The following is a 71314-nucleotide window of genomic DNA, read 5'->3' on the forward strand; positions in this document are numbered from 1 at the left end:
TTTTCTGAATCCTTAGTGTCATGACAGTATTTCAGTGTTTGGATTTTGTTTCTCTGATGCTCCCTGGTGCCACAGGATTAAAAGACAAAAAATGACTTAGGCGGAAATGGCAGGAAAATGTGTGTGATTAAAAGTTTGAAGAGCTCCAGGGTTGGCTGTACTTATCCAAGATGTTCACAAAAGGATTTAAATGAAAGCTCAGAGTATCCCCTTTTAAACATAACAAAATAAAATATTCGGTAACACTTTCTATGAAGGTTGTATTTATAACGCCCTATGAATGCATTTATAATGTTTTATAAGGTGTCTATAAAGCATTGTAATGCTCATTATTACCATCTATATGTATTCACAAGTCGTCATAACCAACTTCATGATGCATTATGACAGCTAATTATGAATGATTATAATTTTAATCTGAATAATGCATTATAAATATGTCAAGATCTGCCTACTCACTTGTCAGTTTTATGATGCATCATAACTACTTTGCTTTGCTAAATGTATAGTGATGCATAAAGAGTCTTGATTTCTACTGTAGTCCTATTTATATCTATAGCTATAAGTATATGTAATAAAGTTATAATAATTTATACATCTCCGTACAGCACACAATTATAAACAGCTATGGAATATCATAAGTGTTATTTGTCAGCTCTAAGTAAAGTGACAAGAATATGACCCTATTATTAACAGATATAAGTTCACTGAGTGGTGCAATGAACTAAGTACCGAGTCTAGCATCTTAACCCCATATGCACAATATTATAAATCACTATGTTAAGTAGAGCAAATGAGGTGTTGTTATAAATAGATATAAGGTTATTATAAACAAAATGAGTCACAATGAAATGAGAGCCTGGACAGTAAAGACAAAAGGAATGCATTTAGTTAACTTTATTTTCATTTAAACCAACACACATAATCAGACTGATTATCAATGCTCTGAGCACATTACACAAACACAATGAGACAGGCCAAAAAAGTGGCACTGCATGGTCCTATATTTTGTGGTGGTGGTTATTATTGGAATAAAACTCACAATGCCACTGAAATCTATCTTGGGACATTATGAAAGATTAAAATAGACCTTTGGTTTAAATGAATATAAAGTGAACTAAATGCATTCCTTTTGTCTTTACTGTCCAGGCTCTCATTTCATTGTAGGATAATAGGGTCATATTCTTGTCACTTTACTTAGAACTGACAAATAACACTTATGATATTCCATAGCTGTTTATAATTGTGTGCTATAGGGAGATGTATAAATTATTATAAATGTATTACATATACTTATAGCTATAGATATATAGGACTACAGTAGAAGTCAAAACTCTTTATGCATCACTATACACATTTAGCAAAGCAAAGTGGTTATGATGCATCATAAAACTGACAAGTGAGTAGGCAGATCTTGACATATTTATAATTCATTATTTAGATTAAAATTATTATCATTCATAATTAGCTGTCATAATGCCTCATGAAGTTGGTTATGACAACTTGTGAATACATATAGATGGTAATAATGAGCATTACAATGCTTTATAGACACCTTATAAAACATTATGAATGCATTCATAGGGCGTTATAAATACAACCTTCATAGAAAGTGTTACCAAATATTCCAATATGTCCAATATAGATTTTCAGCTATGTCAGTGTACTGCTTGATTTATACACATTATTTTCTCATTATGTGTGATAACTCAAAACAGCTACTCTTGTCAGATGGCCATCATACATCACTGAAAAGCTGAGATTCCAGGCTTTCAGAAAAGGTATGGTAGCCTTTGCCACTTTTTCGGTAACGGTTTCCATATTTTGAGGCCCTGGCTCACGGACTAGTAGTGTCACCGAGTTCTGACCTTTTTTTGCATGGGAAAACACTGAGAGCATAAACTGTCGTAATGAAAACATGACAAAGCCATTTGACTATCTTGTTCATAAACGATGGTGTCAAGACTTCTCATTTTGATGACACTGGCAGTTTAATTGACATAAATACTTGCTTTTAAGGAATGGACTATCCATTTTGAGCAAGTGACGTGCTTTTGAAGGTTATCCACTAGGTTTTGCAGTTTGCACTAATTGTTTTGAGAAATGCACTAACTGCTGTGCAAATGTTAATAGTGATGTGAGAAAAGCACCAAAGCGACTGAGAAAAACTGTAACTCCAAACCCGACTGAGCCCAGCTGCCAATCAAAGCAGGACCAGGCTTTTGTTTTGTTCTCCTTCGAAACTTTCCATCTCAGAACAAAAGTCATAAAGCAGTGAATGAGAACCATTTCGTGGACTATCCACTGCCACACACCACTTTGTTAGAGCGTATGGATTGGTGTTCTGTTGATCAATGACAGGTAGGTGAACATTTACCAACCAAAGCTGCTTTTTGGTTTCAAGTATTAAAAGAGTTGGTTTGACTTGTAAAGCTTTATTAAGGACTGTAGGCTACATCTAACTTTTTGGTTTATTCTCACTGAAACATTGTGACAATATCAGAATATCAGAAAAGTACAGTTTGCCATTCTTACCCGCATAAGTAATGTGTGTACTCAACCTTGAATGTTTTATCAAACAAAACTACATACACACAGCACATGTTAAAGTCAACAAAAGCCACCCTTCCCAAATGCCGCAAACAAACAAACCAACGGTGAGTGCTCTGCTCTCTGTTTGCCCAAGCGTTTAACTGTAACACACACCTGACCCTTCCCCTGTACTTCATGTATGTGGTGAACAGGAGGCGGGAGACAGGCAACACTACACCTACAGCTGCCTTTGATTTGAGACATTCCTGCTGAAAGCCCCAGCTGGCTCCTCCTGTTCTTCCCTGCACCGCTCCTGTCTGCTGAAATGAAAGGAGTTGAAGGGAGGTGCTCTCCTCTCAGTGGGAGGGGCGTCCACGACACACACACTGAAACTATGCGAGAGGCTCAGTGCTGTTGTGCCAGTTCACAGCAGCGGTTTCAGTCTCAACTACTCTCTCTCTCTCTCTCGTCTTTTTTTTTTTTTAAAGGACAGACGAGGAACCTGTGGATCACAGAGTCCAGTGATTGACAGTCTGGAGGAAGGAACGAGATAGTAAAAAGTGAAAGTGAAAGAGAAAGAGAAAGCCATGGCAGACACACAGCTGACCTCAGATCAGACGAAATGCATTCTGTGCGAGGGGACTCAGAAGGCGGAGGAGGGCAAAGACTGTCCTCAGTGCAGCAAGAAGAGCGGGAGTGGTGGGAAAACCGGTCCAGTCGTGCCTCAGGTGAACGGGCAGGCAGGTAAAGAAAACGGCTCAGACACTAAGAGTAAATCAGAGGGAGCGGAAACCCAAGATCCCAACAAGACGGCGTCGGAGTCCAAGAGTGCAGCTGCCGCCACTGAAGAGGCTAAGATCCAGGAGGACCTGAAGCAGTCAGAGGATCCAAAGAAGCCACTGGAGGACTCGAGTGGGCAGCAGACGCAGGTGGATGCAGAGGAGGTGAAAAGGGAGGTGAAGGAGAATGGTGAAGGCGCAGCAGCAGCAGAGGAGAAGAAGGTGGAGGAGGTGGAGAAGGTGGAGGAGGAGGTGCTGGGGCCGGATGATGTGGTGTGCGACTCGTGCATCGATAGCCCGCGTCGCGCCACCCGCTCCTGCCTCACCTGCCTGGTGTCGTACTGCGAGGACCACCTGCGGCCGCACCTGGAGAACGCCAAGTTCCAGAACCACCGGCTGGTGGAGCCGCTGCGGGACATCGAGCGGCGGACGTGCGAGAGCCACAAGTGGCCGCTGGAGCTGTACTGCATCACCGATGCCTGCTGTGTGTGCCAGGACTGTGCCGCGGAGGACCACCATGGACACAACACCATGCGCATCGAAGAGGCGCGCAAGAAGATAGAGGTGAGGGGCTTACACACACACACACACACACACACACACACACACACACACACACACACACCATGCCACATATGACACACACCACAAACAGACACATAGGCAAAAGGTGTTGCACACAGACAGCCAAATATGTTTTGCAATCTGTTGCAATCTGTGTCTTAAGTACTTACACACAAATATATTCAGATGCAAAGTTCTCTACCCAATAACAGCAAAACATTTCTAAAATTTCACAAAAATACAGAGGACTCATCTCCTATAGGACAAATAAAATAACTTAACTTTTCTGCTGGCACCTTGATTTCAAATATTTTTCTACTAACATATTAAAGTCCATTTTGTCACAATATACCAACGGCCTTGTAGCCATGGGAAGAGTGTGGAAAAGCCCACATGATACTGAATGTGCCATAAAGATGACAGGACTCGACAGGTGTTTCAAGAAAAATAACAAGGGATTTCACACCGTCACCCAGATCAAAGGAAAACAGATAAAAATAGTCAGGACAGACCGATAGACTGCCAGGTCAGATATTGTCAAACACTTGAGTTGGTGCAGAGAGAGGAATGCATTGCATAGGATTAACTGCTCAGTTGCACCCAATTTAATCAGTGAGTGATAAGCAAGTCTCGGCAACTGCAGGTGATTATATTACTTTAATTTAATCAAGAGCTGTGAAGAGATCATATCAGTTATGTTTTCATATGACACAAAAGTAAAAGGCTCATTACCTCATTGAGGTCAATATTTGCATATAGACACAGTTTCAGGATTTGAGTTGATTATCTGAGTTGATTAGAGTCTTTGTCTTCTCACACAGAGAACCCCTAAAACATTCTTAATGGAGGCATCTAATGATCATCTATTCTGTTAAATTATATTTACTTAAAATTGCTAATATTGTTTTTTTATTATTATTTAAGCTGTTAAACCGTTAATTTGAATGTTTATGTTTAAAGGTAAAGGTTTAATGATGTGATTGTAAGTCACTTTGGATAAAAGCATCTTTTAAAAACTATAAAACTAACACAAACATAACAACGACAATAACTTTTGCATTTATATAGAGCTTTATCAAGGCACCCAAAGTGCTGTACAGTGAAGGGGAATCGTCACAAACCACCACCAATGTGTAGCCTCCACCTGGGTGCTCCAGAACTCCAGAACTCTCATCACACGCCAGCCTGAGGTGGAGAGTGAGGGAATCAGCATAAACATAAACATGAACTTATTTGTAAAACAAATTCTTCTAAGGTCATAGGAAGTATCAGTTCTGGGGAATTCCTCTGGATAAACTATCAATCATTTTCACTTGCCCTGATGAAGGCCATAATAGCAGAAATGAATAGTCATGTTTTGACTGAATAAGCCATAAGCAATAATGATGGGTTATTTTGACCACTGATTTAAAAAATAAAATTAAAAAAATAGTTCTGCTGGTGAAGTTTTGAGTTTAAATTCCAACGGTCAAAATAATCACGTTGGCAGTTCTAGTAGTTTTGAAATTCTTGGCAGTTCTAGTGTTAAAGAGAAAATAGCACAGCCAGAATTTGATCTGACTGAGAAGAACTGATGCATACATTCTTCAGAACCTTGAGCTGAACCTATTCCAAGGCATTTCTCCTGAGGATGTATTTATCATTTGAGTGAAGAGACTATGACTATTCAAGTTTAAACTTCTCAAAACTGACATTTAGATGGCACAGAAACTGGAACACTGGCTCATTTGTGTATGGGTGTGTACTTCCTCATTTCCAAGAGGAAACTTTAAAAAAGCTTTTTGTTCAGCATCATCTAGGGCATATTTCTCCAAAGGTTTTTAGATCACCTGACCCTTGACTCTGGACTCATGTGACTAAAGGGGTCATGACCCCTCTGGTCAGGACACATATCCCAGTCAGGTCTGCACCTCATTTCAGATGTCTTGAGGTATGTCCAGCCATTGTCATTTAAATGACTGGGCACAGTCAGTGACAAGCTTGTGATACTCAGGAAACAGGGTATTCATGCTACATACACAGATAACAGGGACTGGCTTCCTGCTCAGTTGGAGTCTGAGATGACAGACTCCATGAGCAAACAGGAGCAGTGTTTCATGCATGTACAACTCGTTATTTGACAAGTGCCTCTTGACATGCAGTTCCGTAACGCAATGGGCAAGTCCTGTTTGATCAGAACATTAAGGTTCATGATTCAAAGTGCTTATTCATTTTCCTCAGAGTGGCTTCATCGGTTTTGTAGGATTAATGAATTAATATAGTCCCCATTAAGCAAAAATACTGGACACATTCTTCATAAAATGAACTGGAAACTTGGATCTAATGTTCAGATGTTTAGCCCATACAGCCACACAGAATGAAGTGACTGACCAAGCCAACATTTTTTTTTTCAAATCATCCACCTGTGGGGCCAAATGATTTCTCTCATGTCAGCAGACTAAACCCTTTTCAGCATCTATGCATTTATTCCCCCATGGTCTCATACTGAATCTACGTGGAGTCTACACACTGAAACAGCATTTCAGAGCATTCCAACTTGGAGCATGTTGAAACTGGAACCTGATGTATACTTTGGGGGAGGAAATTGCAGAACATTGAAAGAAAAGACTGCAGAACAAAAGGAATGATATGTGTGTCGGGACAAGAATGACATTTATTTGTATAACTCCCTCAAAGCACAGCAACTCAATCTCACCCATCAGGAAGAACCAGTTCCTCATTAACTGCCCCTACACATGTCCCCTTAAACTGAAAGAGTGGCATTTATAAGCCTGTATTTCTGTCTGATGCTGATCACCAAGTCCTTAATATTTCCCACCATTCAGTTCTTGCTCAAGTCTTGCCTGTTGAGAAAAGGGGAAAGATCACCTTCAGGCACATGTTTTGCTGTTGAGTTACTGGAACCTGAATGATGGGATGCCCAGACCTGCCTCAGGAATGTGGCTTGACTCAATCAGTGAAGTGAAAAATGTTATTCAAAAGACTCTCAACCCTTTTCCAAAGGGAGAATATTGAGTTGAATAATTTTACATTTACATTCATCAAAGACTTTAATCAGAAGTGGCTTACACTACAACACATTTTCATCAATGTATGTGTGTGTATTGCTCGGTCGGTATGAACTTGATGTTATTAGCCCCTTGCTCTAACAGTTGAGAGGCAGGTTAGATAAGATGCACTGAAATGGAAAAGAAACAAAAAACGTTTGTGTGTGTGTGTGTGTGTGTGTGTGCGTGCGTGTGTGTGTCCGTTCATGCATGCGTATATGTGTTCACTAAGCTTCTCTCTTCTTCTCCACTGACAGAAAGAGTTGAACGATAAGCAAAAGGAGATGGTGAAGACAGTCAGTGCTGCGGAGAATGCCATCAACAAGCTTCAGGTCAACACCGTCTCCATCGAGGTACGCCATTACACAACATTAAGAAGGGCTTATCCCACACTGTCTGTGTTTGTTTCACTGCTTCCGTGGTCTTACATAACACCAGGGATGGATTACTGCACGGGCCTACTGGGCCCAGGCCCAGGGGCCCAAGGGGCCAGGGGGCCCTGAAGCCCAAGCCTTTGCATGGAATCATTGCCTCAATATCAACAAATCAGGATGTAGGCTATGAATCTGATTGAATTTAGTATTGGCCATCCCCAAAATGCACCAGAATACAGGAAATCAAATCAAACAAATTAAAAAAATTCTGGGGGAAGACCCCCAAACCCCCCCTCCCACATATACCACAATTGGTGGGGGGCCCTTAATACATCTGGATCTACGGGCCCAAAAGTTAATAATCCGCCCATGCATAACACAGTGTATGTATGACAGGGGACATGTGCTACACTACCCTTCATTTCCCATAGCCATTGCTGTGGTAAAATCTCACCTGTTTCTATTGACTTGTTTAGGGTTTAATAGTAAGAAATCTAAAGAGGGAATTCTATTTGAATTATAAAATCATAGACATCTTTTGAGCTCTTGTAGTTTCATCATCGCACAGCTAAAATGTAGGTCTTATCTCTTTTTTTTTTGTATACCATTCGTCTTGTCTCCATGTTTGATGTGGGAGTGTTTTTCCGCCAACCAAACAAGTTGTTGTGGTGGTACAGCTGTTTTGAAATTCCAGAGCGGTGACTTCATAGACTTCCTTTGACTACCCACACAACCGTACCTGGATGACACATAGTAATTTGGGTTAACTGTGGGTTACAGTATTACAGTATGTGAGTGGCGGGTGATGACTTGAGGCCTGTAGGTTGGGCTGATTTAATCTCCGGTTCTTTGAATGAGTTTCGGCCCCAACCTCATTGGCCTGGTAGTCACAAACTGCTGAGGAACACCTCTCAAAGTCAGGGAGTCATCATCACTTTGTGGGACCAGAGCGGTAGAGAAAACAGAGTGGCGACACTCCCATAAGAGACCCGGTAAAAAAGATGGCAGCACTTTTCCATGCCAGTTTCCGGATAATGGGAGTTTTGGAACTGAAAACGACCAATCACTTGGTCAGTAGTCAATGAGTTACTAGATTATGCCCTCCAACATCCAGAAATACATCCCAACCTCCTGCGATACAGCCATTCAGCACAGGAACTTCTGATCGCGTGGCGACGTTACCAAAGAGTCTTGCAACTCTTTCTTTCTATGGCTCTGTGTGGAACCATATGAATATGACTATGATACACAGACTGGGTTTTTATGAACCTGTAATCTAGAAACAGCCACAAGGCCTACTGGCTTTTCCTCGGTGACCCAACTTGAACTGTTGCATGTCTCTGTACTTTTGGCCAGAGACTTTTGATCGTCTTCCAAACCGAACTCCATTAAGGTGCTTGAATTTATTTAGAAATGTAAACTGCCAATATGGCTGAAATCACACATACCCAAATTTAGTTCACACTCACAGTTTACTAAGGACATTTAGTTTATTTTGGTATTTTAATATATGCCTGACTAGTCGAGACCAGGGAGAGCTAGTGCCTCTTTTCTCCCTCAGGCCTGGGAGTCTGTGAAAATACTTTGGGTGAAAAGGCTTTGGGTGGGAGTCCAGGAAGTGACATCTCTTTCCGGACATTTTGATCTCGCTCTTTTATAAAGAATTACCAGCAAGAATGACCTCTATTGTTACTATTTGGTCCAAGATTCCAAGGAGATCCTGTTTATTCCTGAGCTAGTCTTGACCTTTATCTGCAATGAAACTGAAATAAATGACATTACAAATATTACATTACATTAATATTTTTGTCACACATAAACTATTTAGTTCTTCATAAGTGGTATGATCAGATCAGAATCAATGTACCAGTGTTCTTGAAAACAAAAGTCCTTCACTGGACAGTCCTTCACTGTCCACCTTAAATTAACCAAGGGGCAGCCATGGTAACTGGTTCGGGCTTGTAACAGAAGGGTTGCCGGTTCGATCCCCGACCAGTAGGAAAAATGTGGGCGGGGGAAGTGGTTGAGCACTGCTCTCCCATGCCCACATCCACGGCTGAAGTGCCCTTGAGCAAGGCACCTAACCCCTCACTGCTCCCCGAGCGCCACTGTAGCAGCTCACCGCTCCAGGTTAGTGTGTGCTTCACCTCACTAGCTGTGTGTTCACTGTGTGCTGTGTGTGTTTCACTAATTCATGGATTTGGATAAATGCAGACCAAATTTCCCTCACGGGATCAAAAGAGTATATACTGTATAGTACTACTACTTTACTATACTAAATTTACGAAGGAACCTCTAGTGTCAAACAGTTTTTAGCTTCAATGTTAGATACTAAAAAAACTGACAATATGCCATTTGTTTTTGATGAAATAGCATAATAATGAGTTATCATACTGACCACTTCTCTGTGACTGCCATGTGCTCTAAAAAAGACAGTGCTTTAATAAATAACCATGTGTATTTGTCCCCCAATATTGGCAGACATCAGTGAAGGATGTCCGCAGTGTGATCGAGGAGCAGTTCTCAGCGCTGCAGGCCGCAGTGGAGCGTGCACAGCGGGAGGTGACGGAGATGGTGGAGGGTGAGGAGCGCCAAGCTCTACGGCAGGTGGAGGGCATCCGCGTGCACCTGGAGCAGCGCTGTACTGACCTCAAGAAGACCCAGACGCAGGTGGAGAAGATCTCCCGCAACAAGAACGACGTGGACTTTCTACAGGTAAGCCATGACCCTCCGTGTTCATGATAGATGCTGGCCTTCAGTGCCACTGTAGTTTGATGCTGAAATATCTTCAAGCAGCTCTTTATGTGATTTTAGCTACTGACATGACTGTGGCAATTTAGAATTTGGATTTGTAACAATTTATCACAGATTTGGATATTTCCTCTGACACAGTTCACTGATGAGGGAGAAGGTTTAGGCCTACATATCATCATTGGCATATTAGCTCTAGTAGAGACTTGGTCTATAGTCTTGTACTCAAGTCATGCTTTATCACAAAGGCACTTATGGTGGTCCCTGGCCATGCAATTATAATGTAGTTTGTGGTAATGTGGTAATCACGTTTTTGTTTTATTCAGTAGAGGTCCTCAGATTGCTGCATTAGTCAGAATGGTAGTCCCTGGGTCACAGTCAAATGAAAAACTACCCTCCAGCTAGTACGAAGGCAAATTACTTGTATAATTTGCCTACAGTTATTATGGGTAAACATTAACCCGTTTAATCCCAAATTTTTCCCAGACTTGAATATATCAAAATCATGTGTCTTGAGTAACCCTTTGAAGTAATTAATTACTATTTTTTCAAATTTTCCTGAAAAAGTGGGTGAAAAGGTGTCTTTTATGCTTGGTCACAATTGTGACCGTTGGGAAAAGGCATAGTCTGATTTTAGGGATTTTCACACATTTCATTGTGCAATCATCTAATTTTCAATAAATTCCAGTCAGAGATGATAAGGAGACATTGTCCCAGGTCTGTTGTTTACTTTTAGTTTTGTATCACAATACAATACTCAACATTGCCTCTGCAATTCTCTATTATATTATAAGTGTACCGATTTTTACATAGAAAAGGCATTATATCACACTATTATGACTATAGTGTAAACAACACCTCCCTACAATACAACAGCAACCACAAATGTTACAAAAAGTGATGTCCAATGCCATTAATTGCCTTTCCATTGGACCAGCAATTGGTCTCCTTTGCTCAGTGGTATGGTTAAGGTCACTAAATAAAGTGAACCTATGTTACCTGGTCCCTATGCTCCAAAGGCCTTATATTCATAAGGCCCTATGTTCCCAGTGTCCTATATATCCTGGAACCTATGCTCACTCGGGTACCTATTATGTGCTTTATAAAGCTGGAGGACCCTGGAAACATACAATGCTTGACCTGGGGAACACAGGGCACCTGTCCATGATCCCATCACATATAAACCTGAGGAGCATAGGAACATGCTCTGACCTCAGTTATTGGCCTAATCTAGTGTCAGAGGGGTGTGATGTCCACTATATTGCTAAATTTGATTAATTTTACCACTGGATTAAGTAAGGTTCTAAATGCATATACAACAGCATTACCATATGAGCCTGTCTGGCATCAAACACACAAGTGGAGAGGTGTGTTTGGTTAGTGCTGTTAAACATATTTTATCACAGCATACAACTAAGTAACTTGCCATCTTCATAAGGCCCTATATTCCCAGTGTCCTATGTATCCTGGGACCTATGCTTATTCGGGTACCTATTATGTGCTTTATAAAGCTGGAGGACCCTGGAAACACACAATGCTTGACCTGGGGAACACAGGACACCTTTCCATGATCCCATCACATATAAACCTGAGGAGCATAGGAGCCTGCTCTGACCTCAGTTATTGGTCTAATCTAGTGTCAGAGGGGTGTGATATCCACTGATATCCACTATATTGCTACATTTGATTAATTTTACCACTGAATTAAGTACGGTTCTAAATGCATAATAGGAAACATTCTGTAATTTTGACATACAATAGTGTGAGAGCAGATTCTTGAGACACTTGATCTTTATTTTTGATCACATGAAGCTTTGCTTCTGGGTCGTCTGACTGGTCCCTGTGGCAGAGGCCCTTTACTGTACATAAGTGGAGGGGTATTGTTGGGAAAAGGGGTGGGGAATACATTTTCTGGTAAGGTTGTTCATATCTACTGCAAGTCTCTGCATAAATTCAGCCAATATGCCTTCAACAGGCTGACTGGCAAGTTGATTATACACCCCACCACCTTGTTTATATGTGACATTATGTAATATAATAGTCAATAAGTATAATGATTTACTGATTTTGAGGTGTGATTCTAAAATCTGGGCAGTCAGTTAGATCTGATATGTGCAGGAAGTGACTGAAAGTGAAATTAAAATAAAGAACAGCATAGAAAATCAGCTATTACAATTAGTATGTATAATAGTGTGGTATAATGGATTTTCTATGTAAAAGAATATAATAGAGACTTTCAGAGGCCATGTTGATAAATGCCATGTGGGCAATGTCCCCATATTATCTTTGAATGGAATTTTGTGGAAATCAGATGATTGTACAATGAAATGTGTGAAAATCCCTAAAATCGGACTATTTTGTTTCCCAACGGTCACAGTTGTGACCGTCATCATGTTCACTCATGCTATGAGAACGCTGAACAAAGTTCATATATTTCAATTGCATCCCTCCATACTAAACACCTTAAAGATGATGTGTACCAAAAATCTTTGTCCTATGTTTAAATAAACATACTTTTCTAAGCTTTAGTTTAGGAGCTTTTGGGTGGACATTTTCTGGTCAGGGTGCAACCAAAACATAAGCAGCTCTGGCCATGTGAGAAATTACACCACACGTTTGGCACTGCACATATTTAACTGAGACCCTTTCAGGTTTCTATTTTTATGAGAAATGTATTGATAATTCATCCAGTAACAGTTTTAAAGGCACAGGAGCCAGATTTTTTTGTACGGTCACTATTGTGACCGTTGGGATTAATATTGATAATATTGATTGATAAGGACACCTTACATTGGCAAATTCTTTAGGCTGAGAAATGTACTTGTGGCCAAGGACCACCATAAATGTCTTTGCTGACCCACAGGGCCGAAAGCCAGTGGTTCCCTGGTTAATCCTGCTCTAGGACATTCAGTCTCTGGGCCCTGTAAAGCGAAGCAACTTCAATTGTCCTGAGAAATTGATTGAATTGAAATGAAATGAATGTACAAATATGCATCAGGAGGTGGCTGCTATGGTAGGATTTTGCTCAAAGCAGTTTTGTGAGACAGGCCGTAAAAAAAACAAAGTGTTACTCGTACTTGCAGGAGTACTCACAATGGAAAAAAGACGCTCCAGACATCTCTCTGCCCGGGGTTTCCATCGGTCTGATGGATCGCCTCAACGCCTTCAGCCGCGTCATCGTGAGCTCAACCCAGGAGCTGTGTGACAAGCTCCTCTCCACCTATCTCGAAACGCTCAAGGAAACCTGCAAGAATGGTACGTCATACATTCCACACACTCCAATCTCTCCTTTTGTGTCTCCTTTTTTTTGACTTCCATAGTCTGTCACATTTGCTCTCGTTCTTCCAAACATAGACATATACAAACACACATAGTCATAGACATGGACGTGGCAACATATAACTGAAAATACCCAGAGGGCAATTCCATGGAAAATTACATTTTTGGTAACATCCATAACGCCAATAAAATGTGATGGTATGGTATGATGTGAATGATTACATGAAATTTGAGCATTTGCTATTTTTGGCTGAAGAATGTAAATGAGAAAAAATGCACAAAAAATGAATGCTATCATTCACATCATACAAATGCCAAGGCATTTCACTGGTGTTATGGATGTGACAAAAAAAATCAATTTTCCGTGGAATTGCCCCGGACAAACAGACCAACTCAACAGGGAGTAATGACACACATTGAGACATCAAGGAGCCTGAGCTAAAATTGGCTTTGAAAATGTTGTGTGAGTCAGAGAAGAGGCGTGTTCCAACACGTCCGGTGACCTGCTTATCCGACGTGTCCCACAGGCACACCCGGTATCAGCAGAAATACAAGCTGAAACTCTTCCCAAGGACTGCCTGGTGACTTGCGGCAAATTTTGCTAGTCATGCTTACGATAACCAATGACTTAATCCAGATGATATATTCACCACTGTGATTCATCTCCTTTAGATCTCAATCCACATCCTCCATTAATAGACATAAATATTGACATCAAATGATTTGTAACTTAACCACACATTTTACTTCTTTTTTCCCCCCTTCCAGATAAGCTCAGCATTAAAACCACAGTACAGACCATTGTTGCAGCTAAACAAAATGTGTCCATTCCTGACCCAAAGACTAGAGAAGATTTCATGAAGTGTAAGTGTATCTGCTTATGACCAACCAAGGAAAGAAACTGATTAAGGCACTTGTATGTAAAGTAATATGATATAAACTTAGTTGTGGTCATGATACTGTATACATTCCTTTGTCACTTTTGACAATGGGCCAGTCATACAAGCTATATGAATGTTAAAATGCACTTAAATGTAATGTCAGTACCTAAACGTAACCTTAGCCTGAAATGTCCTTTTAGACTCCAGTCCTCTGAACCTCGATGGCAACACAGTCCACAAGTTCCTCCGTCTTACGGAGGAGAACCACAAGGTGACCAACACCACCCCCTGGCAGCACAGCTACCCGGACGTCCCGGAGCGCTTCGAGCACTGGCGACAGGTCCTGACCACCGAGAGCTTCTACATGGACCGCCACTACTTCGAAGTGGACATCAGCGGTGAGGGAACACACGTGGGACTGACCTACAAGAGCATCGAGCGCAAGGGCAAGGAGAGCAACTGCTGCATCACGAGCAACAACTTCTCCTGGTGCCTCCAGTGGAACGGACGCAGCTTCTCGGCCTGGCACAGCGACGTGGAGACCCCGCTGAGCGTCCCGAAGGCCACGCGGATCGGTGTCTACGTGGACTATCACCGTGGCCATCTGGCGTTCTACAGTGTGGACGACGGCATGTCCCTGATCCACGAGTACCAGGCGGAATTCCTGGAGCCACTCTACCCAGCTTTCTGGCTGTCCAAGAAGGAGAATGTGGTGTTGCTGATACCACCAGGGGGAGCCCTGCCAGTCAAGAGCCCCTCTCCGCCTTCGTCTCCACCTACTCTTCACGCGGCACCACCCTTGGCACCATCCTCTGTGCAAAAATAGGACTTCCTGACCGTATTAACTGTGGTATTAAGACTATTATCCTCAATGGTAGCCATGTTTCATGGTCAATTCTTATTCACTCACACTGTCATTTCTGGAACAAGAATCATAGTAGGGCTCAGCTGGGACCTCATGAACTGTTTTACTGGTTGATAAAGGACTGGTCCACAGACCATTCCTCAGTGATAGCCATGTTTCACAGTGGTAGCCATGTTTCATGATTCTTATCTGATCAAAGTGGACATTCTAGAACAAGAAGCCTTGGGCCATAACATTGAACATTTTCTCAAGAGTCCCTCTTCACCTTCATCTTTGCCCACTCTTACTATGTCTCCGCCCTGCTGGCCACAGTAGGACTCACTGCAGGGCTGGGGGCACTCAGTGGTGAAAATGTAAACCTGTTACATATTAACACCCCCCCCCTCCTCCTCCTCCCACACACACACACACACCTTAACTGTAACTGTAACACTTGTCTCACACAATTGTCTCGAAACGTGCCATTACCACGTGTGTACCACGCGATTTAAGATCAAGCACTGAAGACTGGCTCACTCACCTCTACACTGGTCCACCTCGATGACACTGAGATCATAGTTGAGAGGATGCGGACACTGGGTGAAATTATGTTGTTCTTAGTTCTTCCTCAGAATAACATCCATTAAAAAAGATTTCTATGACAAAGCAAATGCATCAGAAATGTTTTCTCATGAACAAGTCTGTTCCTGATAGGTCATTATAGCATAGCATTGTGAAACTTAAGAAAAAGTATATTTTTGTATATGTTGGGTGTGTCTATAATGGTTTAGGATCATTTCCTGTTTCCTGTTTTTTTTTTTTTTCAGTTTTGTGCAATGTCTGAACCACTGACCATATTTATTTGTAAGCTGCAAGGAAAGTTGCCTTTTTGTATATGCACAGAGATGCACAGAGGGATTGTTTTACTTTTTTTTTGTCTTTTTGCAACAATAAAATGAATTTGCCATAACAACAGAGTACAAACGAAACATATTATTCTATATTATTCTTGAACAAATAATCCAGTTTCCACTGAACTGCTGACAGCCTGGTAAAACTGGTTTGCTAAAGGTTGCACAAATCATTTAAATTCTTTTAAATGCCTTGAGTCAGCAACTGGAAACGATTCACGCACAGATGCATGGTTTCTTGAATCTTGAATGGTTAGTCTTATGTTAGCCTGACCTTATGGCAAATGGCCAGGCTAGTCTTATGTGTAAACTGAAAGAGATAGTAACATATTACTGGCTTTGAACCCATTAATACCATTTCTTTTCAAGTCATTGATTTAAACTGAATAAATTGAAATGTCAAATCAGTGAGGGGTGTCAGGTTTTGTGACATTACGATCTCCTACACATCTCCCCGCAGAGCTGTGTGCTCTTCCTTGCTTTTTATGACTGCAGGACCATCCAACTCTACTGAACTGTCATTTGGTTAAGTTTGCTGACAAATAATGATCACTGCTCTCCTAGTCTTCACTACAACATGGTTCAGCTCTCTCCACAAGTTTGTGGAGTAGTGTGATAATAGGAACCATCTGGAACTCAACAGCAAGACCAAGGAAAGGGTAGTGACCTTCTCTAGCAAACAGAAGGCACTATAGCTGAGACGGCTACTACTACCATCCATGGGGAACCTGTAGTATCAGAGGACAAATATAAATATCTGGGCACAACCTTAGTCTCATGAAATTCACCTCCAACACTGAGTTAATCCTCAAGAAATGTCAGCAGCGACCAGAGCCGGACAGTAACGGAGTACATTTACTTGAGTACAGTACTTGAGTACAATTTTGAGCATATACCTGTCAACATTTAGCTTTCCAAAAACGGGAGATTTTTTTTCGGGGGGGGGGTCAGTGTTTATACCGGATCTGTGTTTGCATATTTAATACGTCAATTAGAATTTTGTATTTGAAATACGTATTTTAAATACATATATTAGAAATACTGCCCATCCCTGGCAACATGGTAAAAAGATGAATATGACTTGATTTTACTTTCAATTCCTTTTACATTCTCCAAGGTATTAACATTTTGGTAACACTTTATTTGAAGGGGTCTACACAAGGGTGACATGTAACCGTCATAAGATTGACAAGACACATGTCATGCACATTAATGACACATTATTGATGTTTATGACTGTTGTCATAATGTGTCATTCGGTTTTTGGAATGTCAAGTTGACATTGTTTAGGTGTCATCATTATAACAACTTGACATTAGCCAAGGTGACATTATTTGAGGGTGTCTCTGTCATGTCAACTTGACATTAGCCAAGAAAATGTAAACTGTTTACAATATTGTCATGACAACTTGACATTAGCCAAGAAAGAAATGCTAAATTGACATATAACTGTATTTGGCCTGACTCATCTTCTAGGTTTGTGAAGTGGTGGGCCGGAATAATTGATTGTCATGACACTATTATAATTGTGTCATGAATACTTTCCTTGGCATGATATTGTCATGACAACTTGACATATAACTGTGTTTGGCCTGACTTATCTTCTAGGTTTATGAAGTGATGAGCCTGACCATTTTAAATTAGATATACTCAACATATTGTAGCAAACTGCAATGTTGTCTCAGAATGGTTTTTATTGGCTTAAGACACTTTAACACACGAACAGCATCATGGGAGCACAGTCATAAACCAGCTAGACTCAGTTCATTACAATATTGAACGTACATTGTAGATGTAACCCACTCGAAAATAGCCTACTAATAGAATTACATTATATCTAATTTCTTGATTACTTTTAGTTATGTTTTCCCTGCACACCGTATTTGTCCAGTAGGTGGCAGTGGTTTTAGCACTTTGAGTCCCTTTTCTGGTTTGTTTTGGATGAACTAGAGTGGTGGACACTGAAATTTTGACGATTGGTCCTGTCTCGACTTTTCTGACTCGTTTTGAATCGCCTTTGACTACTCAGAGTGGCTGCCAACAGGCATACTCAAACATGTCCTAAAACAACCCTTAATGTTTGTTTTCAAAACTGTGCAACTCACCGAGTGGTATGCTAGTGCTGAAGTTTCATGTACTGTATGTAGTGAATGATAATGTAATAATTAAACAATTATGTCAAGTTGTGATGACAATATCATGCCAAGGAAAGTGTTCATGACATAATTATAATGGTGTCATGACAGTCAATTGTTCAGGCCCATCACTTCAAAAACCCAGAAGATAAGTCAGGCCAAACACCTTGCATTTCTTTCTTGGCTAATGTCAAGTCGTCATGACAATATTGTAAACGTGTTACATTTTCTTGGCTGATGTCAAGTTCTCATGACAAAGACACTGTCAAATAATGTCACCTTGGCTAATGTCAAATTGTCATAATGATGACACCCAAACAATGTCAACTTGACATTCCAAAAACCGAATGACACATTATGACAACAGTCATAAACATCAATAATGTGTCATTAATGTACATGACATGTGTCATGTCATTCTTATGACGGTTACATGTCACCATTATGTAAACCCCTTCAAATAAAGTGTTACCAACATTTTTCATAACTCCATGTAGGACGTTTCTGTACATAAATGTAAGCACTGTGGCAGTAGTAATGCAATATTTAGAAAATGTAGGCTACTCTTGTACTCTTGATACTCAAGTACTTTTAAAAACAAGTACTTCAGCACTTTTACTAAGTAGACATCTAACTGTTGTACTTTTACTTGTACTTGAGTAAGATTTAGCAAAGGGTATCTGTACTTTTACTCAAGTAATGAAGCTGTGTACTCTGTCCGCCTCTGGCAGGGACAATATCTAAACTCATATGTGGCCAAAAAAAAGCATTGTCTTGCACAGTGTTTTATTATTCCTTCCTTGAGGGCACCATCACATTCTCTTTCACATGCTGGTTACATCAGCCTTTCAAACCGCAGGTGTTTACACAATGTGGTTAATGTCTGTTCTAAGGACTTCCCCTCTAAAGTTTTCTTCTCTATTCTTCTCTATGAGCAGCAGATGATCAGGCTGGCTAGCAGGATTTTAGACAACCCCACACATGCCCTGTTCCCTTCCTTTGAGTGGCTCCCCCTGGACGAGGACTCCGCAACCTATGCTGCAGAACGAAGCAAAGGCAGGCAACCTTTATGTGGTTGTTCAACTCCTCAACTTCAAACTACGTTAGCAGCCTTGTTATCCACTCTCTGTCCAGACTCTACCTCAGCCAAGAAATGTAATGTACTTTGCAATAGGGCTGTCAAACTAACAGATTCATTTCGATTAATTAATTTGAGACAAAATAATTGATTAAAAAAAAAGTGCAGATTAATCGATTCCGTATGACCTTTGACCCCGAGCCGTTCTAGTCAGTAACCATTAGACTGTAAAATGAAGGAGAGAGAAGAAAATGTGCTGCCTAGATTATTGATTGGAACATTTACTTTTAAAAAATGGCCTGATGGTGTTAAAAATATAAAGTTTAAAATAAAGTCCTCTGCAATGTCTGCAGCAAGGAATTTGCATATCACTGGAGTTCAATGCAAAGAAATAGTGTTGACATTGAGGGGAGTGTTAATTTATTTTCATTGTGTCCCCTAGGTTATATCTGTGGCCTGAAATGCCTTGTAGTGAAAAAAAACTTCTTCCCGAAGCACTTTTGAATTTATTTTCTCAGCATATTAGGTCATATCATAGATTATTATGGCCATTATTTGAACAGTGAAAATAATAATAAAAGAGTTTTTGAACTTTAATGTCACTAATGCTGATTATTCAATGATTCGATTTGAATTTAAATATTTCAAATACTGTCACAGGAAAAATTATAAATGCGATTAATTTAGATTAATTAATCACAGAGTGTGTAATTAATTCGATTAAAATTTTTAATCGATTGACAGCCCTACTTTGCGATGATAGTGTTAAAACTGTGATGAAAAACAGTTATTCCTTTCTAATTTGTGTGACGGGGTGGTTGAATTAAGCTTAAAATTTTATAGTGATAAAATAAATAAATAAACAAACAATGTAAAACAATGTCAGGATAAAATAATGTCAGGATAAAAAACTGTCTTTGTGATTTAATTTCAAGTAATAGTATGCTATTTACAGACAAAGCAAGAATCAAAATGTTGTGGACGCAAATGCTCCCATTTCATAGGATGACCTATTGTTTTTTGTTTGTTTTTTTAGATATATTTATTATCTACAGCTTTTTACACTTCAATGTGTATGTCTATATCATTTTTATCTGTGTACTACTCTATGTACAATTGGTCCTTGGGGATAAATAAAGTGTTTACAACAAATGAAGGCTCATTCAAAGTGTAGAGCGAGCTCCCCCCAGTGGAGGAACAAATACTTTGAGAGGACACGTCACCTTTTTGTATTGTACGTCATCCACCACCATCCGGAAGTAGTATCGAAAACATTTTTTAGCAGAGATGAGGCGACTGGTAAGTAAAGGCCACGCTTGTCAATTTCGTTTAATACTGCCATTTAACGGTTGTTTTTACTAAACACGTGTTTTCATGGTATTGCTAAGAAGCAACGCTTACACTTAGGCTACATCTTCACCAACTACTGATTGCTAACATCAGTGATATTTAGCCAGCTCTTAATGTCTGCTAGCTAACGTTACAGTTAGCTGCTAGTGGTCCAAAACTCACTGATAGACCCAAAGTAGAGTTGTCATTCAGTTGAATAGGTGTGCACTTTGTTGTTCAGTTGTATTTGTTTTCCACTCGTTCGCACTCTTCCTTGTTGGCGTCCTCGGAACTTAGCGAACTGTACGTAAACATTAGCTAACGTTAGTGTTGAGTAGATAAATGCCCAGCATGAAGTTTTCGCTCTTTCGACAACCTTCTACAATAATCAGTTAAGTGTATGTTCGTGTCCACCTATGACATTCACAAAGATAATGAACAGGAGTTTGATAGGCCTGACATATAGCTGAGGTTCCTTGACCTTTCACAATTTGTAGCCAGATACAGTAGGCTACACAACCTCTGCGCATCAGTCTATTCGTTCTTAGCCGAAAATCTTGGTGACTCCCAGTCATATTGACATTCTTTCAGCAATCTTTGACCTGGTGTCAAATACCCTATCTCGTCAATGGATCTCTCAAACCCTTGAGAAGATTTTATGAACCCAATTTACTTGTAATTCGCAGTGGAATACTGATATATATTTTTCAGTCGCATTGCTATTGCAGACTAATTGCAGACAATGTTTACCAAGAATTGTCAGATATTGTATCTTGTCAGTGTTGAAGTAGGCTAGCTGTAGACTTAATATGACAGTATTATTGACTGTTATGCTCCTATCTATATTCCAGGACTCAAGTGATGATGTCTCCCTGTTTGATGCAGAGGAAGATGCAGGACGAAAATCAAAGTCCAAAATCAAGTCAGTGACTGTCAACTGCTTAATCAATGTGTGTGTGTGTGTGTGTGTGTGTGTGTGTGTGTGTGTGTGTGTGTTATACCACTACTACCATTCACTCCTTCAAGTAAGAGTATGTAGGGTCATGGTAATCACCTTGAATATGTAAAATTCGTTATCAGTACTCCAATAATGTCAAGGATGAAGGTTGTCCCTCTTCTTGAGACAGCACCAATCCACTTGGCCTTCATTTGCTCACTGATGAATCACTGAATCAATTCCCTGCCATTGATTTATATGATGTCTTTGAGTATCTTATGGATAGACATTAACATACCATCAGCAGCGTCCATAAGGGCATGGAGAGGATAAATAAGTAAGTAAATAAATACTCTACCGTCTCTCTCAGGCATCCGTTGGCGTCATTCTTTCACCTGTTCTTCCGCGTGAGCGCCATCCTGGTCTACTTGCTGTGTGAGTTGCTCAGCAGCAGCTTCATCGCTCCCATGGTGACCATCATCCTACTGCTCTGTTGTGACTTCTGGACTGTCAAGGTGAGAGGGTCGCCACTTGCTCACTATTATTACATGTTACTATATACGCTTTGGACAATTACATGTTACTATATATGTTTTGGACGCTTTGGAGCGTCTGCCAAAATCCCATAACCACAACAATAACCAACATGCTACAGTTTTTTTCCACATTGTATCATGTAGCAGACTTTTAGTTTTCTTCTACATTGGCTTGGTGGAGATTTAGGTCTACAGTACATCAGTATATGTGTTTTCAGTTGCGGTCAGAGCTTGGTGGTGAACATTTTTTAACTTTAATTTAGTTTTGATCAACAAGTAATTTACAGTAATATGGCTACTAATGACTTTGGTCTTTGGTCTGAGGTCTGAATATTAGACTGAAAAGGACTAAACCAGCATCTCAATGTATTAGCTGTTCTTAGTGTTCGTCTTCCAATCATGATACGACTGGCCGCTGCTTGTTTGTTTTCTATCACTCAGAACATCTCTGGTCGTCTGATGGTGGGATTGCGATGGTGGAATCAGGTGGATGACGATGGGAAAAGCCACTGGGTGTTTGAATCCAGAAAGGTAGCCCATATTGTACAAAGTTAACATTGTGTGTGTGTGTGTGTGTGTGTGTGTGTGTGTGTGTGTGTGTGTGTGTGTGTGTGTATGTGTGTAGGAGATGAGTAGTACAAAGCATGTTGTGTTTGATCAGACATTACTAAACCTGTAACATACTTCCATCAGTGTATGGACCTGTAATTCATTCCTTGTGTTGAGATCCAAACAAAAACATTAATTGTGTGTGTGTGTGTGTGTGTGTGTGTGTGTGTGTGTGTGTGTGTGTGTGTGTGTGTGTTTGTGTGTGTGTGTGTGTGAGAGAGAGACAGTGAGGGATGTAAGTGTAATTACATCTGAATGAATAGAATAATTTTGTCTTCCTTTCCATCAGGGCTCAGGGAAGCAGGCCTCTGACTCGGAGTCTCGGATCTTCTGGCTCGGCCTGATCATCTGCCCCATCATCTGGGTCATCTTTGCCTTCAGCTCTCTCTTCTCTTTCAAGATCAAGTGGCTGGTACGACTGTGTTTCTCTCTATATTTGAATGACTGAAGCCATAATACAAACTATAGTTTTGGTATATTCATTCTGATGTACAGTAAAGTACAGTTTCCAACAGTCAACGCCCTCCCAACACCCCCCACCTTGCATGTTCAATATAGATCAGGGTTCCCTATCTGAGTTTGACAGCTATTTATTATCAAAACAATAATTGAAATTTGATTTATTAAAAAAAAGAATCCTCTCAAATTTGGAGCTATGTGATCCATATCTGATGGCCTCTGTAGTTTTGTAGTTGTGTGTCAGTCCATAGACCTCACAGAGTCATTACTGCATAAGCAAGAACACTATTCTTCCTCTTAAGTTTACTATCTTATTATTGTTGTTGAAAACCTAGGCTGTTGTCATCATGGGAGTGGTTCTCCAGGGAGCTAACATGTACGGCTATGTGCGCTGTAAAGTGGGCACAAGGACCAACCTGAAGAACATGGCCACCAGTTACTTCGGGCGGCAGTTTCTGAAACAGGTGAGTGTGGATGACCACCAAGTTAAACTCTTGGGAGGTGAGGAATGTTTAATGAGATGAAAGTAAAGGTTCCCCATACTACACAATTATGTTGTTGTAGTTAGTGATCAAGAAACATAAAAGTGAAGTGTAATGAGAAACTGAATATTGTAGAAAAAATAGTATGTTTTTTGTGACCAATAACTTTTCTGAGATTATAATTGCCTGATTTTTACTGTCTGTTTTGCGGTCTGTTTTGCTTTTTGACTATATGAGTTCTTATTTGCTTTCTCTCTTTCCATACAGGCTATGTCCAACCAGGAAGAATCCTAAGGAGATTACGCCTTATGGAAGAGCGTATGCTTTATATTTTAAAGACTGGAGAGTGGAATTTTGTTAATTGTTTCCTCCAAAAGTCAAGATATTTAGAATTGTTGACAACATTAACTCAAAGTTTGTTTTTTTCCTGTTCCTGTATTGCTTGGTCACCATGGTTGCGGGCTGACATCTCTGTAGTGATTGTGGGGTCATTTGACTTGCTCATGCTTGCATTTGCAAGAGCATCGAGGGATACATATGGATGAACCAAGCGCCTCTATGGTTACTGAATTTCATTGGGGATTGTTTACGGTGATCACACCTCATCAGTAGAGATCAAGGGACATCTCTATATTCCCCCTCTCTGTACATAATGTTTTTGTTCATGGATACAACAGAGAGCTATGCTACAAAGCAAGGCTACTGATCTCCAAACAACACCTTACTTTAGAAACAATAGCTGCTCAGTGCAGTGTTCTTTTAGAGATCAGCGGTTACTCCCGAAGTTACCTGGGTTAGCCAGTCACCGCACTTTGTAGTGCAGCCCTCAATGGTATCCCAACATTGTTTAGTGACTAACCCAAAAACGTTCATTCAGAGCAAGTAGTAAGCCCTTGTAAAAGAATACCGTTACAGTAGTGTTAGCTTGGAGAATTGAGTTAACTTGGACAGATTAGTCACTAAATTATGTACTTGGGATACCCCCAGTATTTTCCATTTTGTTTGATTTGTTTATTTGTTCAGTTTTTTTTTTTTTTGGTGTTTTGCCACACACTAGCTAACATGAGTTTTTTTGTACAGTACAAAAAACTGCATTGTATAATATTGTGTACAATGATTTGGATGTATGATGGCAAGAGTGTATTTGTAAATATTTATTTATAAGACATCATGTAAAAACATTTTGTGCTAATTCAAATAAAGAATTTCTGAAGAAAGTAAACTGTTGTTGACACATAGTTTCGTCATTTCCCTCTGATCTGATTTCATCTACTATTATTACTCATTCCAAGATCTTCTGACTGGTGTGTGTAGGCTATTACATTTCATCAAGAGTGATGTCTTCAAAGGCCTTTCCTACATCTAGAGTTGAGTCTTTCAAAAGAATGGCGTCTTTCTCTGCTTTTAATGTACTATTAGCACACTTTAGTTACTAAAGTTTAATACACACCAGACTAGTATTTGAACATAAGAGAGCAAACAGTTGAAGTCGACAAACGTGCTGCAAGTCAGCTTATACCACAACCAAGATGGCCTCCTTCATTTGCCATAGCAAAAAGGAAACGGAAGTGTACAGGAAATCAAATCTCATCGGACCAGCCTACTGACTGGTGTTTGTATTCGTCCGGATAAATTGTTGCCTTTTTGTGAATAACAATACTTCTAAGCATTCGCGCCCAGTCGTCAGTCACCCCAAAATAGCGAGGATGATTCCGACCGAGGATGCGTCTGCTAGGAAGCGGGAGATAGAGGAGAAACTAAAGCAGGTTAGTATACAGGAAGAGAAGGTTTAATATTTGTAGGCACAATGTCACTGATCTCATGACTGCCCGATGGCCCCACCAAAGGCCCATTTAATGTTGTATGAGACATATTTGCTCATTTCGAATTCTGCTGTGCGACTGGATACATAATGTTTCCGATCGAATGTTGACAAACGCATAGACTCAACCTCTTGGTTGGGGCGGCGGCTCATGATCACGTAGCGTTCAGTAGCCCAATCTACAAAGTCCCTTGCAATGCAGTACACAACAATCGTACGTCTGTGCTACAATTAATGTGTTGTAATTAATTAACCAATGTCAGTGGTGTGTAGATTTATTCAATGAAAAACACTGGCAGTTCGCATTTTGGATGTTGTTCTACAACAAAACATAGGCCTACTTATATATATTGAGTGAATGAGAAGGAGCTATCAGCACAAGAATTGCATAGGCCTACTAACTTACATTTTTGTCTTCATCAAAGGAGCAAGAAACCCTGGCATTTATTCGTGAAAACTTAGAGAAGAGTGACCAGTTAACAAAAGGAATGGTAAGCAACTTGATTCGTAGCCTACTGTATTTACACAAGGTTTGAAGTTACATGGTTAAGGATACAATGGTGGTGTGACATCACTGTGAGTTTAACTATGTGCCTTTGTCAAAGCTCTGTACACATGCATTCGACTGCACTGTTGTGGTCAATGTCACTTTTGTCCCTGAAACAAGGGGAATGTATGGAAAACAACCTATAGCTGGTAATGGTTTGTGTAGATTGAAACTGGCCTTCATACTTAAAGTTTCGCTGCTTGCCTTTTGCGCTGTCAGGTGTCCATTCTGTCATCGTTTGAGAGCCGACTGATGCAGCTGGAGAACTCCATCATCCCAGTGCACAAGCAGACGGAGAATCTTCAGAGACTGCAAGAGAATGTGGACAAGACCCTCTCCTGCATGGATCACGTCATCAGCTACTACCATGTAGCCAAGGACACAGACAAGATCATCAGAGAGGGGTGAGTAGTGGCCAGTGTTGTGAATTGTGCAAGTCTTCAAAAGAAAAAAGAAAAAAATCATCACAATGCTGGATGGCCTGACCAACTTTTACTCATGCACCTATGATGCCTTATCCTTTTAGAGTTTTGAAATGTACTTTAACCAAATTTTTGTATTTTTGCATCAATGAACCCTACAATTTAGAGATTTTGTAAGTAGTAGAGAGTATGTAACCTCACAGGTTGATGTTTAATACAGACCCACCGGGCGACTGGATGAGTATCTGGCCTGTATTGCAAAGATCCAGAAAGCAGTGGAGTATTTCCAGGATAACAATCCTGACAGCCCAGAACTCAACTTAGTGGTACAGTATCCCCTCTTCATTAGCTTTAGCGGGCAATTTTGGCTTCATTTTTTTAATCTCTTACACACACACACTCTCTCTCTCTCACACACACACACACAGACACACACACACACACACACACACACCCTACTACTACTTGCTGTCTTTCTTTCACCCCTTGCTTCTTTGTCTCTCTCTGCTGTAGTGCACTGTCTCCATCTCCTCTTAAACATCTCTGTTTTCCTTGTTTGTTGTCGTTCCCCGCCGCGCAGAAAGCCCGATTTGAGAAGGGAAAGGAGAGCCTGGAGGCCGAGTTCCGTGGCCTGCTGACACGCTACAGCAAGCCAGTGCCCCCCATCCTCATCCTGGACGCCATCGGTGTGGACGAGGAGCTGGAGATCCAGGAGGAGGTGACGCTGGAGCACCTGCCCGAGGCCGTGCTGCAGGACATCATCATCATTTCCGGCTGGCTGGTAGAGTACGGACGCAACCAGGGTGAGCCAGCGTACACACACACACACACACAACCCCTTCTACATGAAAATTAAAATGCATATTGTGAACACACACACACACACACGCACACACGCACACACACACACACACACACACACACACACACACACACACACACACACACACACACACACACACACACACACACACACACACACACAAAACACCTTCTACATGAAAATGCATATGTGGCACACAAGCATGCATATGTGCACACACACAAACCCACACAACCCCCCCCCACACACACACACATGAACATGCATATAATATGTGTGCACACACATTATTCATCTTTACTCTGTCAGTGTCTATTCTTTCTTGGTCTTGAGCTTTGTAGCTGGTTTAATGTTGGTGATGCAATGCATGGTAAAGTTGTGTGTCTCCTTTCACCTGTGTTATAGTTGCATGTTCTTTCTGCTCTGATCTGCCCTGTGTGTACCACCTGCTCTCTAAGTGCCTCCCCATCTCCCACCCAATCCCCACCTCCGTGCTTCCTGCTGATGACTCTCTTCCCTTTCCATTTCCTGAGTCTCTGCTCCATTTCCTGATTCTTGGTCCCTGACTTCTCTGAGTTTAGTTTCTGCTGCCAGGTTTTGCCCAGTCAGCAGGAGGTGCCCAGGTGTAGCAGTTTTAAGTGTCGGGTTTGAGGTCATGTATTCACCAAGTGATAGCGGTCTTTTGGAACTGTGACGGACTTAGGACAGGGACAGAGAATGCATAGAGTGAGGATGAGAGGGACATCGAGGACCAAGAGAGGCCCCACGCCAGGTAACAGGCACAGGAGTTCAGAGAAAAGAAGGCCCTCGCCAAGCATGCGTTTCTACAGCTCAACTACCTTGTATGGTAAATCATGACAAAGGATTCTGGGTATTAATTAATAATCTACCAAACTAACGTACTTATTTACACATCACCCATGTGTGTGTTGTTTTACTTTATGCGTCATCATATATTTGCGTTCCGAGAAGAATAACAAATAAATGACAACAAGAATCTAATTGTCTGCAGGACATATTTATCACTAAATTATCATTCAATGTAGATTTGTACATAATCCTCATAGCTTCATCCATAGTTATTGATATTTATAATTGAGTGATGTGTTTCATCAGTACCGGCACGTTTTCTTTTTGAGACCACCTGATAGGACACGGACACAGATTTTGATCTAACGCCGTCTTCTTTGCCATCATGCCTTTTCATTGGTTGTTCACTGGTCTGTTCCCTCAACTGATTGGTTGTCCTCTGCCTCCTGCCCCCCTCCCCGCTACCTCGGCAGACTTCATGAACGTGTACTTCCAGATCCGCTCCAACCAGCTGGACCGATCCATCAAGGGGCTGAAGGAGCACTTCCGCAAAAGCAGTGCCTCTTCCGGCATCCTCTACTCGCCGGCGGTGCAGACCAAACGCAAAGACACCCCCACCAAGAAGGCCCCCAAAAGACCAGGTCAGTCCTACAGAGGAAATTGCTGGTCGTTGATTGTTGTCTTTCTATCTTTTCTTCTGTCCGGCTCTGTCTCTCTATTTTCTTTCTCTTTCTCAGAGTGACACTCACTCTAGACAGTAACCATGTCTCTGATATGCAGAGATCACGTTAGTTGGGGTGAGTTAGTATGGGTTTCTCTTTGGCTATCGTACAAGATTATTTTGAGTTGACCTCTCATTTTATTATGATTTTTGCTTACCATGGGTTTGATCTGTTGCCCCCGAACACATATCACATAAGAGTAATCATCAGATCTCTCCACACATCCTCAAAATGTACAAATATACAAATTTGCACACCGGCAAATTTACGATTTGTCAAAACACACCTCAAAACAACATTTGGAACATTCAGACAATATGTGTGAGTGCCTAAATTGTTTTTTCTGTTTACAAGCAATTGGTTACATGTTGGTTTTGTGGTGTATTTGACAAATCCTCACACAAATTACACTGAACCTCCAAACCTCCTCTCTCCTTCTTCCCACATCCACCACAAAGTCTCTCCCTCCCCCACCCCCAGCCCAGCCCAGCCCAGCCCAACCCGCTTACCCTCCTATCTGTATATCCATGATGCAGTTTGGCCCTCCTGTGATTCTGACTAACCCCCTCCTTCCTTTCCTCTTGTTTCTCAATTCCCCGTGGGAATTGTGGTGATGACAGTCTACATCCCAGGTAAAGACGAAGGCTTTAGTGTGCCTCTGCCCATTGCTTGCTCTTCTGTAACCCAAACCCATCTGCATTCCAGCTCCAACCCACGGCCTGAGTTAGGCCTAGTAATCATGTTTCCAGCTAGTGTGCCCAACGACAATACGCTGTAGACATTTATAGAATAGTATTTCAGAAAAGTGTAGAAATACATGACTGATTATGTAGTGATGACTAGTGCCTTGGTAGATACAGTACCTTTTGCCCTGGTAATATGGAAGGCTACAATTGTAGACATTTATAAAGTAGCATCTCAGAAAAATTACTTGTAGAATGATGATTGATTGACTATTGCCTTTGTAGATACAGTTCCTTTTGTCCTAGTTACATGGAAGGCTAGTTTTGTTGGACTAGTGCAAAAGCTTAATTGATCGAGCAATCTAGATAGAAATTTGTTCCATTAGTGCCATTTGTCTTGCACTGCTTTGCTATTGCCGTTGTGCCTTACTGTGTGTTACCTGTAGAGCACGTACCAGAAGAAGACTAAAGACATGGATGCAGTTGTTCTTTGATAAGCATAGTATACCACAGGTCTACATACTTCATGTTAATGTGAAACCTATACCTGTGAATTTAATGATGGTTTGTGAAATACAGCTTTTGCTACAGAATAGACAGCAAAAAAAAAAAAAACAGATTAGCAAGAATAGCTTTTTACTAGAATTATAAGAAGTATACTGCTAAAGTATATACTAGAAGTCGTTTGTAGTTTGAGGATTGATACGTTATGACCATTTGTCCATTTTCCATTCATGTCAACATTCTTAAACTGCAAGCCTTTTGCTTTGGTTTGTCAATAACTTAATCTATCACTTGCTCACATACTACTAACCAAATCACATTGCTACTGTATTGCTGTGTACTGTACTCAGTATTATATTACGCCTCTGTTCTGCTGCATCCTCTTTGTATTTGTAGAATATAGAGATGTAGGATGTGAACTCATTCTCATGTAACACATTCACTCATCAACTGTGTTAACCTTGCTGCTGACTGTATGAATGTATGGTATGATACTTGTATTAACAGAACTGTTGATGTATGTGACCTGGACTGTGATGGCTGTATTATATGTCTATGGATTAACCAGTTTATTCTCTCTCCACTGAGCCTGTGAAAGTGCACTGCGGTGCATGTAGCTGTAGTCTTCCTTCTGCTGCTGTAGTGGTGATGTGTTTGTTCTTGTGTTGTGGTGCTAGACTATGGCCCCCCCTCCCCTTTCCTCTTTCTCACTCTCTTCCCCTGTTGGGGATGTGTGATGGGTGCAAGGGATTATGGGATGCCATGGTTTTTCAGCACTCACCTCCTAGATGTCCTTCCTTCCTTTCTCTCTCCTTCTCTTCTGTCTGTTTTTTTCCTCTTCTCTCCTTTTTTTCTCTGTGCACTCTGGGACACCTCCCCCACACCACCACCTTCTTCCTCCTCCTCCTCTTCCTCTTCCTCGCTTCGCTCTCTCTGCGGGTCTCTCTGCGGGAGCAGGGACCATTCGCAAGGCTCAGAACCTTCTGAAACAGTACTCTCAGCATGGGCTGGATGGCAAAAAAGGGGGCGCTAACCTCACCCCTCTGGAAGGTAAAGCACTTTCTCTTTCACTCCACCCGCTCCCCCTTCAAACACGCGCACACACACACACACACACACACACACACACACGCACACAAAGGTATCGTGTCCATTCTCTATCTTTTGCTCTTTCTTTCTTGACACTAGGAAACGGGTATCTATGTTGTTGTTTGACTTGGGGTGTTGTTTTTTTTGTGTGTGTGTCTTGAAAACAACAACGGTCATGCGCTCACGAGCATCAATGCAGCTTTTTGACGTCATACTGTAAATGAACGTAACATAGTATATTGTGAATTAGAATAACAGTATATAAAAAAGTTTAAACATCACAAAATATTGTCTTATCTTAAGAGGGAAGTAAATTAGCATACACAATCAGTCACAAAATGACCAGTAAATTAACATACACAGTCAGTCACAAAATGACCAGTAAAAGTCCAAAAGCTGCTGTGATGATGGTCTCTCCTACATATAACTGAAAACTAGGGCTTGTTACATTGTCACACTTCTCTCTCGTTAACCCACTCACTAACCCTGGGCATAATATAGTCTAAACACACACACACACACACACATATTCTGGGCTTTTCTAGCCTGTGGGCAGCCTCTGAACTAGTCCGTGTCCCCTCTCCCCTGTTGGTCTCCCATGGGGCTCCTGTGCTTCTCTATAAGCTCTGGGCTTTGGTGGTCGGTTACTTGAGTGTCAGTCAGCAGCCGCTTCGGGGTCAGCACAGCACGCTCGTCACAGGCTCAGCTCTCAGCTCGACAGGAAGTAACCTCAGGTCATGTGACTACCTCCCCTTCCCCCAACCCCTGACCCCCACACCCTATCGCCCCCCCACACTGCCGAGTAGGTCACGATTATGACCTGCGGGCCAAACACCTGAGCGATGCCCTGAATGAGAAGCATGCGACAAGCACAGGTGAGTACGCGAGAGGGGAGCCAAGGCTGAGAGCAGAGGGACCCAAAGGACCCCACAAAACATACATACAGCATATAGCATTGATATGTGTCCCTATACACTATGTATGGTATGAATTATTGTGAATGTTTCCTCTGTTCCAAATTATGATAAAGAAAAATGGTTTATGGCAGTAGATACAATTGTGGCCAGATTTGTTGGTACTCTTACCACTCAATGAAAAAATTATTTCCTGAAAAGTGTAATTTTCTCATGTACAGCTGCATGCATTGTAATGCATGCATGGTATGTAATGGAGTACAGAATGTTTGAAAAAAGATCATTTGTTGTTTATTTTTCAAAGTTATTAGAAAACGGCCCGGACAGATTTGTTAGTACCCCTAAAAATATAAATCATTGATTATAGTGATGTTTCAAACTAACTGTTTCACGTTAATTAGTATTAAAGATGTATTCAACCTCGCTTTCAGTCAGCCTATTTTAGAAGAAAAGTAGTCAATCTGCAGTTTGGTATCATTGTGTACAGTACATCAGAATTAACAAGCAAGTCAAGAGCAAAGGAGAGGTTATCCGTTTCAGATCTTTACAGAGAAAAATTGAGGATTCTTTTTTGTGGAAGGGTACCAACAAATTTGGCCATGACTATATATGAAGAAGCATTTTCATAAAAGGCACAATGATGTGGTTATTATAGTGTGTATTCCATTTCCAGAAATTATTTTAGTGGGACGTAGAAACACTTTTCATAGCTAGATTGAGCAGAACATGATTAGTCTCGTTATACAGTAAGCCAATAAATCCATGCACAATATTATCATATGGTCAGGTTATCTCTATTAGCCCAGTTGAGTATAGACCATTTCAATCTGTTCCTACAGGGTTTCTGGTTTAAACGTCCAAAATCAGTGCAGATAAGTTGTAATGAAAATGTACTGTATTGCACTTAAGTCTAGTACACTAAAAACTTTTTTTCCCTTAATTTTTGTTGTATCCCCATGTTACCATAAACATTGTTTTCTGTGTCACCGGAAATGCCTTAAGAACGCACGTTTGTGCGTTTTGTAGTTGAAAGGGTCTATAGATTAATGAAGCCTAATGTTAAAAGCCTATTATTGGAGACTCTCTCTCTGAGGGCTTTGTTCTCACTTGGCTCCCCTTTGCCGTGTATCCTTCAGGGAAGGACGAAGTGCTGGACGTCGAGATCGACTCCTACATCCACTGTATCAGCGCCTTCGTCAAGCTGGCCCAGAGCGAGTATGCTCTGCTCTCGGAGATCATTCCGGAACACCACCAGAAGAAGACCTTCGACTCGCTCATTCAGGTCAGGATTGTGAGGTCATGGAGGTCAGCAAAGGGTGTTTGCTGTGTTTGTTCATTGGTGACCAGTCATAATTATCTTCTACATTCTTTGGGTTCCTGTAATACTGCTTTGGTTTCTATCAAATGTTCCATGTAACTACTGAGTGACTGAACTGCAGTCTTCTAGTCAGAATTAAGGTCTTTGCTTATATAATATGTAGTATGTGGGTGTACAGTATGTGTTCCCTGCCTGAGGTCTTTAATGTGATGGCTTCAACTTCTCCTCACAGGAGGCTCTTGATAACCTGATGTTGGAGGGCGATAACATTGTGTCGGCTGCCCGCCGGGCCATCCTGCGTCATGATTACTCTGCTGTCCTCACCATCTTCCCCATACTGAGGCACCTGAAGCAGACCAAGCCCGACTTTGACTCTACACTGCAGGTAGGGAGGGACAAATTTGTGGATTATCCTGGAATTTATTTCTCGATCCCAATAATACATTTAGTCAGAGAACAAACTTGGATTTTGGCAAAGTCCACTTGGGACATGTTAACATCAGTTCTACCACCCATGTTTCTCTCACAGAGACCTGTGGGTTCAAGATTGTTTGTTTGTCTGTTTAAAAAAAAATAGATAACTCTCTTATTTCTACACCCTAAAGTAATATATATTTCACGGACAGCAGTGGCAGTACTAATTTATGACCCCCATTCACACTCAGGGCACAGCAGCCAGCACAAAGAACAAGCTCCCGACCCTCATCACGTCCATGGAGACCATTGGAGCCAAGGCTCTTGAGGAGTTTGCAGACAGCATTAAGGTCAGAGAGCTGCTTCCACATCCATTTATCATGTTAGCTAAAAGACAGAGAAAGCTCAATGTATTAGTTTTACAGAAATTATGAATTCGTGTTTTGCATTGACAATGCCTGTCGTACTATTTAGAAAGGATTTCATAGCAAATTAGTATAATACTTTAAAAATGTTTTGTGTTACTTAAATGTTTGTGTTACCTCTTCTAGAATGACCCTGATAAGGAATACAACATGCCCAAGGATGGAACAGTCCATGAGTTGACTAGCAATGTGAGTGTCATTGAGCAGTATACCCTTCTCTTTGGTTTGTATGGTTTGGTTAATGTCAGCATAGAGATAAAGATCTTAAGTCTGATAGAATTTTCTACATGAGGGGGCAGCCGTGGCCTACTGGTTAGCGCTTCGGACTTGTAACCGGAGGGTTGCCGGTTCAAAACCCCGACCAGTAGGCACGGCTGAAGTGCCCTTGAGCCTAACCCCTCACTGCTCCCCGAGCGCCGCTGTTGTTGCAGGCAGCTCACTGCGCCGGGATTAGTGTGTGCTCTGTGCTCACTGTGTGTTCAAGGTGCTGAGTGTGTTTCACTAATTAACGGATTGGGATAAATGCAGAGACCAAATTTCCCTCACGGGATCAAAAGAGTATATATACTATACTATACTATACCATACTATACATGTTGCTGAGTTTGTGGTAATAAAAGCATTGTTTTTGTATGTAAACAACTAGTTGTAATATAAGGGCAACATTTGACAACTATGATTGATTCAACAGACCTGGCACAATAGTTGCACATGGCCAACTGAGATTAAGCATTGTCTGTTTGACACGTCCACGTCAACTGATTTCTGCACCAAATAGTGTAAAAAAATTGGATTTTCTTCAAAATGTAGAAATATAGCTTCAAAGCAACAATGGACGGGGTCCAAGCATTATTATAGCATCACCTTAAGGCCAATGTGTGTCCTTTCATGTGCCTGAATAGCAGGTAAAGTTTCCTACACACCTTCCAATTTTGGTGCGTGATGGTGTTAACTACACAATCATTTTTAACCCTCCCTAAAAATTGACAAAACAAAACCTAGAAGGTTCCAGCAGCTTTGCTGCTTGGACTGCTAAGAAAATATGAAAACACATTTCATAAAATGTCAGTTGGTAATGCAAAGGTGGCTCCTCTAACCTCATCTCTGCCACACAGGCCATCCTGTTCCTGCAGCAGCTGCTGGACTTCCAGGAGACCGCTGGGGCCATGCTGGCTTCGCAAGGTAAAGATCAGAAGCAGCCCCTTTAATTAACTTCCACAGGAGGCTTTCCCATAACTGCTTTGCTAAGTTATCATACAGTTTACATCAGATTATTTTTTTTCCAGTCACGTATAGATGTCCATCCGCAATTACTTGTTATATTCAGTACTTAATACAAAGTTGTTGTTTTTTTCCATTGGTCCGTTTTGTTGTATGAATGTCACTTTTGGCACTGATGGAGACTCATTCTGTTAGCAGTTAATTCCATGCCCTTTTATTATCTGCAATATGCAAGACTTAAGTATAATGTATTCTTAACTCCCCATGGCATCTCTGTTTTGTTCAGTGCCTCTACATTTGATCGTATATGTCCGGCATGTCTTTCCTCTGGTTTCTCCTCTCTTTCTCTTTCACTGTCACTCCCTTTTTCTTAAACTAACATTCTCTCAGCTTTTCTACCTTCTAGTTCCATAACATACCTGTGCTAATGTCTTCTTGAATATTATTTCATTATCTCAGCTGTTCGTTTGTTCGTCTGGCTGCTCGCTTGCTATGCTATGCATTTTTCACCACTTCATTGCTGCACTGTTGCTCACACTTGCTTCTGTGACGGGGCTGTGACTTGAATGCTTACTCTGCACTAACAAAACTTTTCTAACCTTTTGCACTTTGCTTCTCTCTCTCTTTCTCTTTCTCTCCTTCTTTCTCTCTTTTTTTCTGCTTCGCCTCTGCCCTGTAGTCCTCGGGGACACTTACAATATACCTTTAGACCCCCGAGGTAAGCAAGCACCCAGGGTCCAACTCCAGTCAGGGCAAGCATGGTACTTTAGCCTGGGCGAACCCAGACAAATCTGTAAGCGCATTAGAATTTGCTCTACAGATCCGAAGCAGTGAACAAAGCATCCCCCACAATTGGTCTGGGGTTTGTTAGCCAGGCTAATGAAACTTCTTAACTCTAGGGAAAACAGCCACTGATCTAACGTTACTGAGCTAATTATTTGTCCTCAGTAAGTTCAAGATCAATGAAGTTCTTTTGATAAGTGCCAACAAAGTAAGTTTGCTTTTTAAAAAAAAAAACACAAGGACAAAAAAAAAAACTACAAGAATCAGTAATTGTGATATTGTTGTTTCAATACCCACCAGATCATGATGGGGAGATTGCAATAGTGTCTTCATAAGCAACTGCGAAGTGGGAAAAGTCTGACCTTCAAGTGACAACATCACCCCTGAACATCTGTTAAACTCAAAACTAGCTCTTTGAAAGGTCCTATAAGAACGTTTTGACGGCCCTTGACATTGTGAAAGATGTGCGCTGGTGATTTTGATGTTAAATAAAACTTCCCAGTTTATTTTTGTGTAACTACAGTACGTGACGATAGCATTCTGGCTAACATGCTTACAAACATTACCCACGTCGGCAGTTTGTCGCTGTCAAGTGAACGCTGTCAACTCATAAGTGAGGCATTTTGAAATGGTAGCTTTCCCACTTCCCAGGTGCACACTGCAAAAAATGAAATCTAACCAAGTGTTATTAATCTTATATTAACATCAAAAAATCTATTTGGTATTGTTATTAGTATAAAAAGTCTTATCTAGTGCTCTCTCAAATGATCATTTTGACTTAATTTAAGAAGACTTTGACTTATTTTAAGGAGTCTTATCAATACAAATTTACTCAATGCAAAAATTTGTTTGTTTTTAGGACAAATTTGCTTAACGCACTGGCAGACAAATGTGCTTGTTTTCAGGATAAGATGTCTTAAAATAAGTCTAAAGTTTCTTAAATTAAGTCAAATGATTTCATGAGAAAGTGCTAGGTAAGTCTCTATACTGAAAACAATACCAACTATTTTTTTCATTTTGATATGGTTATGGGATTTGGCAGAAGCCTTTGTCCAAAGATATAAGATTAATAACACTTGGTTGCATTTTGTTCGATAAGCAGTTTTTGCAGTGCATTAATACACCATAACACTTTCTCTGTTATTTTTAGAGACCAGTTCGTCTGCCAGCAGTTACAGCTCTGAGTTCAGCAGACGACTCCTCAGTACATACATATGTAAGTACACATTGGCTAGTTTTCTGGAGTGAAACCATGTGCCTTTAGATTATCTCACTTTCTCCCCCTCAGATCAACTGTCATCAGTAATCTGTGTGCATTTCAGGTAAAGTTCTGGGTAACCTACAACTGAACCTACTCAGCAAATCCAAAGTATATGAGGACCAAGCCCTCAGTGCCATATTCCTCCACAACAACTATAACTACATCCTCAAGTCCCTGGAGAAGTAAGCAAAGATCATGCTCTTTGACACAACATATTGTAAATACACTCATCGTTACCAAAAGTATTTTAAGATTCTGAACCTCTCTTTTTTACTGCTAATGGGTTTTTATTTTATTTCAACTTCATTCCTGACTTGTACATCACTTTAGACAAAAATATACTGAATACACAGAAATTCACAATGCGGTAATCCTCAATCTGATTTTCAAACAGATCAGAACTGATCCAGTTGGTTGCCGTGACTAATAAGAAGGTTGAGAGTTCTTATAGGGAACTGATACAACAACAAATCCAGGTGTACCAACGCAGGTAAAAATCGTGTTGTTTTCATTTTTTTGCTTTCATTATCTGTGTAGAGATGTTCGATGTCTGATATTCTGTTGGATATAGACAGAGGTTCCTTATGACCTGTATACTGAAGAATACTGCTGTGTGAGTGTTTATCAAATTGAGCCAACACTGTTTGTTCCGTTAGCTGGTACAAAGTAACAGAGCACTTGACTGATCGGAATATGCCAGCATTTCAACCTGGTACCAAGGTGAGCACTGAGTTAAAAATAAATAAATTGTCTTATGGAACAAACATCAAAGTTGTGTCTGAAAGCACAACAGTATGATATAAACTAAACAGTATCATTGTTTTTCCCTCACAAGTTGAAAGATAAAGAACGACAAGTGATCAAAGACAAGTTCAAGGCAAGTTATTTATGTAAACATGTATTTAATATTGTGTATTTGTTTTCAGCAAAACTACTGCAGTCAGTGTATTATGGCCCTGAAAATAGTCATTTAAAAATACTACAATAATTAGGAAATATAATAATGACCCCCTGTCTCTGTCTGTGGTCGGTCAGGGTTTCAACGATGGCCTGGAGGAGCTGTGTAAGATCCAGAAGGGCTGGGCTATCCCTGACAAAGAGCAGCGCGACTTCATCCGTCAGGCCCAAAGGAGAGTAGTCTCAGAGACCTACAAGACCTTCTTGCAGAGGTGAGATAGAACATCTCCAAAAAGCACAACAGTAGAGGTCCAGCAGCCATAAAGTAGTCTAGATAAGATTACTCAGTGAGAACTAACAGAATAACTTTTTAAAAGTTACCCATTCAGATTAAGAAATTACTGTCTTAGTTAATTACTTAATGAGAGGGTTATAGCTACTTTACTGATGACTGTCATTTTAACTCTAAGCTGTTGTCCTACACTTCAAGAAATAAAGGCTAATATGACGCTTATATTTTGCCAGATATGCCAACATCTCGTTCACGAAAAATCCAGAGAAGTATCACAAGTACAGGTCAGAAGACGTGGAGGAAATGATCGGAAGGCTTTTCGACACCTCAGCTTGAGTTCCTGTCAGTCGCCAGTGGCAACCACCCAATGCTCCTTGCACATTTCCATGCTCATCTCAACCTCCTGCTTCATTTGGGCCCCCTGGGAGCCAATGCTGTTTTTTTGTTGCATTTTGTTTTTGTTTTTTTGTTTTCTTTTTGTATAAAAACACTATTTATGTGAACTCCATGTGCACATTTGTATTGAGATTAATACACTATGAATAAATACAAGAAATTATGTTACTTTGATGTATGGTATCTCTGTTCATTTGTAACATAAAAGTGGAGATAAAGGATACATCACTGTGATGTAATTTATAATGGTGGAGGTGACCATAATTAAGGCATTTTTTTACTGTGATATGATCCAAGTCCAGATGAATACTCCTTGCACTGCTGAGCCTACTGCCATTGTAGGCAATGCAGTCCAGGCTACATACCCAATTGCAAAATGTAAGTACTTTTAAAACATTGAAGCTTACTGTACACACAAATCTGCAATAAAATGTAATAATAATAATAATTTAAAAAATTAAATCCGCAATAAAATGTAATAATAAAAATTCGCCATAGTCATATAGGATAAAGAAAATGTGCCTGATTGAAACATTTACTGTACCTGATTCAGTTCACAGATGCCCATTTTTGACGTTGCCATCCCTGGTCCCAGTGCTCACAGTGCTTACTGCAATGCTTTTATTCATATTTTGAATTACAAAATAGCGTAAAGGATATGTTAATAAGACCTGTATTACCACAGGCCAGAAGGGGGCACCAATGTCATCAGTTGCGCCAACATCATGAAGGGGTAAAAGCAGCAGTGAGCATAGGTAAACTAGATGTACCGCAGAGCGGTACAAAATATGACCGCCGCCCAGTCCAGCACATTTTTTCCACAAAAAGAAATCACGCTGAAAGGCCTATATGATTCTAACTGTCTCACTAAATTGCATTATCCACACTCAATTCTCACTGGTATCTGCTAGACAACAAGTACCAAAACATGATTAGTTCATAGATTTCACATGTAAAATTAATTTTATACAACCCCACCTCCATCTTGCCTGTTCATAATTCTGAGAAATTCTTGATTGTTTGTGTTATGTTTATGTTATGTGTGTGTGTGTGTGTGTGTGTGTGTGCCTGCTGTGTGCCTGTGCATGCAAGCGTACATATGTCTACTGTGTGAGTATGTGTCATACATATGATTACTGTGAATGTATGTGTGTGTGTGTGTGTGTGTTTGTATGTGTATGTGTTTGTGCACATGTGTGCACATGAAATGGGTTAACATGACCCCTGGAGGCAAACATACGGAAAAAAATGGTCATCCTAGGCCCTACAGTTCTCAAGATATTCACAGAGAACTGTGTCTGCCCTACCCTCCTTTCGGGGGGTCCAGTCCAGCGGGGGGGCTACAGATCAAAACGAAAAATGACGGTTCCATGCTATCCATGTAGGGGTACATGCCCACCAAGTTTTGTGTACCCCGGTCTTTCAGTGTCCCGGGAATCCTTGTTGGTGTACGTCACTAAATGTACACATAAATTATTTTATTGTAAGGCCCCCCATGAACGAAAGTACACAAAACTTGGCATGCATTCGGAGGGTGTCATAATGATCCTACACTTTTAATTTCGTGCAGTTTTGACCTTGTCAGCCAGAGATATTGTGATGAAAACACCTACTTTTTTGCTTTTTAATTTTTAACTAGGTGGCGCTATACATGAAATAAGTGGTAATGGGATGGGTTGACATGCCCCCTTAAGACCAAAATACATAAAAAAGGTGGACCTCCTAGGCCCTACGGTTCTCGAGATATTCACAGAAAACTGTCTCCGGCCACCTACAGGCCAGTTGGTGTATAGTAACATAAATTAATTTATTGTGTGGCCCCCCATGAACGGAATTCCACAAAATTTGGCGTGCATACAGAGGGTGTCATAATGATCCTACACTTCCAATTTCGTGCAGTTTTGACTATGTTAGGTCACAGATACCTTCAATTACAACACCTCATTTTTACTTTTTTGTGTTTAACTAGGTGGCGCTATACATGAAATGAGTGGTTATGGAATGGGTTGACATGGCCCCTTGAGATCAACATACAAAAAAAAAATGGTCCTCCTAAACCCTACGGTTTTCGAGATATTCACAGAAAACTGTGTCTGCCCTACCCTCCTTTCAGGGGGTCCAGTCCAGCGGGGGGGCTACAGATCAAAACGAAAAACGATGGTTCCATGCTATCCATGTGGGGTTACATGCCCACCAAGTTTCGTGTACCCCGGTCTTTCAGTGTCCCAGGACTCATTGACGGAAATTTGGGCATGCGAAAAAAAAAAAAAAAAAAAAAAAACTGCGCGGCGGTCATAATTATAGGTTTGTTAAACTTGTCAGGCACTTTTGTCCAAAGCGATGTACAACAATAAACATTATCATAAAAAAAATATTAACAGCTCAAAGTTGTCATATAGCCTACATAAAAAATACTACTATTAAAATAAATATGTTTTAACAGGATAATAACAATAGCAGGGTTTTTAATTAAAATCTTAAAATAAAAGTCTGGACAAATTGAAGAAAAAAAACAGTTTAGTTTCAACACCTATGTGACACAATTTGAACCAAGCTTCTAGGTTAAGCAGTTCAAGTTGAATTAAACAAAAATCCTAGAAGAATAAAAACAAGCCATCAGATAACAATGCATTGCTTGGCATGTACTGTAATAAGAAGCCATCGTATAACAATACAGTGCATTGTTTTCAATGCACTGAGATAAAAGAAGTCACTGCACTGTAATAAGATGCAGATCCAGTACGTCCATATGGGTGATGGATCTGAATATAATTATGGCTGCTATAGGAAACCAATGATGAGTAACTAACAGGAGTTGTGTCTTTGGCTGAACCATCTGTAGTAGGCCCACACAACAGTAGGCCAGCTAACAATGCATTGCAATAGTTCAGTTTGGAAAGAACTGTGGCCTGTACAAGTACTTGTACAGCAAAGTGCATACACAGTAGAGTCCTTGCACTGTCTGCCATTTACTCTGTAGCTAGAGCCGTCACTTCTATTCAAAGATGAGAGGATACTCATAGGCAACTTATAAAGTACAGGGAGAAGTCACACTGGCTTGGTCATGTCTTTGTTTCTTTGTGAAAGATTTGTTATGTGTTCAACTTCACTTTAAAATTTCAGTTTAAACTCATGTCAAATCTTCACAAAGTATTTATTCTCTACTTAGTGAATGGAAGGTTCCAGATGTTTATGTTTATGGTTCTTAGAAGAAGCTTTTGTCCAAAGCTACTTACAATTACATCAATAACCATTACATTAACATTAGAATTAACAGTTTATAGTCATAGGCTATAGCCTAAATAATAATAAAACAACATTAGTCATAGACTAAATGAAATGTAACAGATTAATAACAATAATCATAAACATATGCAAACCAAAATGCTGTAAGAATTAGCCAGTTAGAAAAGTTTCAACAACAGATGTGCTGTTACAGTTCTTCATAGGCCTAGTTTCACATTTTAGCAACAAGATAATAATAATATAAGTTGTACATTATCATTATCATTAGGCACTGTTGTTTCAGGAGGTTATTTGTTTTGATATGCCGTTTCCACTTCCATGTCCAGAGGGAGTGAAGCATCCTGGGTAATGAGCTGTGTAATTTTCAGGGTCATCCAGCATCTAAAGCCTTAGGTAATTGCATAGGTGATTGCTAACTTTTTTTTGTTTACCTACAGAAATCATTTTCTGTGTGCATGTTGACACTAACTTTTTTTGGATAGAGATTAGTTCTGTCTTGCCAGATCCACATCAAATGAATGATACTTAATTTCTAATCAGTGCACTGAAGTGTGTGTATTGATTAAAATGATTAAAGATGGATTAAATAAACTTGATTGCATGAGGTTTGACAAAAGTGACAGAGAAGTCAATCTGGTGTTTTGATCGCCCTTAGGGGGATTTCAGCACAAATCAGATCCTCTGTGTAATTGTGTGGAAAAGAGGGCAACCCTGATGTGGATACATCAAGCCTTTCACTCAACCACTCACCATCTGGGAAACACATGCTCGCCTTCCAAGTCAAGTCGAGTCAAGTAGTGCTTTATTGTCACCTTAGCAACATACATACAGCATTTTGCAAAGACAAAATGTCGTGCATCTACCGCAGTAAGGTGCAACATGTACCGCAACAGGTAGGGGACAGTCATACATGCTAAACATACTAAAACATATATACATGTACATAGGAGACATAAATGTGCACAGTGATCACACAGGGAGACTCCCCTTTGACAAATAGTACAGATGAAACAGAAAAAGTGCAAAAGTGTCAAAAAAATTGTAAACTTTGACAGATAAATTGTATAAACAGATGAAATGGCATGTAACATTTGTCTATATGTAACATTAACTAGAACGGTTAATCCGTTTGTAAAAAACACAAGACAAGTTCCCAGAAATCTATGCTACTTTATTCCAGTCCCATACAGTAACTTTTGTGTTGTTATGCCATTAAAGCAACCATTCAACAGTTAAAGTAACCATTCAACAGTTCAGGACAACACAGTTTTTTTTTTTTACCCAAGTTACCTTTTCGCTCATAAACATGCTGAGCATTCAGACAAGTCTCTACATGAGAAGCTAAATCTCATGTAATTACATATAAGACTGCATCCCCTGATGTGCAGATTTGCAGAGGTCACATCCCAGAGACTCCCAAACGAATGCTTCTCTCTCTTAATTTCACCAAGTGGTTTTTTGTTTGTTTTGTTTTTTTTCCCTTCAAAACAACATTGTGTAAAGTGTGTTGTGGGTCACTGTAACAAATTGTGTTATTTGCCATTTACCAAATGCTCTTATCCAAAATTACAGTGAACTAAGAACCGGGGCGGTACCCCTGGAGTAATGTGGGGTTAACGGTTAATGGTGGCAGCCCCTGGGGTTGAACTCACAATGTTTTAGTGCCCAGACACATTTGACTACATCTAGGACATCACCACTCTATATCTCTCCTATATGCTTTAAAAGTTAAAGTTATAAAACAGTAAATTTCCATTTTCATGGCTCAGTCTTCCAATGGCATTATTTTTTTCATATCTAGTTCCCTATACTGTCTTTAGAAATATAATGCCATCTGTGGTTGATCAACTATGCAATGCCTCAGTGATTGTAGACGGCTGCAGAATACATACTGTATGTGTACATGTCCAACAGACATACATATGCTGTTTATCCTTCACACATATCTGATTCTGTGCCATACGTAGTGTCATCATCCATCCATGTCTTGTCTCTGACCTCTGTTTTTTAAGCTTCCCACCCCTTGACTTGTCTTGTGTCATTTTGCCTACCCACCTCTGCACTGCCCTTTGTTTTCTGAAAAGCACTATAGGAAATTAATGTATTGCGTTCGAACAGTATGTCTCACATTTTTACTAGTGGTTGCTGCGGACGTAATTCTGCATCACCGCAGCTATGTGGCTGGCCAAGTCAGGCTGAGGGAACATATTAACCTTAAAAAATTCTATTAAGTTATATTTACTTGCCTTTAACAACTTTCCGGCGTATGTAAAACAAAGTGTCTCGTTCCGAATTAAAACATTTTAACAAGAAAACACAAATTTAGAAGTTGTAATGTGTTCCCCCACGCACACCAACACATTGTTACGCAAGCAAGAATTTTGGGAAAAATACTTTAATGAAAGCTAAATTTAGAACAAGTGTGTCTTCCTCCCATAAGCCTTTAAGAAGACAAATTACTTGTGCCTATATCATCAAATCTTTAAATGTTAAATTGAAATGAAATTTGGTAAACCATTTGGGGTTAAAATATATATAATTGATCATCAAAATACATCTTTTCTCCTCCAGATTTGAACTTAATTTTATGATGAGCAGCATAATTGATATGTACTCACGCATTGTAATTCTTTAGTTATGGGGAGTTTAGACTAGAGAGGCTGGAAAAAAAAATCAGGCATCATCATGTTCTGTGGGGGTGTAATTTTGGTCAACCCTGAATCATCAATGTGAATCATTGATCCTGGTTTCTGTTGCTGAAGCAGGGCTTCCCACGGGCCGAGCCTGGGCTGTCACAACACCAAATGTGCCAATCCATCAGCTCCCATAGGCCAGTCTACTGTCATCCCTCCCCTTTATAAGAGAAGGACTCTGACAGAGAGAGCCCAAAGCTGCCCAAACCTACAACAGACAAACAGCAGAGACATACAGCAGACACATCCAGGAAAGGTAAGCACTCACTTTCCACTAAACATTTATATTTCTTCATTTAGCAGATGCTTTTATCCAAAGCGACTTACAGAAAGAAAATAACACTCAAGCTACAGTGCAAAGACCTTAGCTAGGAATTACTATTGCTTCAGGGTTGGGTTAGTTGGGTGCAACCTGGACTCATTAAATACTACTACTACTAGGGAAGAGTGCAGACATTATAAGTACTTGTCAAGTGTGGTAGGAGGAGAAGGAGGTAGAGGAGGGAGTGCATGGTAAGCAGAGGCGGACAGAGTACACAGCTTCATTACTTAAGTAAAAGTACAGATACCCTTTGCTAAATTTTACTCAAGTACAAGTAAAAGTACAACAGTCAGATGTCTACTTAAGTAAAAGTACTGAAGTACTTGTTTTTAAAAGTACTTGAGTATCAAGAGTACAAATTAGAGTAGCCTACATTTTCTTAATATTGCATTACTACTGCCACAGTGCTTACATTTATGTACAGAAACATCCTACATGGAGTTATGAAAATTTTTAACGTTAATACCTTGGAGAATGTAAAATGAATTGGAGGTAAAATCAAGTCATTTTCATCTTTTTACCATGTTGCCAGGGATGGGCAGTATTTCTAATACATGTATTTAAAATACTGTACTGTTTAAATGTACTCCGTTACTGTCCGGTTCTGATGGTAAGTGTGTGTGTGTGTGTGTGTGTGTGTGTAAGGTTGTTAGAAGTGTTAGGAGAGGAGGTATCCTTGGACGAGTTGAGTATTCAAGAACTTCTTGATGAACTTGATGAAGGATTAAAGCATTGCAATAATTCAGCATCAAATTATTGGTTTGGTACATAGTTTGTTTTATTGTTGTTTGCGTTTTAACAGTTTGCCCAGTTTGTAATTTGTAGTTTGCCCATAGATGGTGGTTATCTAGACAATAGATGATAAATATAAACACTAGTGTTAGGTTGACAGTTATAGATTACTGTTGGTTCACTGTGGTTCTGTCTATGTCTACTAAACTTTCTGACTTTCTGCTCAATTTATGAGGAATGGTCCTTGGTATGTCTTCATTTCCGCATATGTGTTTACACGCAACCCCTGCAAGGCCCCCATCCTCCAAACACACACACACACACACACACACACACACACACAAACACACACTCGCACGCACGCACACTCACACGCACGCTCGCACGCACGCACACCCACGCACACATGTACACACGCACAAGTCACTGGTGGTTGTAGCAACAACTGGCATGCTTCCACTATCCAAAGCTGCTTGTCTTATTCAGAGCAGATGCCAGAGTCTCATGCAGCGTAAATCTCTGTCTACTCAGTCTGCAGGTCTAAACAAACCCCACAGCTCAAGTTTGAACAAAAAGGAGAGGATGCAGATCTTATTCAGTCTGATCGCAGCTCTGACGCTAGTCAGTCAAATCTCAGCGGTAAGGGAAACTTTTATCTTCAATCTGAACAATCATAGAACCATTGTGTTGGTCTATGACTCATGGAATGTAATACAGCTAAACAAGGAGCCCAGGAGACAGAATGATTGATGTTCTTCTCTTTGCAGAGGCTCTTAAGAGAGAAAAAGCAGAATGTTTACGTGTTTACTACAGACGATGCAAGTACAGGTATGTGTGTGTGTGTGTGTGTGTGTGTGTGTGTGTGTCTGTGTGTGTGTGTGTGTGTGTGTTTGTGTGTGTGTGTGTGCGTTTTGATTGGGATCTTTATGCATATATACAAGTGTGTGTACATTCACAGGGTCTTTTACAATATGCATATTGACAGGATTTTGGAACCAGGAGGTACAGCCTATTTTAAATAGTTTTGTCTTAATCTCCTCTAGAGCTTTCTTCCCTTTGCCAAAATGGTGGCAGTGCCTTAATCTATGAGGGGGCACATTTGTTGTGCATCTGTCCCGACGGAATTTCGGGAGAGTTCTGTGAAAAAGGTGAGTCTTGTTAAGTCACCAAAATGCAATCCCAATAATGTGCCCATGCTTATTTTCACACCTTGTCTGTATGTTCTGGCGAGTCATTCGAGACACTCACAATTCCACCCCTCCCCCCACCCCACCCCACTCTGCTCATTCTGCATTCCAGTCACCTCTTCCCCCGTTGCCCCTGCCAACTGCTACACTGGTATTGGGCTTTATTATGAGGGCACAGAGTCACGGTCACGGAGCGGTCGGAGATGTCTCAGGTGGAACTCAGACACCAGTGATGGGAATATCTGGACATCTAGTTTAGAACGGAACTACTGCAGGTTAGTTGAGTTGGAGTTTTTTTTTTTTTTCTTCATGATGCACCTGAAGTTCACCTGATTAAAATGATGGCAAGTCTTAGAAAATTCCCCAAATTGCACTGATTTCTCCAGTCTCACTGATAGACATGCTTAGATTTGTATTATGTATTCATGTTCACAACATTACACACCCAAAAATTGAAGATACAGAAATGTTTCAACCACCTAAGACTTTGCAGATATTGACACTAAAATGTTTGTTGTCAATGCAGGAATCCTGACTACAGCCGTAAGCCTTGGTGTTACGTAAAAACAGCGTTTGGTCCCATTAAAGAATACTGCAACATCCCAGCCTGTGTCAGAGTGCCTGGTATGTAGGAATTGTGAAAAATCATTGATAGGATAAAAAAATGTGCTTATGTGCTTTCCTGGACAATAATTTGAAAATCTCCTCAACACACAGTAGGACCAACAGTTCAACCTTATCCCAGCAAGCCAGACAATGGTAAGCTACTGTATATGGATTTAATAATCAACCATCTTTCTCAGTGTTTTTGTACATTATCATTAAATACATAGAAGAATATAATAATAGTACGTTTGAATCATGTCTGGTTAAGCCCTAAAATTGTGAGATAAAGGACTCAATTATTAGAAAATTGAGGAACAGATCACCTGTGCAGATCAGCCATAATCAGCATTTGTCTGTGTGTTCTTATCCATGCTCCAAACTAATACATATTCATCTCTTCAACACAGCTAGACCAAGTGTTCCTCAACCCACCCAACCAGGCACTGGTAAGCTATGCGATTTTTTAAAAAACATTTTCAAAGTAGTGTTATTCAACTTCAACATTAATCCTAGACTAAAGTATTTGTCAGCTTAACTTTAGTAACAGTCACGCTTATTGCCCAAGTTACTGTAGGTATTTTGAAGAAGCAATAAATATAGTGTTTTTCAAATCCCATTCCCTGAAACGTATGTAATATTCCTATACATTTCACAGTCAGTTGCTTTTCACAAAACCCAGCTGATCCCTTGTTGTGAGTGAGGCTTACTGGCTTACCATACACAGACTTAGTGAGTGAAGTGTGGTGTGTTTGTCTTTTACATTCCAGAGCCCACCTGTGGCGACAGACAAAACAAGCTGATGAAGATCGTGGGCGGATCCGTGACACCTGTGGAATCCCAGCCATGGATGGCGGCCATCTACTGGAAGAGCTCCTCCCGCCGGAAGTCCTTCCTCTGCGGGGGCAGCCTGATCGCCCCCTGCTGGGTGCTCACGGCAGCACACTGCTTCTCCGATGGGTGAGGGCCTGGCACACTTATGCAGATAGAAAAATGAAAGGATTTTATCAATGTATCTGCTTCAATGGAGCATTTCCTTGTTAAGCATGATGCTCACTTCTGCTAACGTGGGGTATGTTTTGTTGTTTGAATAGATTCTCCTCACATATCAACAGTAGTCAATACCTATACCCCAAGCTCTCTGGTATGAAGTGGACAGAATAAGTAAGAATAGTACTAGAGGGGATGAAACTACTTCCTGGAGATGAGTAATAGAGATATTTTGTACTTGTCAATCATATATATCCACATATTTTAGGTGAAGGATAAATAGTAGCATTTGTTTAGCTGGTGCTTTTAAGATTAGAAGTTATGGATACATACAGTATACTATTTTTTTGCTTGATGGTTTGATGTAAACAGATTTATTGATTGACTTCCTGATTAGTTAGTTGGTTGGTTTGTTGACTGTTCATCTCTCCACAGTCAGAAGACCAAAGCCAATCAAGTATCTGTGATCCTTGGGAAGAGTGCTATCAACGAGACAGTTGAGATGAGTGAACAAAATTTTGACGTCACTGAAGTAATTGTTCACGAGGAATTTGACAACAGTCAGGGAAGCTTCAATAATGACATAGGTAAGTGTCATCATGTGTAAGTAACTGTCATCATGTCTTTGTTTAAATTTAAGGACATATAAATCTGCACTTTAGCACATACTTTCTATGTGCTTAAGTAGTTCAGCACGAGTAATTAGCCTACAGTTTAACTGTGTAATGTGTCTGCCAGGTCCAACATTTACTGTTGCAACTTAGTATTTTTTGTGCAGCACAATCCTACAGGATTTCAAAATATGGAAACAAAATCGATCAACATTATCAACAAGGCAGTGCAAAAACAGCAACAAAAAAAATAGCAGAGCAAACAACTCATATGGTAACTCATGGCAGCTCATAGGGCAAGTCATCTGGGCTTCCTCCCAGTTCTCCAAAAAAACATGCCCTTTCTTACCACTGTAGTCATGAATATGTCTAAAAGTAGCTGGCACACCCTTTCTATTGATTTTACCAACTCATACTGTTTGTTAGTCATTTGACTGAACCATTCAAGGTCTCTTCATTCAGGCTGATGTCCTGGTTGTGACCCTTGGTCTCATTGTTGTTTCGTGTGGTTAGGCAGCTTCATCAAATGCTGATACATGGGTGGTCTGTGGCTTCTAACCACATGACAATTTGAGACGTGACCACTTACCTGTTCTGAGAAAGCGAGCGAGAGAGAGAAAGAGAGAGAGAGAGAGAGATAGACAGAGAAGGAGTATGTTTGCAAAGGTGTATACATATACTTTCTGATTTTGAGTGGGAGCAAAGAGCCCTCACATTGCACAGGATTTAAGATTTAAGATAACAACTTTAAAATTGGTAAACAATCAGAGGCGGACAGAGTACACAGCTTCATTACTTGAGTAAAAGTACAGATACCCTTTGCTAAATTTTACTCAAGTACAAGTAAAAGTACAACAGTCAGATGTCTACTTAAGTAAAAGTACTGAAGTACTTGTTTTTAAAAGTACTTGAGTATCAAGAGTACAAGAGTAGCCTACATTTTCTAAATATTGCATTACTACTGCCACGGTGCTTATATTTATGTACAGAAACATCCTACATGGAGTTATGAAAAATGTTAATGTTAATACCTTGGAGAATGTAAAATGAATTGGAGGTAAAATCAAGTCATTTTCATCTTTTTACCATGTTGCCAGGGATGGGCAGTATTTCTAATACATGTATTTAAAATATGTATTTCAAATACAAAATACTACTATTGTAATTGAAACCCTTGAAGCGAAAACTATCATTAACTTGTTCAGAAAATTGAAATAGTCTGGCGAGGTGGGGCCACAGGTTGGCACATTCCCGGGATGGACCTGCTGCGTCTTCATCCATTGTTTCGTCCATGGTTTCGTCTCTTATCTAAATTTGACCATGGAGTTGACTTTGGCAGAAAGCTGAAGGTGATTGAGGGTTTCCGAGTTTTTTCTTTTTTCCTTTTTTTTTTAGAAGTAGTAACGGGTACTCACGGTTATGGATAGAAATGTAGTGGAGTAAAGAGTACAATATTTGCCTCTCAAATGTACTTGAGTAAAGTCATGAGTACTCCCCAAAAATGATACTCGAGTAAAGTACAGATCCCTCAAAATTGTACTCAAGTACTGTACTCAAGTAAATGTACTCCGTTACTGTCCGGTTCTGTAAACAATATATTACTCTAAATATTTTCTCACATTTTCTCATCATACACTGTCTTGGTTGGGGCCTGATAAAGATATTTTGAGTTTAGGTTAAGCTAATGGCACCACATCCTGACCGCCGAAGGTTCATGGCGAACCTGTTATCTCTGAACAGTTAAATATGAACAATTTTGTGTAAACATTCCCTTTCAATGGTAACCCTTCGCCCAGCTGCCCATGTTCGCATGGAACTGTTTACGAGTGTTCACAAACATTCGTGGAGAACTCAAGGCAAACAGAAAATAGTTTGCAAACCTTCATTAAACATTTGCCTACACTCTTAAAGCAACACCAAAGAGTTTTTTGTACCTTAAAATAATGTTTCCAAAATCGTTTCAGTGGTTCATCAACTTGTAACAGGGTGAACGGCACTTTCTGCATTCGCTTCGCGGCCCTCTATCGGCTATAACCGCACTATGTAACTTAGCCATCGGGTAGCGGATCTGTAGTTCGATGGAATGAGACATGAGAAACTACAAATTTGACTTGCATCTGATGTCGCAATACATTGTACTTTCTTAAAACATATTCTACCTTGTCTGTGGACATTGTTATTTGCAAAGCCGGTGCTGGATAAACAAATAGTGTGTGCGACAGAGGAAAAGTTCTTTGGTGTTGCTTTAAAACAAATGTGTTAAACACAACTTGTGTTGTTTTTAACACATCTCTATCTGATGTCAGATAGGGACAACACAATTTGTATTGTTTCTCACACATTCAATTTAAGAGTGTACACAGTATGTAATGAAAATAACACAACTTGTGTTGTTTTGAAACACATTTCTATGTCCAGATAGGACAACACAATTTGTGTTTTTTCTAACACATTAATTTTAAAAGTGTACACAGTATGTGTTGAAAATAACACAAGTTGTGTTGTTTCTAACACATTAGTTTTAAAAGTGTATGTTCTGCTAACACTGTCTTGTGCTCCATAGCCCTTCTGAAGATCCAGTCCTCAACAGGACAGTGCGCCAAGGAGTCCGAGACCGTGAGGACAGTGTGCCTGCCAGTGGCCAGTCAGGCTCTGCCTGCCGGAGATGCCTGTGAAATCGCTGGGTACGGGAAAGAGAAAGAGGGTAAGGTTACTGGCAAGGGCCAAATTCCACATGCCAGTTGGACAGCTTCATAAGTAATCACATAGGCTAGTCATCATCTGAATGTCAATTAAAGTACAGCTGAGCACAGTGTATCACAGATATTTTACAAATGACATTAAGTTCAGACCATAGATACAATATATACAGTATCTATATATACAGTCTATGGTTCAGACACTAGAATTGCCTTCTGTCATCCCATGCTTGTCCCCTTGTATTTGGTAATTGGACATAGCCTAAATGGATTGCTGTCCTAATTGTATTGTAAATGTGACTCTTTTTTGTAGGTTTATGGTACTATTCCCAGTACTTGAGAGAGGGGAAAGTGGACCTCATATCCCAGGACGTGTGCTCAAGTAAAACACACTACGGAAACATGATTACAGACAACATGTTCTGTGCGGGCAGCCCCAACTGGTCAACGGATGCTTGCAAGGTATGGGAAATCTCGTCGTCAAAAACAGTATGCAATATAGGTATAGGATATAGGTATAGGTATAGCTGTAATACAGTCTCATACGTAGGATTTATTTTAAACAATACATTTGGAATATTTTAATTATTACTAGGGATCACTCCATTGGTCCTTTAAACAATGCTTCATGAGCACAACCAAAGTAGATCAAAAGAAGACCAAGGCTGTTTTTAAAAAAAAAAAGTTTTATGGCTAGTACTTAATGTTGCCACTCTTATCCTCTAGTAATAGTTTTGACAGATGCAGTAGTAACTCCTAGCTAAGGTCTCCTCTGCCCTGCAGCTTGAATGTTATTCTCTTTCTGTAGGTTGCTTTGGATAAAAGTGTCTGTTAAATGAACAAATGTAAATGCAAATGATGGTTATTGACTGACACTCCATTGCTCATTGCTTTCGGTATGTTTTTCTGCCTGTGTAACAGGGAGACTCCGGGGGTCCGCTGGTCTGCGGAGTGAACGGTCGCATGGTCCTCTTCGGCGTCATCAGCTGGGGGGACGGCTGTGCCAAGGCATTCCGCCCAGGGGTGTACACCAGAGTTAGCAACTACAACAGCTGGATCGCCAAACACACGGCTCAAGCCTCTCCGAAAGCAGACACGACGCGTTTACGGGAGTGAGGGGCGGGCGAGGGGCCCATCTCACTTCCGAGCCGTGACATGCCGACTGACTGCGTTAATCACTGAGAGGTTCTCAACGTGACGGGTTATGAGTTGCTGCGCAGCACATTAAGAAACGTCGCCCACACAAAGCTCTTTTGAGCCGGTTGATAGTGTGTAAGACATTTTCTTCTAACATGTAATTTAGAAATGAAACAAGAAATAAAATTAGGACTAAACGATCTATCTCAGAACTAATCCATTATAGCCCACTGGATAAGGTCATAGGTCCAGTGACACATGGTTTTAGTTGGGAGCAATTTTGGTGTGTGTCAGAACATTCCTAAGGGAAAACTGTGCGAATGTCAGACATCCTACCAGTGCTCTTGGTGCTGTAAAACTCTTGTGGTTGATTCATGTAATCCACTAATTAACTTATTTAACTAAATAAGTCTGGAATTGTGCACACATTTGTACCATCAGCCTCAACTGCTCCCACACTATACCACAATTTGTCACTTGAACCCTTTGAACTATAATAGTGTAGGAGGTCACATTGTTTTATATGCTAAATCGTTTAAAAAGCTTCTGCAAAAATCTCATTTAGATTTGGGGCGAACTTAGTCACCGTCACCTTTCTGTGAATCACTGCTGCTTTAGTTTTTACATATCTTGAACCATGACCACTGCTATTTCATGACTAGATATCTTGTGTAAATAGAGTATATTTTATATCTACTTTTTGTGCGTTGTGTGTGTCATTACATTTATCAAATGTACAGTTGCAGTTCATGTTTTCCTTCTCTTTTTTATGTGACACTTTTATCAAATAAATTATTTTTTTCATAAGTTATTTTGATCTTGCGTATATTTACTACTGACTTGTTTAGAATTCTTCTTCTAGTATTCTTTCAAAACAGGCCAAGGCCACCCGCATAACTATCATGTGAGTGAATGATTCGGTCTCAAAAGAGCTCTTTAAAATTCAGAAGGATAAATTATTTTGAAACCAACTTGATCCAAAACAACAGACCTCTCTCTCTCACACACACACACACACATACACACACACACACACACACACACACACACACACACACACTGAAATCTCCAGTGAAATGCTCTTTGGACGTGACTCATCAGCAGCAGCTTGTGTTTTGGTTACTGTCCATAACATCCATCCGTCCACCACCCACTGGTCTCTCCACTCAGGCTTCTGGAATCTTTCTTGACCCATGGAGTTACCACAAGTGCTGTCCACAACACTTTGAACATTTCGAAAGGCACTCCATGGTCCAGGGCTGCGGCGAGACCTGGGTTGGACAGAGGATTATGATAGGGTTCCACTTGATCTTGTTTGCATTTCTGACTTGGACAGAGATTGATGTGCTGTTTTGGCTGTTGTGCTATGTCAGTTTTCCAAGGGCTAATGATCTGTTTGGAGCGGTGAAAATGACATCAGTACTAAAAAAGTGTTTCCACAGTTAAATAGTCTACATCTGGTGTTGTTAATTGATTATGAAGCCTGACCTATTTTCTTGTGAGAGTTGCACGATGCAAGGGTGAGGACAACACTGTCGTCTCCATGACGACCTCTAAAAAATATTCTGTAAAAGCTTACTGAAGAAGGGGGGGGGGGGACAATCAATCTCATTGCCAGGAAAATCCATGCTTTTCATGTCATGACCTCATTGTTTGAGATTTCAGGCTGTTGGGGGGCTTCTACATTTTGGCCAAGATGATATATTAATACTTTACAGCTGTTAAAAGATTGCAGCTGACACAAAAAACATGATCACCCTGTGCTGTTGATTTTGTAATTTGTTGCAGATTCCTTTTTCTTCAAATACATCTATTCACCATGTCTGTCTTTCCTCCAGATCTTAAAAGAGTATCATGACATAGTCTTGCAATAGGAGGCCCTGCTGTTTAAACTGGTTTATCTAATACTAATGACACTATGGGATACTATGGGTCTATTTGAGAAGGGATCACACATATCTACTGAATGACTTTACTTGGGAAGTCCCGATAACAGCTGCATGATTTGAACACCAAACTGAAGGATTAGTGGATGCCCTCAACAGACTAGGGTCAAAGCAGCTGTCTGACTGTGTTACTGTTTTGATGGTACCACCATAAGGATGACGGGCAAGGTGGGGGCCATACCATACCTCACTACTCATTAGCTCATGAAGACATTGCGTTCAGTCACCCTAAATGACTATTTGCTGTAATAGCAAATAGTCATTTAGGGTGACTGAACGCAATGTCTTCATCGCAAATACTGTAGACATTTAAGGTGACTAAACTCAACACCTTCATCACATATACTCATTTAAAAGTGACTAAATGCAAAATCCAAAGAGGTTAAGCCGCACAAATGAATTAGAAACACAAATGCTTTCATTTATTGATGAAAGCAATCTAGCAATTCACCTAGAAGATACCTGAAGATGTTGGACAATCAGAGTAAAACCAATCATGCAATTACAATTTAGTATAAAAATAAAAGATCAGCTGCAAAATCAGCTAAGCTTTTTCAAAGCATGCTAGGACTGCATGAGAACATTTACTTTAGGCCTTTTCTGAAAAAAAAAAAACTATTGCAGTGTTTACAAAAGCATCTGGAATGTTTAAAATCATCGGTGACCTTGAGAAACAGAGATCTACAGTATGTAAAAAAATCGCCTTCATTTGGGCACTGACTTTGGGAGGCTCTGAGGTAAGGGAGATTTGTAGTTATGACACCAAATTGTAAGTAAATTGTTATATATGATTTTAATTTGGAATATGTAATTCAGGTTTCCATTAAAGTTAGAATGTTTTACTGTGACTTTAATTACAAGTGTGTCTACATATTACAACCGCTAGGTGGCAATGCGAATTAAACATACAACAGAATAGATAGACGTTCTCAGTGGTTAGAATAGAGAGCATTATGAACACTGTGACAATTAAATCTACTTGGATCATCCATTGCTTTAAATGTAACAAACTGATCTAGAAATAAACATACTGGTGTTAAAGAGATGATGCTGTGAGATCAACACAAAACCATTAAACAATAAATTCTCAAATAAATACCGAAGTAGGTTTACACAGATCAAACACTACTTGTAGGTTATAAGACTGGATTGCAGGAAGCAAGCCTACACTACACACTACACTACACTAAACACTACATGCACGTCTATTACACTTAAAATAGTGGGCCTGTTTGTGTAGTCTAAAAAAAGTGTCTGTTCCCCCAAGTCAGACCACCCATGGTGCTTGTCACTGGACATTGTAGGCTACCTTCCCAGCCAAACCTTTGATAGTTTCCAGGTTGCAGATTAAAGGTTATTATGAACACATAAGGTTGTGATTGAGAAATCAAATTCAATGAAAAACATTGATGGAGAAGATGTAGTCAGACAACATGCTTGAATCCATCATTAGGCCTACATTGACCGTTTATTACATATTATAGTGCAAAAATGCATAAATAACCTACCACTAGACTTCCTAGATTTGTAGATCGAGTATGAGCTAAAGAAGTGTTCAACTACAGCCTACATAATTCCCCATTTCAAAGCATAACCACATGTATAGTGTTGTAATAGGCAAGCTAAAACAGCTATGACTTAGCAACATCTTAAACCTAAGAGCCATCTTCTAAGCCCAGCTGAGTGTTGCTGACAGCCACTTTTGTAGGCCTACAATACCAGAGGACACTTCATATTAGCAAAGCTGTTCCTCTTGGACAAGGGCGAACAATATGTGATGTGTGTGTGTGTGTGACCCACCCCCCCATAATCAAAAATGGCCGATGCCCCCTACCCCCCAATGATCATACTATCTTGATGAATTAGCCTATGGAGCATAAATGTAATCCTCTTTCTTTGAACGCTATTTCTCTTTTTGTATTTCGCTCTGAATAAAAGCCTCTGCTAACTAAATTAATGTAAATGGACAGAGAGGGGGTGGGCATGCACAATTCAGCGTGGTAGTCTTTATTAGGTGAGCCAGTCAGATAGGGAAGGTGAGGGATATGGGGAGGCTTAAACAGCCTGCTCACAGTTCATCAAGACCCTGATGTGTTTACTTCCAAGGTCAACTTCCTCAATTCCTTCTTTTGGGAATCTTCCTTATTAGGTCATGGGCTGCACTCCAGTCGTCTCTAGAGATGCTGTGGGAATTCCATGGCTGGTTTGGATGGCAGTTGCATTTAAATCTTCCAATATTGTTGTTGCAGTCTGTCCCGTAGTGCAGGAATTTGAGCTATTTGTTACGCTGCCACACTGAAAGTGATTAAGAAATACCCACTATGACCTGATGAGCCAAACCTGCAGGACTCTCAGTCCTTATGTATCAGCTGATTTCAAAATTAAAATGATTTGAGAGTGAAAAGGTACAGTATTTAAACAAAATAGAATAAGAGTCCATATGGATACAACTAGTTTCACTTTTTGTATTTCAAATTAGGCCTTATCAGTTGTCACTCTACCACTAGGGTGAAAGGATGCTCCTAGAAAACATGTAAGATGAACAGATGGACGTTTGAAAAAGCATCTAAATATAGCTTGTAGTTTATGGTTTTCACACATTTGCCATATTCTAATCCATCTAAGTCAGAAAAGGAAGAAAAAGAAACAAAACGTGCACGGGCACCATATTCATTTTTGTGAGACTCGAGGCTACGTCTGGAGATAGTGGATATTTCAAACTATAGACACTAAGCAAACCATAACTGATTTTTTTATTTTTTTTATATTAATTTATTTTGCTTGAGCATGGCTGTTAAACCTTCATGGTACTCATCCACTATAGAGTGACGCGCCATAACAATTCACGTTCGCCTCTACAAATGATTATAGGAATTCCTTCTTCGCAACAGTGGATGTTGTATTTCCCTTTTTAGGGCATGAGAATGTATTACGTAATTTGGGAAGAACTCGCGTCTCTAGCAAACTCGGCTACAATACTGGGAGGAGTTGGGAAAGCGAAGAGTAGCGTTGAGTTGCACCAATCGACTCTGTGGTTACGTCTTCTGCCAGCCTCCTATTGGTCAACAGGCTGCAATTGAATTCATTGAGGTTTAGGTTGGTCGTCTACAGTGAACTGCGGCCAGTGATCCTCACATTGATGGCAAGTCGGGAAGTGAGACTTCTTTAGTCCGCTCTCGAAGTGAATCAGTGCGTAAAGAAGCATCGGATACAGTAGAGTTTTGGAGCGAGCGCATACAAGGAATCGAGAAATTTCGGAAGTCGGTTCTCTCTGCCTTCTTTTACATTTTTTGTTTCTTTCTCGGACAGCGGACTTAAGTTTTCATCATGCCGGTGTTTCACACAAAGACGATAGAAAGTATCCTGGAGCCAGTGGCTCAGCAGATATCCCATCTGGTGATAATGCACGAGGAAGGTGAGGTTGACGGAAAAGCTATCCCAGACCTCAGCGCTCCCGTGTTAGCGGTGCAGGCAGCTGTCAGCAACCTCGTCCGGGTAAGAGCTATTCTTTTCCTCAAGGACGCTAGCAGCAGCCCTAGAACAGTTTACCTTCTCTCTGTTTTATTGCCCTGTGTCTCTTTGTTTTGCCCAGTATTCACCTGCCCTACAGTTGCATGTGGAGGTCTACGGTGTTATGTTTGGATATCATACGAATATTACTAGGTTAGCCTATCGAAAAGAAAGTTTGGTGAAGAGTTGACTTTCATCATGAAAGGGTGACGCCTTTCCCTTTGGAATTATGCCCTTCCCCCTTGACAGAGGGGCAGGGTAACCATGAGTTGACTGCGGTGCCATGCTCTGTCACAGGCTATATCAAATGACTTGCCGGATTCGTCAATTAATTCTTCCCAGAGTACCAATTAGATAACCACAGACCACAATTAATCACGCAGCAACTTTGGTGTGCGTGAGGTAAGTTGCCCCACCGCCATAGGTGAGGCGATGTGCTGATGTATCAAACTGTTGTGCTTCCTCAAGATCTCATTGGTTTCCCCATTTACCAAAACTGCTGGGCTATATTGTTGCAATAGTTTTGGCTCACAGAATTTAGGAACCGGTTCAATAGGCCACTACCACATTGTGGTTCTTTATAATGTCTTCCAATGGTTAGAAGATAAGCCTATTGCTGACAGCTTACCCTCTCTTCACTTTAAATAAAACGATATTTAAAGAGGATGTCCTCTTTCTTTTTATGTACTTCTCCATGTTTTTTATGCACAGAATCTGAAGGACAAGGGTTGGTTCCTCCTCAGATATGCCACTCTGACTGACATATAGGGTCAGTTTCCTGTCCACAGCATTAAGCCTAGTCCTGGACTGAAAGCTACTTCAGTAGAGATCTCTATTGACAAAAAGCTTTCAGTCTAGCACTAGGCTTAATCCATGTGGGAAACCAGCATATTATGTCCCAATGCATGGCACATTTGATTTAGGCCCATTAATGGAAACTATGATCTTCTCAAAGGCCATCATCATAATGGACATATGAATGAAAACAGCATCACAGTATACAGAGACGGGAACAGGAACATGGTTAGGTCTATCAGCATTTCGGCAGAACTGTGGTTTTTGGCTAAAGAGGAAATAGAGATATTGCTCATGCATTTATCATTACGAGCACGGCAGTAGGATGCTGTCAGTTTCACAGCTATATCAGTGTCTTGACTAAAGGAGTGAAGCACTCAAGACGTGATGGCCTAGACCAAATCCAGAGGGCCCTTATGTGGCTTATGTAAACTCTTTGAACGCCCTTTTTTTTCATTGTTCACGTTTCCTCACCCTACACTCTGTCTTCCTTCCCTCTGAGTTGGCTTGTGTCTAGGAATGTAGCGGTAGCCTAGTTAGCACCCAAGTATTCCTAGTAGTTTCAGTTCTTGTTGGTTGAATGCTGTCTGTCTTGCTGTCACTGTCACTTGCTGTCAACAGTTGCATGGCAAATGACACGTACTGTAAATCAGTTGAAATCTGTATGAAGGTCTGTTTTCAGAATCTCACGTAGTGTAGACCTACTGATGTTCGTTTACTTTGTGTTGATGTCAGTATTGCAGCACAGCACCATTTCATTCTTTGCATCCATTTCTCATTGAGTTTTTAACTCTGTGAAATAGATAAGTTCATTCTCTGCTACAATCACGAGCTGCACATTTAGCAGGCCTTTGCTCTATCACTTTAGTGATCACATTTTTCCAATCCTGGCACGAGATATCAAGCACTAATTATTTCCTGCTCTCCTTAGAAACTGTGCCTGGCTTTTTACCCCCTTTTTCCCTGAAAGCGCTTGTCTCTGAGGAGAGAAACGTGTCTCCTTCGCCTTGTAAATCTTCTTTTCTCTTTATCACACAATATCTGTCTGAATATATGGTGATACCCTCTATAGAGATGTCTCTGCCCTTCAATGTGTGAGCTGTAATTCATGTCATTAGGTGCTCATTGAGTCTAATGTCTTTTCCCAGACATCCAGACTGGCTTTGGTAGAGCCAGGGAAAAAAGCAATTCAACCCATTGTCACCACTATAAGGGTTTGCCTTGCATTATGTAGGTTTAGCTTGATTGAGCCTTGTAGATCCCACGATGGAGGGCATCATTCCAACAGGAATCTGTATTACAGTAATTTCTCGACTATTAACCGAGGTTTATACATTGATTTTGCTAAATGTCTTCAGCTAGGAGGTGAATACACGGTGCGGGCTATACATGGGAATGTATCTCTAAAGCTCAATCTGATTCTGATTTGTTGGGCTTGTGGTCACTGTAGTTAATACACGGGTGCAGTTAATACATGGGAAATTACTGTAAACATATGGACTATATCCAGAGATGCTACTACTAAGCTGTATGCCCTCACCTTCATACCCCAAGTGGTAAAACATCACTAAGAGCACTTTAGACATACATCTCAGGAATTGTTATAATTCTTGTTATTATCTTGTCATTTGTACTGCAATTACCAATATACTTTTATTGCCGTGGTGGGAGTAAGCACTGTAATGTCCATTTGTATGGATGAGATAAGCGTGACTTGGTCTTTCCACTGAGTCTCAGTTCTAAATGGACCAGTTTGATGGGATGTAAGCAGAATAAGGTGTTAAGGATCGGGACTATTGTATGTAGTGACTAGCCATTCTTTTCAGGACACTAAAATATATCATGTAATGATTCACATAGTCTAAGAGTCATCACATAAAGAATGACATCAGATGCATAGCTAATGCAGGAAATGCTCCACCAGTTATCCAACTGAAGGGCTGAACCTGTTACTATGAGTAGACAAAGGCAATTTTGTATAGAGATGTGTACATTGGGGTTGAACAGCATTTTGAATGTAGATTCTCTGCCAGAGCCAAATCGAGTTGAGAAATGGCCCCAGTCCCTGTCTCGAAAAACAGCCGACTCTGATTGCACCACATTCATCTTTCTTCATAGAGATAAGCTGGGGCTGTGTGCAACAGGTCTTATTGTTTTTCAGTCTGAAAAGAACATTTGCATGCTACATGATGCATGTTGAGATGCATAACATTTCATGTTGCTTGTTATTTTTGCACATTTGATATGCCATAACAGTACTATATTACAGTATAATGCTGCATACTATAATAATGCATCATTGCAGCTTTAGAGAACAATTAAAAACAGCATATTTGAGGCTGCAACACGAGTAGCATCAGGGAAATGCTAAGATTGCTTGTGGTTAGTCACATATTCCTGTGGCAGCTCCTGGTACAGTACTTGAATATTGTCGTTGACCTGTGCGCTTCAGCCCATTCCCTCTCTCTATAATGGCCAGCGTTCTCTCTCCGTACCCTCCTGCTGTGTTCTAACCCACAAGAATGTTAAGAATTCCTGGTGTAAGCAACCAGCTGCTTGGCCAAAACCCACGACCACACCACCCAACCCACCGACCGAAAACATATCAGGATCTGATGCAGTGATATCGCGGTGCATTTCCTTTACGTTACAAACAGTCCGTTAAAACCATGTATCGTGTGGCGGGAAGGCTGCTCTGAATGAAATAAATATCCTCTCTTCCTTTTACAGAGACCACATGCCCTGTGTGGACTTTGTTTTTTGTAAAAAAAAAGTTGATATGAATGCAGCTGAAATGACCACATATGGGCCTATTGCTGTGATCTGTCTGTTCTTCATCATTTTCAAATGGCTTTTTATGGAGCTCACTCGGGGTGTAAATGGCGAGCGCATGGGTCCTTTGGCAGCTAGTGAGCGCTGGATATTTCCCAGTCTGTCTGTCTGTCTGCCTGCCGGCCTGTCTGCAAAGCCAAGCTCCACAACAGCAAACGCTCCAGAGAGTGAGACCACAGCACAGCAAAGTCCTATGCAGATTACCACTTACTCTCATCCAAAAACAGTTATGAGGTGGATTACATCCACCCTTTGAAGTGTGTCGTGAGAAACTGACCGAGTAGAAATGTTGCAATGTCATGAATAGAAAGAATGGCTTTAAAATGCTGTCAAATGAACAAGTTAATGGCTCCTGATGATGGGACTCTATTGAAGGCTGCATAGCCTATATAGGTGCCAAGGGTGTCTTGCATATCAGATTTCTGTTTAAGATTGCTGCCTGCAAGCCACTTAGACATCCAAAGATAGGATTTCCCGCTATCTGCCAGTCTTATTTCTGGGCATTTATCACCCGTTATCTATTCACTTCAATAGGATCAATTAAGTAACATGATAGTCTTTACAGGAAAAATGCTGAATGCAATGTTTCTTTGTATGATAGTACAGAAGACTGCTATCAGTTCTTTCAAACCCTTGTAGAGTGCCTCTGTGCTTAAGGGTTGGTGTTGGGTGGCGCAGGGGGTGTGTAGGGGTGTTGAGGTCCACAAGAGGCAACGCGGTCACTACATTACAAGGGCACTACACATGGACAGACTCCAAGCAGACAAGGAAGTATAATAAGAACAGCTAGGCATCCACGGTGGCTGTCTGCAGCTGTCTGTCTTGTGTGTGCGTTCGCAAGCAAGTATAGACCCTTTCAATCCGTTCCTAGAGGGCTTTCCGGTTGAAACATTTAAAACCAATGCTGAGACTTTCATTTTAAAACGAGTCTGTCTTAAGTGCAATGCAATACAAAATGCGATTTTAAACATTTTTTGAATTTTAAGGAGAGGGACGCTGGTGCAGCTCAGATGTCTTTCAAGGACTCTGATGAAGATCAAAACGTTAGTCAATGATGTTTTGCACCTTTAAGTAGGTAAAAAATTAAGAAGACATCTGAACTGCACCGGCGTCCCTCTCCTTCTCTTCACATTATCTGTCCTGGCCTGGTTGTACCGGATTGTTGATAAATGGCAGAAGCGCAAAGAACCTTCCTTTAATTTTGTTTGTCCCCAAGTTACCATTAGCACACACAGTTCCTCTGCAGTTGAAAGGGTCTATGATGAACAAAGGGACGGTGGTGTCAGGTTGTGCAGGGGTGGAGGTGCGGTGGGTGAGGTGCACTAGAGGTGGGGAGGGAGTGAGGGACATAGGGTGAGCCAAGTCAGGAAGGCCGAGTCATCCATCAGAAGCACTGTCTATTCTAGCAGATGTTGAGAGGAAGTGAGAGTGAGAAAGTGAGTGAGTGTGTGCAACAGCAGTGCGAGAGAGAGTGTGTGTGTCTGTGCATGTGAATGTATAGATAGTGTGTATGTACCTGCCTGTATGTACGTGCGTGTGTGTACGTGTGTGTACGTGCGTGTGTGTACGTGCGTGTATGTGTGCGCGTGTATGTGTGCGCGTGTATGTGTGCACGTGTATGTGCTTGTGTGCGTGCGTGTGTGCGTGTGTGCATGCACGTGTGTGTGTGTGTGTGTGTGTGTGTGTGTGTGTGTGTGTGTGTGTGTGTGTCTGCTTCTTGCACGACTGAGATGAGCGAGCCCAGTGGACTGCTGAACAGGCCTGCCTCTGCCTCCGCCCACACCCACGCTGATGAGCCGTTGATGGCCCTGTGTGGCCATGAGGGGAAACGAGTGCTGGTGCTGTCAGCGACGCCAGGAAAACCTGTGGCTGCGGCCTCTCCTTTTTTATCCCCCTCTTCCCCATGACTCATCCCTGATGCACCCACGGCTCCATTATTGCTCGCCTTGAGATGTGGGGACAGATGGAAAGCTGATTGACCTGATATTTATGCTTGTGTGTGTGTGTGTGTGTGTGTGTGTGTGTGTGTGTGTGTGTGTGTGTGTGTGTGTGTGTGTGTGTGTGTGTGTGTGTGTGTGTGTGTGTGTGTGTGTGTGTGTGTGTGTGTGTGTGTGTGTGTGTGTGTGTGTGTGTGTGTGTGTGTGTGTGTGTGTGTGTGTGTGTGTCAGGCACATACTCACAGACATCTACACATGCACTTACACACTCTCCCTCAGACACACACACACTATCTCTATCCTTTTTTCGAGGTTGTGTGTGTGGTTTATTTATTCGTCACACACATATAGGCACACTATTTACTCTTGCATCTACACATACACTTACACGCTCTTCCTCAGACACACACACAACACACACACACACTTTCTCTCTCTCTCCCTACCTTTATGTATATGTGTGTGTGTGTATTTGTGTTGCCAAGGAGGCCACCACATCTGATCAAAACCAAACCTAACTCTCTGTGAGGGAATCCCTCAGTGAGGTCATTTGCGAATGAAATGTATCCGCCTCGGTATGCAGGGAAAATGGAAAGTTTGCGTCAGAGTCCCTCCACATAATAGTTTAAACAAGCACAAATAAAAAAAGCTCTGGTCTGGTCTCTAGCCTCTCTTGGCAAACATGAGGCCCTTTGATTTGTTCCTCTCACCACCTTTAATTTGCCCGGGGTGCTTCCTCCTCTATTTGTAAACCATGCCTGCCACGACTGTGTCAGTTGCATGATGGATCCGCAGTCTAGCAGCTGGTGACCTTCAACTGGTATGCGTTTGCCTTTAGCCATCTTGAACCACTATGATGATATGAGATTAGCTTGATCTCTCCTCAAGTATTAATTGTTTTCAGAGTGTCCCTCGAATCTGGTAGAAATTCTATTGCTAGTGCACAGTGTGAAAAAGTCATGATTTGTGTGCCAGATTGGCGTCCACGGATGGTTCCTCTGCTCATTACAGACAATTTAGCATTTAAAATGGTATTGTTTTGGCTCCTAAGATGTGGCGCATTACGCCTAACAACGTTGCCTCAGAGCGAGTGGGCAGTCAGTGTGGTTAGTGTCTGGGCCCTCTCTGGCTCTCTTTGTGGGGATGAGGAGGATTGAGTGCATCTCAACAAAGCCTCGCCTGTTCCCACGGACTTAGCCACTTTATCAACGTCTGGTAGCTTGGCGTTCACCATCTCGCTGCTGGCAGCTGAAATATTGTGTGGATTTTTTTCCCTCCCTTTGCCTTTTCTTGGGCTCATTCATTCATTCGTTCATTCATTCATTCATTCATTCATTCCTTCATTCGGTCGGTCGGTCGGTCGTGATTATTGAACTTGCTTGATTGTGTACCAGGCTTTTTAGTGTAGCCACACTGATTATTTCACTAGCTGTGCTGCTCTGCAATGAGGTGAGATAATTATGTCACTTCCTGTTCATTCTTGTGCAGACCTTGTCTTGCGCCACTTGCAGTCTTTACACAGCAGCATTGTGAGTGCTGGGGAAAGCTTTTGTAATTGGTTCCTCCCTTGAGGAAAAAAAAATGGCTGATGTTCCACAACACTGCGTCACTGTGAATTCACTCCACATGCATGACTATCTGCATTGTGTGTGTAGAGATGCAGGTGGCTGGAGCTACCCTAAAAGACTTCCTGTCTTTAAAGGAGTGTGTGAGTCAGGACACAGACTAGGTGTGTGTGTGTGTGTGTGTGTATGTACAGTTGTTCTACTCTGGAGTTTAGCGAGTCCCTCTTAAATTGACTCCAGCATTGACTTTTCCAGTGGGGTGTCCAGTCCTGGGTCATGCCCCTTGACAGTACGTGCCCTCTGCTCCATTGGAATGCTTTGAGTCATTATAGTCCCATTAAATATGGCCACGTTCAGCTCAGACCAGAGGAGCACAGAGCAGCTTCTTGCCGAAGCGTAGGAGTTAAATTTACATAGGCTAACTTTGGTTGTCTTGCCTGAGCTTGCTCTTCCCCGGAGGTGGAATATCGCTTTCTAACTACATCATTACATCACCCTGTATTGATGTTCAGTACAGTAGTTGGACTAGTTGGACAGATTCCCCTACATGGACCTTTGAAAGACCCCCCCCCACATCCACCCTCAGCCATATCGCTCACATCACAGATAAAAACCGAGACAGAGTCCTTATGAAAGCATTCCAGGCACCGGCTTACAGATAGTGATTTGAAGTCGTGGCCTGGATCACCATAATTCACACAGTGCTACATAAACAGGTCATTCTCCAGTAAACCCTGATGCAGTTGGCTTAGTCACGGTAGATTTGATATAAGATTAACTGTAGAAATAACTTTATATAGCCGAGCTTATATCGCTCGGGACGCTGTGTAAACCTAGCCCTGTAGTGGCAGAGCATTTATTGTGTACCTGACCTGTTAAACTTCATAGCTTAAGGCTGATAGACTCTGGGAAATGTGTTATTGACAACAATGATGTGCTGCAATACTGAGAAATGTCACAGTAACACATCTACACCGTGATTGAACACGGCTATATTTTTAGTTATTTCTTATGGTCAGGCACCCATTACTGATAACCTGAACTGGCCGTTCTGCCACACAGCAGGGTTTCTCCACAGAGTTGCCTAGTGTATGATCAGCTCAGCGAGTGTTGCTGGACCTCAGATGGCCGTTTTGGCTTTTGTACAGGTTCCGCGCAGACTGCAGCACGCAGGAATGCTGAAGTGGAATTCTCTGCCGGCCTCCCCTATAACTGAGCGAGTGGTGAGCTGGGGGCTCCCTTTTTTAGACTGGCACCGACCTGCTCTGGCGAGTGAATGTCAACTGTGTGTGTGTGTGTGTGTGTGTGTGTGTGTGTGCGGAAAGGAACTGTCCTCCTGGAATGGCTAGCCAGAGCAGTACGTCAGCGCACTGGCATTGCCAAGTCCACTGAACTTTTACCCCCAACTCAAACAATGCATTCCATCCTCCCTGTGCCTAGATCGGTAGTACTGTAGTTTCGTTGTCATGGCACTTCAATAGCTATTAGTTAACCACCATTTTATTGTGTTATTTCTATATTTTGTCCGTATAGAAAATGTTGGCTATCAAGCTGCGTGAAAGCAGAACTTGTGGGTTTATCTAGTGGACAGATTTAGCTGTGGTTGCATCTTCATGCGGCATACTCGGACGCTGATGTTGCGCTCCCTGAAATCCCTGGGAGTTCATGCTGAACGTTATGTGTGGCATGTTCTCACCTGTCGGACTTGGATGACGTGGAGTGCGGATAGGGGGCGGGGGTGGAGTGGTAGTTGTAGTTGTGAGGAAGAGGGTGGAGTCCCAGCGATACTCTGACTCTGGCTTGACTGTGCTCCTACCATAAATGACTCACTTGTGCGCTTTAGCTCATGATCTGTGAAACTGACCATCGTGGCCAGGCCTTCAGAAGAAAACCAATGTCACTCACCACCACACTGATTCTAGAATAGAATGCTGACTAACTTGTAGCTTCACTTCACAGGAAATGGAATGCACGTAAGCATTTAAGAGGAAGGCTCTTTATAATTTGGTCAATTTGTTCATTGATGTATGACTATAAACTACACTATTGCATGTATAAAAATATAGAGAATGTATGAACTATTAAATAAAGGTGTCCTATTATGTTGCATTTCTATGTCCATTATCCCTGTTTCCAATTTTGTCGGAATATATTAGGCATGAGCCAGTTTGCTCCTTTACTGTCTGAATCTGGCTATGCATGTAGGTCTTGCAGACATCAAAGATGTCTGAGTTGTAGCCTACCATTCCTTTTGTGCAAGTGTGTAGATGCAGCAGCATTTATCAAGGCACAATGACTACTTTGTCCCTTGTCCTTAAGAGATGAAATGCAGTGCTATTTAAAAGACCATAGATTTATTAATAATTAGAGGTGGCACAAGTTGGGGGAAATAGTTCATGATGTGTGGGTCGCGAGTCGTCTTGACAATGAGCGCCTCTGTGCTGTTAATGCATGGGTTCCTTTCTATTATAGATTTGACATTTGAGGCAGGCTGGCAACAAGGGTGTCGTTACTGGGCAGATAAACGCCGAGCTCGTACTGGCAAAGTTGAGTCACTGGAGTGGTGTGCATCAGAAGAAAGGGGGGGGCATAAGAAGAAAGAATGAAGTATTGGGGGGGGGGGTGGGTGCGAGAGGAAGGAATGAAGTATGGGGTGAAGTGGAGGGGGATGTGTAAGGGAGAAGAGGGACTAATTTGAAGGGGAGGGGGGTGTTTGGTGGTGGCTGATAGCTGGCTTTTCTCCATACCAGAGCCAGAATACAGTTGCAGCTGTTTAGACAATGGTTTATCAAGCCCCAATTATGAGCTCCGCAAAGCTCCCCTCCACACCCAGATCACACTTGAAGTGGGACACGTTCCCACAATGCACGCAAACATATGCCATGCAGTGCCAATGTCCCTATGAAGCCTTTTGAAGGTCCACTCAGAGCCGTTGGAGGCGAAAATGGTGTCGTTTTCTGACCTCACTGCTTCTGTGTTTGCAGGTGGGCAGAGAGACTGTCCAGACCACCGAGGACCAGATTATGAAGAGAGACATGCCGCCTGCTTTCATCAAGTAAGACACACACACACGCACACACGCACACACACCACACCACACCACACCACACCACACCACACCACACCACACCACACCACACCACACCACACCACACCACACCACACCACACCACACCACACCACACCACACCACACCACACCACTCCACAACCAGTTAATACAGCCTTATGTGGTGAAATGTATGCCATGAATGTAGAACAACTTTGGTCCCCCAGTATCACTTCGCACTCTGTCTCTGTGCTGGTTGTGAAAGGGAAATTGAAGGCGGCCAGGGAATGCTGCATGGTAAATAAGTGAAAGATGAGATGACCCTGAAATGCTAAAGAAATACACTCCCTCTTTCAGTCTCTTTCTCTGTCACACACACTCACACTCCCTCTCCCTTTCTCTTTCTCTCTCTCTCTCTTTCTCTTTCTCTTACCCCAGCAGTTACGTCTGTGTCTGCTCAGGCAAAGGTCAGATATGGCATGTTAAGTGCTTTGCACAGTCCTGTTGAAGTTGCATTATAAATAAAGAGGCCTGCCTGGCTGGCTGGTTGGCTTGCTTGCTAGCTAGCTAGCTGCGCTGACTGCATGGTCTCTGAGGCTCTGCCTTGGCCGGCCGCTCTCTGTTTGCCCAGGGAGGCTCCACTCCAGAGCGAGCACGATAGACTCATAAATCACCGACAGATCGTTCCGGACAGCTGCGCTTTGTTAAGTCCCGACGAATGGCCCTCATGTGGAAACCTATTACTGTGTGTGTATGTGTGTGTCTTCCCCCCTCTGGACTATAAAAGAGCGTCCAGTTACATGCACAGTAGCCCAGTCTGCACACCATCACCCTCATGGATCCCTCTGGGTTCACGCCTTCCAGGCTATGTCACTGTTGTATGCCCCCCCCCCCCCCACCCCCCACCTCCAAGCACTGCTAACAAGCACCTTTTTTGGGGCGGTTGGGGGGGTGTTAATGGTCTCCCATTCAAAAAGCTGAGCATCCCCATGGCAATTCAGATGGGTTATGAGTGGAGCTTCATCATCTCAAACTCATGGCCTTTTTTTTGTGTGGCTCTGTTCCTCGATAACCTCAAGTGTTTTTGTGTAGCTTTTCATTTGTTTCAGCAGCTTGAGCTAGTGTTGTGGCAGCTGGTCTACTTCAGGCTGATCCACTTTTCATCCTCCCCACCCACCCCCCACTTACCCCACCCTATGCTAAAGTAGGAGAAAATGCTGGTGTATGCCAACACACTGGTTTTATAAGCACACTCCATCAGGGTATTACACACAGAAGACTAAGGGCTTAGCATCCATGCAATGACCATCAGGATATGTGCCAGTATCATTAAATGCAGGGGTACTAAATACTGTACTCATGCGGTGTGCGTTTATGTGGGGTGTGCGTTTATGTGTGTGTGTGTCTGTGTGTCTGTGTGTGTCTCTGTGTGTGTGTCTCATGCCTGGCTCAGGGCTACATACTGAAGGACACTGCTGACTCTGCCACTCTTGGGCCAACTCCTCTCCTCTACGCACACACACACACACACACACACACACACACACACACACACACACACACACACACACACACACACACACACACACACACACACAATCCACTCGTTAACATGCACATACATTACCTCGTACCACACATCCTTGGGCTGTCTCCTGCACGGCTCGCCAACAGCGGCCTGTAACATGAGTTACCTTGATGTATTTTTCATAATATTTTCCCTTCTTCTCAAACAATGCCTCACAATGGGTCAAGAAGGATACAGATCCCCTTTTCCCAGATGCAATCTTGGCTCACGGCCGACTGTAGGAAGTCGGGAATTGTGTGGGAATGGGAACACACGTCGCTGTCTCGCCGGCTGTTCTTACACATTTGTGGGGGTGCAATTCAAAGTCAAAGTCAAAGTCTGCTTTATTGTCAATTTCTTCACATGCCCAGACATACAAAGAGATCGAAATTACGTTTCTCACTATCCCACGGGGAGCGGGTTGAGAGGAAGAGGGTGGGGGGTGGTGATTTATCTGGCCTTGTCTGTTGGTCGTATTTTGCTGATGTAGGGTGTTCTCTCCAGTCTGCTCTCTCTCTCTCTCTCTCTCTCCGTGAGTAATGTTGAGTTATGCTCCCTCGCTCGCTCACTCTGGGAATGAATGTGACGCTCAGAGGAAATCTGTCACGCTGGACGTATGGCAGTTATCTGCAGAACATCCGTGGCCTGTCAGGGGAGTTGGGTGGTATTTCCTTGAGTCACTGAAAATGTGGAGATTGGAGGCCTCGGATTGCTTGCTTCCTACAGTAGGCTCAGTATCAATGTCTTGGCAAGAGTGCAGTATAATTGTATCCCATGAATGACATTAACAGCAGTTGGGGCAAGAGTGTTTTGCATTGAGAGATAGAGAAAGAGAGCAACGCTTTCCTGCCCTGTTTAACGGAGATTTGCTTCTCAGAATCAGAATCCGATTTAGTAGCCAAGTATGTTAACACACAAAGAATTTAGTTCCGGCGATTGGTGAGGACTCATGCAATACAGACAATTAATACATGGAAAAGTGTGTAACCTGTGTTGTGTTGACTGTGTGGCTCAGCCCTGCACT

At 41.3% G+C, this 71314-nt stretch overlaps 5 protein-coding genes across 11 annotated transcripts in view; all 5 read left to right on the forward strand.

Moving 5' to 3' along the window:
- The first annotated feature begins 2936 nt into the window (after positions 1-2936).
- trim16 (tripartite motif containing 16) lies at positions 2937-16024 on the forward strand. The gene is made up of 6 exons (XM_076298071.1): positions 2937-3875; positions 7180-7275; positions 9778-10011; positions 13131-13302; positions 14095-14190; positions 14408-16024. The coding sequence occupies exons 1-6, from the start codon at positions 3120-3122 to the stop codon at positions 15031-15033; spliced, it is 1980 nt and encodes a 659-aa protein (XP_076154186.1). The 5' UTR covers positions 2937-3119; the 3' UTR covers positions 15034-16024.
- Positions 16025-20403: 4379 nt separating this feature from the next.
- Positions 20404-24749, forward strand: tvp23b (trans-golgi network vesicle protein 23 homolog B (S. cerevisiae)). The gene is made up of 7 exons (XM_076298072.1): positions 20404-20474; positions 21356-21426; positions 21812-21956; positions 22419-22508; positions 22876-22998; positions 23381-23509; positions 23795-24749. The coding sequence occupies exons 1-7, from the start codon at positions 20463-20465 to the stop codon at positions 23819-23821; spliced, it is 597 nt and encodes a 198-aa protein (XP_076154187.1). The 5' UTR covers positions 20404-20462; the 3' UTR covers positions 23822-24749.
- Positions 24750-25117: 368 nt separating this feature from the next.
- exoc7 (exocyst complex component 7) lies at positions 25118-39038 on the forward strand. Of its 6 annotated transcripts, XM_076298078.1 has the most exons (21): positions 25118-25293; positions 25775-25840; positions 26116-26300; positions 26539-26644; positions 26899-27121; positions 28425-28592; positions 29294-29305; positions 30818-30910; positions 31756-31824; positions 33000-33145; positions 33414-33566; positions 33847-33945; positions 34147-34209; positions 35136-35202; positions 37175-37240; positions 37347-37467; positions 37680-37775; positions 37942-38005; positions 38121-38162; positions 38321-38454; positions 38708-39038. In XM_076298078.1, exons 1-21 carry the CDS (start codon positions 25234-25236, stop codon positions 38808-38810), a joined length of 2136 nt encoding a protein of 711 aa, XP_076154193.1. In that variant the 5' UTR covers positions 25118-25233; the 3' UTR covers positions 38811-39038. The 6 variants fall into 6 exon arrangements, with proteins under 6 accessions (XP_076154193.1, XP_076154188.1, XP_076154192.1 ...); XM_076298073.1 differs by lacking the exon at positions 31756-31824; XM_076298077.1 differs by lacking the exon at positions 29294-29305.
- Positions 39039-44985: 5947 nt separating this feature from the next.
- plaub (plasminogen activator, urokinase b) lies at positions 44986-53901 on the forward strand. 2 transcript variants are annotated; one of them, XM_076298079.1, is made up of 13 exons: positions 44986-45065; positions 46395-46502; positions 46631-46691; positions 46907-47011; positions 47163-47325; positions 47577-47674; positions 47768-47809; positions 48064-48102; positions 48424-48613; positions 49079-49230; positions 51818-51958; positions 52267-52415; positions 52875-53901. In XM_076298079.1, the coding sequence occupies exons 2-13, from the start codon at positions 46446-46448 to the stop codon at positions 53067-53069; spliced, it is 1392 nt and encodes a 463-aa protein (XP_076154194.1). In that variant the 5' UTR covers positions 44986-45065; positions 46395-46445; the 3' UTR covers positions 53070-53901. The 2 variants fall into 2 exon arrangements, with proteins under 2 accessions (XP_076154194.1, XP_076154195.1); XM_076298080.1 differs by having other exon boundaries at positions 47771-47809.
- Positions 53902-58159: 4258 nt separating this feature from the next.
- vclb (vinculin b) overlaps positions 58160-71314 on the forward strand; it is a 35629-nt gene continuing 22474 nt past the window's right edge. The window contains exons 1-2 of the mRNA XM_076298081.1: positions 58160-58531; positions 68660-68730. Of these exons, the coding sequence (XP_076154196.1) occupies positions 58364-58531; positions 68660-68730 (239 nt within the window). The 5' untranslated portion in view covers positions 58160-58363. The remainder of the gene's footprint in view (positions 58532-68659; positions 68731-71314) is intronic.

The sequence above is a fragment of the Alosa pseudoharengus genome, unplaced genomic scaffold (assembly GCF_046254945.1).
Source record: "Alosa pseudoharengus isolate Yale_2024_CS ecotype anadromous, Long Island Sound unplaced genomic scaffold, YU_APseudo_1.1 YU_APseudo_1.1_scf_21, whole genome shotgun sequence".
NCBI classification, from domain to species: domain Eukaryota; kingdom Metazoa; phylum Chordata; class Actinopteri; order Clupeiformes; family Clupeidae; genus Alosa; species Alosa pseudoharengus.

Bases quoted from the DNA above. Each gene is read 5' to 3' on its own strand.
- plaub (XM_076298079.1), top strand. From the start codon at position 46,446: ATGCAGATCTTATTCAGTCTGATCGCAGCTCTGACGCTAGTCAGTCAA. The intron at 46,692-46,906 runs GTATGTGTGTGT...AATCTCCTCTAG, and splicing joins TACAGACGATGCAAGTACAG to AGCTTTCTTCCCTTTGCCAA. The intron at 49,231-51,817 runs GTAAGTGTCATC...TGTGCTCCATAG, and splicing joins AAGCTTCAATAATGACATAG to CCCTTCTGAAGATCCAGTCC.
- tvp23b (XM_076298072.1), top strand. The intron at 21,427-21,811 runs GTCAGTGACTGT...CGTCTCTCTCAG, and splicing joins AAATCAAAGTCCAAAATCAA to GCATCCGTTGGCGTCATTCT. The intron at 22,999-23,380 runs GTACGACTGTGT...TTGAAAACCTAG, and splicing joins CTTTCAAGATCAAGTGGCTG to GCTGTTGTCATCATGGGAGT.
- exoc7 (XM_076298078.1), top strand. From the start codon at position 25,234: ATGATTCCGACCGAGGATGCGTCTGCTAGGAAGCGGGAGATAGAGGAG. The intron at 33,567-33,846 runs GTAGGGAGGGAC...ATTCACACTCAG, and splicing joins ACTTTGACTCTACACTGCAG to GGCACAGCAGCCAGCACAAA. The intron at 37,776-37,941 runs GTAAAAATCGTG...TTGTTCCGTTAG, and splicing joins ATCCAGGTGTACCAACGCAG to CTGGTACAAAGTAACAGAGC.
- trim16 (XM_076298071.1), top strand. From the start codon at position 3,120: ATGGCAGACACACAGCTGACCTCAGATCAGACGAAATGCATTCTGTGC. The intron at 3,876-7,179 runs GTGAGGGGCTTA...CTCCACTGACAG, and splicing joins AGGCGCGCAAGAAGATAGAG to AAAGAGTTGAACGATAAGCA. The intron at 14,191-14,407 runs GTAAGTGTATCT...ATGTCCTTTTAG, and splicing joins TAGAGAAGATTTCATGAAGT to ACTCCAGTCCTCTGAACCTC.